This window comes from Nicotiana tomentosiformis, chromosome 1 (genome assembly GCF_000390325.3).
Source record: "Nicotiana tomentosiformis chromosome 1, ASM39032v3, whole genome shotgun sequence".
In the NCBI taxonomy this organism is placed as follows: Eukaryota; Viridiplantae; Streptophyta; class Magnoliopsida; order Solanales; family Solanaceae; genus Nicotiana; species Nicotiana tomentosiformis.
This window is the reverse complement of record NC_090812.1, coordinates 76,066,553-76,138,641: the sequence shown is the minus strand read 5'-3', so window position 1 is coordinate 76,138,641 and position 72,089 is coordinate 76,066,553. Positions and strand designations below refer to the sequence as shown.

Sequence of the window (72,089 nt, the reverse complement as noted above, 5' to 3'; positions counted from 1 at the left end):
TAGGATTTGGTTGGGATGTTGGTAGAGGTCCCGGGGACCTCGGGTGAGTTTCGGATGGTTAACGGTTCAAATTCGGACTTAGAAGATATCTGAAGTTTCTGCCTTGTGGTGCAATCACACCTGCGGAACTTGGCTCGCAGGTACAACCACGCAGAAGCGCAATGGACATCGTAGGTGTGCAAGGTCCGCAGAAGCGGAAGGGATTTCCGCAGGCGCGCACGCACATGTGCGGCCCTTTCATCGTAGGTGCAGAGGCATGAGGGCAAGTGATTGCGCAGAAGCGCTCATTTTGTTCGCACAAGCGTACGCGCAGGTGCGAGCCCAGGCTCCGCAGGTGCAGAAATGCCTAGACAATGTTCAAAACCGAAGGGCTTCGTGATTTTTATCATTTTGGACTTTGCAAACTCGATTTAGGGCAATTTTTGAGAGCATTTTCGAGGGATTTTCAGAGGAAGCTTTGGGGTAATGATTCCTAACTTATTTTTTGGTTGTATTCCATTAATCTATAGTTGTTTTCTCCATCTAATTTTGGATTTTTTGGGGTCGAAATTGGGAAAAAATGGAAGAACTTCTTCAATAAAGATTTCGAGTTTTGAAAGGGGATTTGTGGTCGGATTTGAGTAATTCTTATATGGTTGGACTCGTGAGTGAATGAGTGTTCGTATTTTGTAAATTTTACCCGATTCCGAGACGTGGGCTCGGGTCGACTTTTTAGGATGGATTTCGGAATTTTTACTAAAATCTTGATTTCATTAATTAGATTAGCCTATTATAGTTGTATTTATGATATGTAATTGTTTTGGCTAGATTTGGGCCATTCGGAGTCGGATATTCGTGGGAAAGGCATTGTGACCGATTGATTGAGCTTGGTTTGAGGTAAGTATCTTGTCTAACCTTGTGTGGGGGATTTTTCCATAGGATTTGAGTCTTCTATGTTGATTGTAGTCTATGTACGCGAGGTGACGAGTGCGTGCTCAGACTTATTTGTGGAATGTTGGCCTTTTAGGTTTCTTAGGTCCTTATATTCACTGAGTATGAAGTTGTTCTTGATATGATTAAGTTCTTATTTACTAGTTTCACTTCTACATGCTTTAATTAGAATTAATTGCTTCAGGATTCACTCTTATTTGACTTAACTGAAGATTTTATCTCTTCTATTGCCATGCTATCTTTTCATATCTGCTTATCTGTATTTGGAATCATTATTATCTCATCCTATAACTGTTCAGTCTTAATTGAGGTTATGATTATCTTTCTGCTGCTTATCCTTAATTGAATTATTGAATATCCTTCGAAATTCCTCAACCTTAAAAGAAGTTTTAGATATCCTACATCTTAGTCTACTTATTTTATTTGGAAATTATTTGACTCGTGTTAGATTCCCTATTATTGAAATGTATATTGTGGAATCGTTGCTACATATTAGTTTTTCTTTGTTGAGATGTTCTATTTACGCCTGACATCCTTTAATATGGTTATTCCTTGTAAATTGGTTCTACCGTTTATTTATGAATTAAAGTTCTTGAGTTAATTTACTTGTCGTACTTTGTATTATTGTCATTGTTGTTGTTGTACTTGTTGTGGTGATGCACGAGGTTTCTTCCATGCGGTTGTTATTATTGTGATGCACGAGGTTTCTGCCGTGCGGTTGTTATTATGGGGTTGCACAATGTTTCTGCCGTGCTATTGTTACTATTGATATTTGCACATGCGGCGTGACAAGGCGAGATATATATATATATATATATATATATGGGGGGCGCATGTGGCGAGACGAGGTGGGAATATTATTATGCACGTGTGGCGAGACAAGGCAGACATTTATGTTACTATTGCACACGTGGCGAGACAAGGTGGGCTGTGTCAGGGATTGAATTGTGATGATTTGTGGCCCGGGGGGCATTGGTGTTGTTGATATTTGTGTAGTTTTATACGTACCTGTGTAAACTTTATCTTGTGAAATATGTGAGAAAATATTCTACGTGTTGGCCGTTCTTTTTCCTTATGCTTATTTGCTGATATGGACTATGGTAGGACACTTGCACAAGCATACACGTAGTTAAGCACTCTTATCGGATAAGATGTGTTCTTGATATTGTTGAGCATAGATGCTCACCCTTGTTTACTTGCCTTCTATGTGAGAATGACTCTATTGGCACGTGAGTCGTCAGTGCGGTTATGAGGTATTATGAGGGCACAAGATGCCAAGTGTTAGGGTTCAGATATTGAGACCCGTGAGTTGTGAATTGTCCGAGGTTCGGTACCTCGTGGAGTTGTTGACTAAAACCTGATGTAAAAGCGGTTGTAGTTGCTGAGTTATTACTTGCTCTTGCTGTATTTGTGATTCCGGATTTAGGTTGTGTTCCATTCATTTTTCTGTGTCATTTTCATGATATTTCGCTGACACTTATTGTTTCCTTCCTTATTGCCATTACTGTACTGTGAGCCATATTGCATAGTCTTTATATAAACACCATACTTCTGCTGCTCATATACTTGTACCTGTTTAGTTTATTAGACCAGTGGGTGTATTGACTGTTTCTCGTCACTACTCCACTGAGGTTAGTCTTGATACTTATTGGGCGCCGTTGTGGTGTGCTCGTGCTACTCTTCTGCACATTTTTGTGCAGATCTAGGTATTTGTTCGTTAGCTAGCTGTGTGGGCTGTTGCTGTGGAGACTCAAGGTAAACCTGTCACTGCGTTCGCAGGCTTCGGAGTCACCTTCAAGTTTTCGTTGTGCACTATTTATTCCTATTTTCTGGACAGTTGTATTTAGAGGCTTTCTAGCAAAAAGTTCTGTAGAGCTTATGACTTGTACTACCGATTTTGAGAATTTGTAAGAGATTCTATTTAAATAATGTTGTTGTTTCAATTATTGTTAGGCTTACCTAGTCCCTATGACTGGGTGCCATTACGATACTTAAACGGAGGAAAAGTTAGGTCGTGATAATCAAATTGTCCTATGGACTTCCAAATCCAAATCCGGACACACGCCTAAGTCCGAAATCACCATACGAAACTATTGACATCATCAAAATTTCATTCCGGAGTCGTTTGATCAAAAGTCAAACTCTCGTCGACTCTTTTCATTTTAAGCTTCAAAATGAGAATTGGTCTTTTAATTAAATTCTGAATCTTCCGAAAACCAAACTCGACCACGCACGCGGGTCCTAATACATATTACCAAGCTGCTTGAGACCTTAAGTAGCTGAACGAGACGTTAATTCTTAAAACAACAAGTCGGGTCGTTACATTTCAACATAATTTAATAAATATAATTCAAAAGAAAAGGAAAATATAAATCTATAGCCTCATTCAATAATGATATTTTACTTTAATGACATCACTTATTAAATGCTAAGTTTATTAATGATTCATTAAATCTAATATTAGGAGAAGTAGTCTCAAGACCATAATAATAACACAATTTATGCTAAATGAAGGAAAAAAATATGAGCAACTACATGGAATCACAAAAAATAAAATGGAAAATGAGAATATTATTTAATATTAAAAAGTAATCAAAAATATTAACATAGTTAAGTTTGCATATAACCTCATCCAATATCAAAAGTTCAACTTTAATGACATTACTCGTTACAAGCCAATTTTGTGGATGACTTAGAGCCCGTTTGGACAGAAGAATTTTTTCACTTTTTTTTGAAAAAATTTCACCTTTTTCGAAATCAATGTTTGGCCATAAAATTTCCAATTTTCATTTGAAGATGAATTTTGGAATTTTTTAAAAATTTTAAAAACTCCAAAAAGTTGCTTTTCAAAATTTTCACTCAGATCACTCACAAAACTTCAAAAACAACCCAAAATTATATTCATGTCCAAACACAACTCTAATTTCAAATACTATTTTCACTTGATTTTTTTTTTTTTTACTCTTTTTTGAAATTTTATAATTCTTATGTCCAAACACCCGTTTATTCTTTTTAAGATTATGAAGTATAATGTTTTAGAAAAATTAGAATAATAACATAGCTAAGTGTAATAAAAAAATAAAGAAAAAATACTTAAGAAAGAAACAAAATATGAGACATTATGTAGAAACATGTGAAGTAAAGGTTGGGAAATGAGAAATAAGAAAATAAAAAATAATATTTGAAAAAAAAAAGGAATTAAACAGATTTTAAAAATTAAAAAGAAAAAAATAGAATTAAAAAGTAAATTAAAAGGAAAAGAAAAGAGATTCAAAAACATAAATTGAAAAAATCTTCTTATCTCTTTAGAGGTTTGGGAATGAAGAGGTCAGTCCTATGACTTATGCAAATAAATTGATAAATGGCAATATAAAGTATAAAAACAACTAATGTTAAGTTAAAATTTTATAAAAAAATTAATTAATAAAAACTCAATTAGAATACGTTTGTTTTCTACTTTTTTAATCCTTGTTTAGCGCTTTTACCAAATCTGGGTCTTAATACTGAAATTAATAGAATTAGATTTTTTTCTTCTAATATGGTATTTTAATTTAAATATTTATTCTTAATATTAAAGAAAATAATTTATTTTTTGTGATTCAAATTTTTAATATTTAAATGTAATAGTTATTTTATCTACTAAGAGTTCTCTTTTTAAAGGATTTGTGTTATAGATAGGACAAAAAACATATAAAATTTGATATTCTATTTTATATTTGTCATGACCCAAAATCCCACCACATGCATCGAGATGACACTTAGTCTTTAAGACTAAGTAAGCCGATTATAATTACAATTCAAGTCATTTTTTTTATTCAATACAAGTGTCAATACCAACAGCGAAAATAATTACAAACAACCTCCCAAAACTGGAAATACTGAGTCACGAACTCTAACTGAATACATGAAATGATCTCAAGGATCGAATACTCAATATTGTTTGAATAATGATTAACAGTACAATAAAATGAAAAGACTCTAAGGGACTGCGGCGACCAAGCAGCTCTACCTTGAATCATTGCGATTCCACTCTAACTTTGTCCGAGTCCGATATCTCTAATACCTGGCTCTGCACAAAAATATACAGAAGTATAGTATGAGTACACCACAGTCGGTACCCAATAAATATCAAGACTAACCTCGGTGGAGTAGTGACGAGGTACAGTCAAGACACTCACTAGTCTAATAACATGTGCAATATAGTATACAAAAATAATAGAAAACAAATAGCAGTGATAGCAACAATAATCAACTAGTGATGCAAACAGCAAGGCAGCAAGAACTCCATAAATATTGCTCAAACAGATAATGAACACAAGTACAACCAATAATCAAGTTCTTCAAATAAAATTCTTTCACCTATAAGTTTTTCAAATAAATATCTTTAGAATATAATCCTTTCAAATAAATATCTTTCAAATAAAAGTCACCATATGACACATCATTTTATAATCATAAAATACGGGTCTCATCCCACCTTCATATTTCCAAGGCACCCCGTGCCCATATTTCTATCACAACTGTACGGACAACTCACGTGCCAAAAATATCAATATATAAAAATCTACACGATCAATTTACTTTAGAAATAGTTTGAGTGAAGAAAATGACATTGCACTTAAATTAAAGCATCATATAATCTACTACTTTGGATGTAAAACTTATTAATTTAAAATATTATAGTAACTTCTTTTATTTAAAACAACTCAGCCATCGAAAATCAGTAAAAACCAGAAATATAAATTTTCAGAGTCTCGTACTAAAAAGCCAAATCCAACACAATACAACAAGGAGCACAAAACACATAATAATAAAGTCAACTAGTACATCACGGAAGAAGACAAGAATTTAAATATCACGAAAAAATAAAATAACCAAAGGCAAGTGCAACCATAGAAAAATATTAACAAAGGACACCCCCGAGATACCGTCTCGTAGTCTCAAAAGTAAATGCTTAACAGGGGATCTCCCGAGGTGCCGCCTCATAGTCCCAAAAGTAAATGCTCAACAGGGGATCTCCCGAGGTACTGCCTCATAGTCCCAAAAGTAAATGCTCAACAGGGGATCTCCCGAGGTACCGCCTCGTAGTCCCAAAAGTAAATATGCAAGACATGGGGATCTCCTGAGGTACCATCTCGTAGTCCCAAAGTAAATATGCATCGATAGGGGCACTACAAGTGCTCAAATATCATAACATTTCACAAGTTACACCTCAAGTGCTCAATTATCACATCATTCACAAATTGCACTACAAGTGCTCAAATATCACAACATATCACAATTTGCACCTCAAGTGCTAAAATATTATAACTTGCCACATAAATCAACAATAATATTATTTTTCACAATAAAGAGTCCACGGCTCGACCATAATGTGCACAACATATTAACAAAATATTCGGGAGTGAACAACTCAACCGAATAATACTTCACAATATGGCACTTTGCCTCAATATGATTCGCGGCCTTTATAATTCAATACCAAGTTTTCAACAACATGAACTGAAAGGTAATTCATCAAGGAACAACACCTTTTTATAAATCACAACTTCAGAAAATAAATAGATTTATTCATCTTATTAATTAAATTTTACATTTAAATTATCTGTAGATAAAATCAATAATGAAAGTATTTTCCATAAAAATTGTAACTCAAACAAACACAGAGTTTACATAAAAGTCAAGTGGCAATCACACTAAATTATCATATAAAAATAACCTCGACAAACAAGGAATGAGGCATGACAAATAAGGGATTTAATGAGTTCCAATAATTTTTCAATTTAATACATAAGGGTGTCTGCGAATTTTAATCGATATAATTTGCACATATAAACTAAGTATGTACTCGTCACCTTGCGTACATAGTTTTCAATTGCACAATTTCCACATAGGACTCGATGCCTAAGAGATAATTTCCCCACTCAAGGTTAGGCAAGATACTTACCTTTTTGAAGTTAGGCCGATATGCCAAAATCGCCTTCTTATTTGAATTGACCTCCGGACAACCCAAATCTAACAAAATTAATTGTATAACTTCATTAAAATTCATCAAAAATAATTGTGTATAATAAAATGTCAACTTAAAATTTTACACAAAAAAATTAAGCAAAAGTCAATGAGGGGATCGCATCTCGTAACCCAGCAGAATTTTTACGAAATCCGAATACCCATTCGGATACGAGTCAAACCATACCAATTTTATCAAATTCCGATAACGAATCGTCCTCCAAATCTATATTTTTTGTTTTTGAAAGGTTTTATAATTTTCGCCAATTTTTAACTCAATTCACTGATTAAATAATGAAGATAACAATGGATTTGTGTAATATAGCCAAAACAAAGTTAGAATCACTTAGCCCGAAAAATTCTTTGAAAATCCCCTGAAAAATCGCCACAAACTGAGCTCCCAAAGATCAAATGTAAAATAATACCCTAACACTCGTTTATATAATACACAATCTGACCTCTCATTGTGTTGACCCTACATTTTCTTGTGCGGTCGCACATCCGAGGTTCTGCGGCCGCGATCCAAATTGTGCGGCCGCACTTTAGCAGTGACTGCACTACTAGGCTTCGGTAAATTAGCCATAACTTTCTTTATAAATATCCAAATGATGATTAGTTTATCTTTATTGAAATTCAAAGGGTTACAACTTTTATTTTTTAATAATCTCCATATTTCTTGTAGGTTAAAAGATATAAGCCTCCGAAGTCAGACTAGCGAACCGGCGAAAATCACCTTTCTGCGACCGCGAGAAGAATTCTGCGGACCGCACAATTCCAAGTACGGCCCGCACATCTTCAAGTGCGGTCCGCACAATTCCTACTGCTACAGCACTTTAGGAGTTTGCGGCCGCACTTCTGCACTCTAAAATGTGCCATCCGCACTTCAACTATCACATAACATCATCAGAGTGCTGAAATGCCCCGGCTCGCTCAAAACTCACCCCATAACTCATTCGAGCCACTCGGGACCCCCGTCCGAATATACCAACAAGTTCTAAAACATGATACAAATTTAGTCGAGCCCCCAAATCATATCAAACAATATCAAAAACATAAATCGCACTCCAATTCAAGCCTAATGAAAAACTAACAATTTCCAACTTCTACCTTCAATGCTGAAACCTATCAAATCAAGTCTGATTGACCTCAAATTTTGCACACGAGTCATAAATGACATAATGGAGGTATTCTAATTTTTAGAATCGGATTCCAGCCCCGATATCAAAAAGTCAACTCCCCGGTCAAACTTCCAAACTTAAATTTCTATTTTAGCCATTTCAAGCCTAATTTAGCTACGGGCTTCCAAAAAAATAATTTTGGACATGCTCCTAAGTCCAAAATAATCATACGAAACTACTGAAATCATCAAAACTCTATTCCGGAGTCATTTGCTCAAAAGTCAACTCTCCGGTCAACTATTTCTTTTAAGCTTCTTACATAAGAATTGTTCTTCCAATTTGATCCTGAATCATTCGAAAATCAAACTCGACCACACACAAAAGTCATAATACACATGACAAAGCTGCTTGAGACCTTAAGTCGCTGAACGAGATGTTAATTCACAAAATGACAAGTCGGGTCGTTATAATATTTAGCTATGTTAAATAGTCAATATTTTGTTTTAATTTGATTCCTTTGGATTATGTTCATTATTCTTATTATTATGACAAAAATGAGTGTCTTTATTTTTGAACTCTTATCTTACATATATTGCAATAATTTTAATTTTTGCTTCCTTATTTAATCATATAAGTATTAAGTATCATTTATTGACTATTCCATTATTCAATTTGATTTATATATGTAAGGTAAGTTGCATTACGTTGGTGCTCCTTTTAATATATTTATTGTTTAAATTGAAGTGGTAAAAATTGAACCGATTTTAAAATTGTAAACATTATGACTTCGTACATAGTTTAAATAAAGAAAAATAAATAAAACTTAATTGATTCTAAAGTCCTAAAAATTTAAAAATAATAATTAAATGACTATTTATTTTAGTGTGAAATCTATTTTGAAAGGGCAAAAAAGGCAAATAATATTTCGCCAAGGATATTTATGTTTTATTACAGTATAAATATAGAGAAATAATAGGTTTACTTGGAAATTTATGTCGAATTATATATTATTATAGACATCTTATTGCCCTTCTCAGTTTTATTTAACAAATTGATGAACTATCTTAAATTTTAAATTTATGGGATTCAAGTTTAGAAGTAAAATATATCGATGCTACAATGGCCGGTTGCAACTAGAAAGAGATAAGGAATAAAAATTCTTTAGTTAGCACTGTAGAGAAACGTATAACAAAGCACCTCTAAAAATAGCATTTTCCCTAAATAATGTGGAGTTGTATATTAGTTACGGGTAATATGATAGATAAGAGGTATTATAGTTATGTTATACAACTTAAATAAAGGAAGAATTTATATAAAGCAAAAAATCTTCATTGATTTTAAAGTCCTAATACAAAAAGATTTAATAATAAGAATTTTAATTGATTTTGAAGTCTTAAATATTGGGTGATTAACTAAATGACCATTTTGTCTAATCTAAACTTTATTTCTAAAGGGTAAAAAGATGAACAACATTTTGCTAAGGGCATTCGTGCTTTTAATATAGTATACTAGGGTACGCGTTTTACGCGTGTACCTCATCTCGATGAGTAAATATATTTAAAAATATATAGATATTATATTAAAACTATGTTTGAGTAAAAAAAATAAAATTTTACATAATTCAAATAAGAAAAGAATTTGTACAATATATTTAATATTAAAATTTATATACATTTCAAATTTATATAAAATTTAAATAAGTAAGAATTTAGTGCACAATATTTAATTAATTAAAATCATTAAAATATTAGGAAAAACCTAAATGACGATTTTGGCCAAATGATGATAATGCGTATATAGTTACATTTATTGTTCTAATAAAGTTCAAAATAAATGGTGACAATTCTGGACTTTTATTTTTGGTGCCTCCGATTACGTTATTGAATTTATCCTATTCTTCTTTATTTTGGAATTAATTAATAGAATATACTTGATATATATAATATAAATGATAAGGATGTCATAATAATATTTTTGTCTCCTCTAGATTTAGATATATTATTTGAAGTTGATGTACAATTATTAAGTGTTCTATTATTAATTAAATATTCTAAAATTTGATATTGAATTAAAGAATATAATGATAGCGAGTAATGAAAAAATTTATTAGATTATGTATTTATGATTTTGTACATAAATGTTATGGAATGAGTGCTTGTTTTTAAGGTTAAAAGGTTATTCAATTTTACATAAGGGTTTTGGTTTATTGATTCACGTGAATTTTAAAAAATAACCTTTGAATATATCTTTTGAAAAATATTATTATTTGTATGGCCAAATATTAAATCCTAAAATTATGGATATTTGTTACTCCATATGCTTTTATCATAATTTCTCAAAGATTTATCAACTAATACAAATAACTTAACATATGAAAAACAACACTGAATTATTTGTTGGAATCAATGGAAAAAGGAAAAACTTCCTTTGGTTAATATGTACTTAGGTGAATAGCCACCATATTTGGTAGGATTTTTGGAAGCCATATTTGGCGCTCGTATGCTTTAAAAATAAATCATTCATATAGACTTTAACGTTTAACTTTCTTTGTTTGAGAATAGAAGTGATAAATTCATTAATAATTTGAAACTCCTAAATATTAGTAATTTATTTATAAAAGAAAATTTAGTGCATTTAATGTCATTATACAAAGATACATATTTCAAATAAAGAAGGATTTAGTCACCAAAATTTGGCTAATTTTAAAGTCCTAAAAATTAGAAAAATAATTAAATGACTATTTTATCTAGTGTGAACTCTATTTTTAAAGGGCAAAAAAGACGAACGACATTTCGCTAGGGGTTTTCGTGCTTTTAATATAGTATAGATAGATATAGATAAATAGATAGATATAGATAACTTGGTCAAACAAACATGACAAAATTGTGTAATTAAACTCAATTATACCCTAATCCAATTACACGGTGACTTTCCAAACATGCCCTAAGTTTACTTATTTTGTTAGTGTGATGACCCAAAATATTATCTTTAAATTTAATAATTAATTATGTGTTCTAAGATCACGAAAAGTACTATTTATCATTTCTCGACTTGCGTGCGTAAACAGTAAAATTTTTCGGAAAGTTTTTATGTGAAAAATGGATTAAAATGTGAATTAAAGCTTTAAAACTCAACTAAGTTGACTTTGGTCAACATTTTGAGCAAACGGACTCGGATCAGTATTTTGACAGTTCCGATAGGTCCGTATTGTGATTTGGGACTTGGGCGTATGCCCGGAATCAAATTCCGAGGTCCCTAGCCCGAGATATGGAATTTTGATGAAAAATTAAAAGTTTAAGTTCAAATAGTGTCCGGATGTCAAATTATGTGCAAACGACCCCAGAATAGAATTTTGATGATTTCAACAGCTCTGTATGGTGATTTTGGACTTAGGAGCATGATCGGAATTTTATTTGGAAGTCCGTTGTGAAATTAGACTTGAAATGGCTAAAACAAGAATTTAAGTTTGGAAGTTTGACCGGAGAGTTGACTTTTTGATACCGGAGTTGGAATAGAGTTCCAAAACTTTTTATAGCTCCGTTATATTATTTATGACTTGTGTGCAAAATTTGAGGTCAATCGGAGTTGATTTGATAGTTTTCGACATCGAATGTAGAAGTTGGAAATTCTAAGTTTCATTAAGCTTGAATTGGAACATAATTCATGGATTTAGCGTCGTTTTAGGTGATTTGAGGTTTCAAATAAGTTCGTATGATATTTTAGGACTTGTTGGTATATTTGGTTGAGTTCCCGAAGGCCTCGGGTGAGTTTCAGATGGTTAACGGATCAAAAGTTGGACTTAAAAAGTTGCTGCAATTTTTCCTTCTGCTGGATATTTTGGTCTGTGATCGAGCCCAGGGTCGATGGCCTGAGGCAAAGTCAGGGACGAGGCTCAGTATCGAAGCCACGATCAAAGGTCCAGCTCGATGGCCAGGATCAAGACCCAAGATCGAGGGTCACAATCGAAGGCTCAGACTCGATGCCATGATCGAGGCTATGATCGAAGAACCAGACTCGATGCCATAATCGAGGCCATGACCGAGGTCCAGGCTCGAGCCTGTGATCGAAGCCACGATCGAGGCCTAGGCTCGAGAGCCATGATCGAAACCACGAATTTCGGATTTTATTGAAAAATATAGTATTTTCTTATGGAATTGATTCCTATAATTGTTAGTGATTGTATTGAATTATTCTTGGCTAGATTCAAGCCAGACAGAGTTGGATAATCGTGGAAAATGCCTTCTATTGGATTAAATTGGAGCAAGACGAGGTAAGTCTCTTGTCTAATCTTGTGAGGGGGATATTCCCCATAGGTGATTAAAGTAATAATTGTTGCTAATTGTGGGGGCTACGTACGCACGAGGTGACGAGAGTCCGTGCGTAGCTACTATTAATGCTAAAGTCCGGGTAGTTTAGGACTCAAAGCATGAATTACTTGTGTAAATTGTATTCTTTGTTTAATTAATATTATTTGATATATATATATATATATATATATATAAGGAGGAAAACCTCATATGCTTGATTTTCTGTTTAAATTAATTAATTGTTAAGAGAAATTGTTCATCCTCTTGAATTGATCTTATAATAAATATACTCTCTTTCCGGAGGTACATAAGAAAATGTCCTCCTTTCTTATGTAGCGGGCCGAATGCCTCGGCAGGATAGATGCATCTATGGATCGTGCCACACATCCCTCGGCAGTGTACACGACACTCTGGATCGAGTCGAATGACCTCGACATAAATCGTGCTTAATAATAATAATTACACGATACTTTGATAGTTTATTGTAGCATGTGAAGCTAATTGATAAATTAAAAATCTTTGAAATTTAAAGAATTATTATTCCTGCTTGTTAAGGAATTATTGTTATTCCTGTAAATGTGACTAATTGATAAATTTGGAAATTTGTTGGAATTGAAGGAATTTAATTATTTCTGCTGGTTAAATAAATTATTGTTATATTCTGTGAATCATGCTGATTTAGATATTCTAGTTTTATTTCAATTATTATTATTGACCCATAGTGAGTGTCAAAGTCGGCAATCTCGTCTTTACCACTTCGAAATTAGGCTTGATACTTACTGGGTATACGTTGTTTACGTACTCATACTACACTTGCTGCACTTTTTGTGCAGGACCTGAGGCAAGTACTAGTGAGGGACTTATCGCCTTACACTCACGTTATCTAGAGGCATAATGGTGAGCTGCCTTTCTGAGTTGTTCTGCAGCTACCAGTATCCCTTCTTATATTTATATTCTATCTATTTTTATTTCAGACAGTATTTGAGATTTTGTATAATCTACTAGAATGCTCATACACTTGTGACACCAGGTCTTGGCACACACATTGGTTGAATTAAGAGTTGCTTATTTTCTTGGTTATTTTAAATTACTGGTTGGCTTGCCTAGCTGTAGTGTTGGGCTCCATCACGACCTATAGGTGAAATTGGATCGTGACAGCATGGTATCAGAGCACTAGGTTCACGTAGGTCTCACAAGTTATGAGCAGACCTAATAGAGTCTTGTAGATCGGTACGGAGACGTCTGTACTTATCTTCGAGAGGCTATAGGGTGTTAGGAAATTACCTTTCTTCATATTCCATCATGCAATTGATGTAGTACTAAATATCTTTCTCTTATTCTCTCATAGATAGTGAGAACACACTCTAATGAGGTTCCAGACCAGAGAAGAGCTACTCCCCCAGCTGCTAGAGATTGAGGCAGAGGCCGAGGGAGGGCTCCGGCCCATGGTAGAGGATGAGGACGTCCTAGGACTGTTCCAGTTATGCCGCCAGTGGGTCCAGCAGAGAATCCCATTGTTAAGGAATAGGGTGAGGTGCATGTGGTAGAGCCAGCTCCGGTGGATTTCATATCTGCACCGGGATTCTAGGATGTTATAGGTCGTATGCTGCGGTTCATGGACAATATGACTCAAGCCGGTTTATTTCCGGCAGACCCAGCCATATCTCAGGCAGGCGGGGAGCACAGACCCCTACCGCACAGGCTTATGGATAAGCAGCTGATGTATATCAGACCTAGGGTACACTATTCGTGGGTGGAGCCCAGTCAGTGGCAGCAGCTACACCTGAGCCCATGCCAGCTGCAACCGTTGATCCGCAGAAACTATTGGACAGATATACTAGACTACATCCTCCTGTCTTTTTGGGTGAGCGACATGAGGATCCCCAGGATTTCATTAATCGGTGCAAGGATAGACTGTACAACATGAGGATATTAGAGTCTCATGGGGTAGACTTTGCTACTTTTCAACTAGAGGGTAGAGCCCGTAGATGGTGGCAGTCTTATGTTCTTGGCAGACCAACATATTCTTCTCCCATGACTTGGACAGATTCACCCGTATTTTCCTGGACATGTATATTCCACCCTCTCAGAGGGAAAAGTTGAGGTTTCAGTTTGAGTAGCTCCAGCAGGGTCAGATATGAGTGACCGGTTATGAGGCGAGGTTTTCTGAGTTATCTCGCCATGCACTTATGATACTCCCTACTGAGGCGGAGAGAGTGTGGAGGTTTGTTGCGGGTTTATATACTGGCATTCAGGCCACTATGGCTTGAGAGGTTGAGATGGGCACTTCTTATGAGCCGGTCGTAGAGATAGCCCGCGGGATTGAGGGTGTACGTCAGCGAAGCCGAGAGCAGGTTACGAGAGATAAGCGGTTTAGGTATTCTGGAGAGTTCATAGGTGCTCCGTCTGGAGGCAGAGGTCAGTTCGTGAGAGGGCAGTCCAGCAGGCCCCCATATCCAGCACCACCGCCTCCTCGAGGTGCTCCAGTTCTACCCCATCTCAGTGCTATACCAGAGAGTTCTTATCGCCCACCAACTATTCAGGGTCCTCCCAGTGGGTATTCAGTTTCCCAGGGCCAGACTTTTAGTCAGCATCCCATCGCACCGAAGAGTTGTTACGAGTGTGGGGACCTTAGTCACATGCGGAGATTCTGCCCCAGGCTGCGGGGTAGACCAGTGTAGCAGGGTCAGCAACCTATGCTTACCGAACCAGTTGCTCCATCAGTAGTCCGACCACCAAGAGGTGGAGGACAGGTGGGTAGGGGTCGTCCTAGATATGGAGGTCAGCCAGGCGGAGGCCAGCCAGTTGGCGCTCCAGCTCGATTTTATGCTTTTCCGGCCAGACCAGATGCAGAGGCCTCGGATGCCGTGATTACAGGTATTATTTCTGTTTGCGGCAAAGATGCCTCAGTATTATTTGATCCAGGATCTACGTATTCATATGTGTCATCTCTATTTGCTCCATTCCTGGGTGTTTCTCGTGAGTCCTTGAGTACTCCTGTTTATGTATCCACTCATGTGGGCGATTCTGTTGTTGTGAACCGGATCTACCGGTCCTGTATTATTACATTATGTGGTTATAAAACTAGAGAAGATCTCATATTGCTTGAGATGACCGATTTTGAAATTATTCTGGACATGTACTGGTTATCTCCATATCATGCTATTCTAGATTGTCATGCCAAGACTGTTACCTTGGCTATTCCAGCATTGCCTAAGCTGGAGTGGAAGGGTTCGTCTGTTAGTTCATTTAATCGAGTTATTTCTTTTATAAAGGCTCAATACATGGTTAAGAAAGGTTGTTTGGCTTATCTAGCCTATGTTCGGGATACTACTGCAGAGACTCCGACTATTGATTCAGTGCATGTTGTTCGGGAGTTCTCTGATGTATTTCCTTCAGATCTTCCAGGTATGGCACCTGATCATGATATAGATTTCTGTATTGACTTGGCTCCAGATACCCAGCCTATATCTTTCCCACAGTATCGCATAGCTCCGAAAGAATTGAAAGAATAGCTTGAGGAGTTACTAGCCAAAGGGTTCGTCAGACCGAGTGTATCGCCTTGGGGTGTACCGGTATTATTTGTGAAGAAGAATGATGGAACAATGCGGATGTGTATTGATTATCTCCAATTGAACAAAGTCACTATTAAGAACAAGTACCTGTTGCCGCGTATTGATGATCTATTTGACCAGTTGCAGGGTGCTAGGGTGTTCTCTAAAATCGACTTGAGGTCGGGGTACCATCAGTTGAAGTTTCGGGATTCGGATGTTCCGAAGACTGCTTTTCGGACTAGATATGGTCATTATGAGTTTCTGGTGATGTCCTTCGGTTTAACTAACACCCCGTCAACGTTTATGGATTTGATGAACATGGTATTCATGCCATATATTGATTCGTTTGTCATTGTCTTCATTGATGACATCTTGATCTACTCGCGCAGTAAGGAGGAACATGAGCAACATATGAGAGTAGTGCTTCAGACACTGTGGGAACAAAAGTTACGTACTCGTCACCTCACCTACATGGCGCCCACACATCAATTAATATCAAACATCTTAAGGGAAAAGTTCCCAACGCAAGGTTAGGCAAGCCACTTACCTCGAACCAAGCTCAATCAATCGGTCACAATGCATTTCCCACGAATATCCGGCTCCGAATGGCCCAAATCTAGCCAAAAGCAATTACATATCATAAATACAACAATAATAGACTCATCTAATTAACGATATCAACATTTTAACGAAAAATCCGAAATTAACTCAAAAAATTGCCTATGGGACCCATGTCTCGGAATCGGGTAAAAGTCACAAAATACAAATACCCATTTGCTCACGAGTCTAACCATATAAAATTTGCTCAAATACGACCAAAAATACCCTTCAAAACTCGAAATCTTTGTTGAAGAAGTTCTTCTAAATGTTTTCCAATTTCAACCCCAAGAATCCGAAATTAAAGAGGAAATTAATGATAGATTAGTGGGATATAACCATAAAGGAGTTGAGAATCATTACTCAATCGATATCTCTGAAAATCCCTCAAAATCCCGTCCAAATCCGAGCTCCCTATCTCAAGTTTTTGGTAAAATGGCAAAACCCCCGTTTTTGGAAACTTTAACACTGCCTAGCGATTCCTTAATCGGGATTGCGGAAATAGCCTCATGATCGCGAAGAACAACTTTGCTACCCCAATAATTACTTTACGCGATCACGTAAAACACCACGCGAACGCAATGCTCTGGCTCCCCTACTCACGCGATCGCGAACATCCGCACGCGTTCGCGATGAGCAAAGCGCATGGTCCAGCTTTGGTATACTTAACCCTACGCGATCGTGACCTTGTCTCTGCGTTCGCGAAGCACCACCTCACATCACTATGCGTTCGCATGCCCATGTCCACGAACGCGAAGAACAATTCCATCCTCTGCCTAGCTAAGCCTACACGATCGCGGATCACCCCACGCGATCGCGTATAAGGAAACCAGAACTCAGACACTAGAAAACTTCAGCAACCTCCTAAGTCCAAAAATCGATCTGTTGGGCGTCCGAAACTCACCCGAGGCCCCCGGGACCTCGACCAAACATACCAACCAGTCCTAAAACACCATACAAACTTAGTCGAGCTCTCAAATTACATCCAACAACGCTAAAAACATGAATCACCCTCCAATTCAAACTTAAAGAACTTGAAACTTCAAAATTCTACAACTGATGCCGAAACCTATCAAATCACGTCTGATTGACCTCAAATTTTGCGCACAAGTCATAATCAATATTACGGACCTACTCTAACTTTCGGAATCGGAAAACGACCCTGATATCAAAAATTCCACTACCAGCCCAAAACTCCAAAAATTCGACTTTCGCCATTTCAAGCCTAAATGAGTTACGGACCTCCAAAACAATCCGGACACGCCCCTAAACCAAAATTAAACTAATGGAGCTAACGGAACCGACATAATTCCATTCCAGAGTTGTCTTCACATAATTCCGACTACGGTCTAAATCCTAAGGCTTAAGTTCTCATTTAGGGACTAAGTGTCCCAAAATACTCCGAAACTCAAAACCAATCATCCCGGTAAGTCACAATAGCAGAAATAAATATGGGGAAAATAGTTATTAGGGGATCAGGGCTCTAATTCTCAAAACGACCGATCGGGTCGTTACAACGGGCTTGGATGATGAACTCGAGGTGGCCAGATCTGAGGTCATCGAGGCCAATAAAAGAGCTGATGCTAAAGTGGCCCAGTTCAGGATCGATGTTGAGGTCAACCAAGCCAAAGCCTAGATCATGATCGAACACGCTAAATGGCAGGCTCGGAGAGAAGCTCTCGAGGAGGTCAGTGCTCAAGGCTTCGATGTTGGGGCCGAGATTGAAGTTGCTAGGGCGGAGTAAAACAAGGCTCGAAGACTGGCCTTCCCTAAGGAAGACCCCGATAGCTCGAGCGAATCTGAAGGTGAGGAAGATGTCGAGAACGCGGCCTCCGATGAAGATCAAGCTATTTAGGACCTTTGGTAGTTGTTGTTTTTTCTTTTGAGACTGCTTTCGATTTTTGTAAAGAACTTCCTTTGGGACGAGTTGCCTTTGTACAAGATTTGTATAAAAAATTTCTCCATTTGAAGCAAAATAGCCTTTTACGTTTGATATGTAGTCTCCAATTCGGGGCAATAGTTTAAATCTGAATTGCATAGCCTTCGATTTTTGTGGATAGTCCCCCCGTTTATTGAGCTCGGATTAAGGTAGCCTTCAAGCTTTAATGGTTAAATGTGTGTTTGTTCGAACTCGAATTAACGTAACCCTTAGGCTTAATAGTCGAGTGAGTGTTCGCCCGAACTCGAAGTAATGTAGCACTTAGGCTGAATGGTCGAGTGAGTGTTTACCCGAACTCGAAGTAATGTAGCCCTTGAGCTTAATGGTCGAGTGAGTGTTTGCTCGAACTTGAGGTAATGTGTAGCCCTTAGGCTCAATAGTTGAGTGAGTGTTGGCTCGAACTCGAAGTAATGAGTAGCCCTTGGGTTTAGTAGTCGAGTGAGTGTTTGTCCGAACTCGAAGTAATGTAGCCCTTGGGCTTCATAGTCGAGTGAGAATGATTTCTCGAACTCGAAATAAGAATAGCCCTTAGGCTTAGTGGTCGAGTGAGGACTTGCTCGAACTCGAAATAAGGTAGCCCTTGGGCTTCGTAGTCGAGTGAGAATGATTTCTCGAACTCGAAATAAGAATAGCCCTTAGGCTTAGTGGTCGAGCGAGTGTTTGCCCGAACTCGAAGTATGTAGCCCTTAGGCTTAATGGTCGAGTGAGTGTTTGGCGAAACTCGAAGTAATGAGTAGCCCTTAGTAGTCGAGTGAGAATGATTTCTCCAACTCGAAATAAGAATAGCCCTTAGGCTTAGTGGTCGAGTGAGGACTTGCTCGAACTAGAAATAAGGTAGCCCTTAGGATTTATGGTCGAGTGAGTGTTTGCCCGAACTCGAAGTAATGTAGCCCTTAGGCTTAATGGTCGAGTGAATATTTGCTCGAACTCGAAGTAATGAGTAGCCATTGGGCTTAGTAGTCGAGTGAGAATGATTTCTCGGACTCAAAATAATAATAGCCCTTAGGCTTAGTGGTCGAGTGAGGACTTGCTCGAACTCGAAATAAGGTAGCCCTTGGGCTTCGTAGTCGAGTGAGAATGATTTCTCGAACTCGAAATAAGAATAGCCCTTAGGCTTAGTGGTTGAGTGAGGACTTGCTCGAACTTGAAATAAGGTAGCCCTTGGGCTTTATGGTCAAGTGAGTGTTTTGCTCGAACTCGAATCAATGTAGCCCTTAGGCTTTATGGTCGAGTGAGTGTTTACTCGAGCTCGAAGTAATGTAGCCCTTGGGCTTCGTAGTCGAGTGAGAATGGTTTCTTGAACTCGAATTAATGGCAGCCCTTGGGCTCGATAGATAATCCTCGAGTGAGAATGATTGCTCGAGCTCGAGTTAGGGTATCCCTTAGGCTTTATAGTCGAGTGAGGATTTGCTCAAACTCGAAATAAGAACGAAATAGAGGAATTTTTCTGGGATATAAGATATCGGTAAAGAAGAATTTTTCCTTTATAAGTCATTATACATGTGTTCATGTTTTGTGTCAGGGCTCGGGCCAACTACATGGGCATGGCTCGTTTGACCATTTGGCCTTTGCAATTTTTCATGTCGAGACCCTGTTGCCATGAAGTAACGAAGTAACTTTCTTGCACCGAACTTGATAATCATCGTTGATATATTCGATGAAAATGCCCCCAGTATTCGAGGTTGATTGTAAGGAGGCCTCAGATACTGTTGAATTGTTCCAAGTTAGCACGATCAATGGTTGTCTCATTAAAAACCTTGCCGAAAAACTCATTTGGGACAAAAACCGGTCTAAGCGAAAAAGAGTGCAACACGTGCTTGCAGGCCTAAAGACTTCGAGTTGAATAATCCATCCTTGTTTTTGGTCGAACACCTGCAAGGGTTAGTTTCGAAATATAATTGAACATGGGAGGGTCGTACCTTAGCAGTAGTGTCGTTTTAGGTGTGACACGTTCCAATTGCTTGGTAGTTGATTGTCGTTTATCACATCGAACTTGTAGGATTTCCACTATACGACCGGTATCGGTCCCTGATTGGCTTTTGTTCTCGGTTGATGTCCCTTTTAATAACGGACCCAGAACCCAACTGGTCGTCTTCGACTCTAATCTTTGATTGATACCGATTATGAACATCGACCCGGGTAACAGTTAGGTACTCGATCAGGTTTTGCTTCAACCGTCGTGAAGCTATCGAGCTTCGTTCGTCCAGACCTTGAGTGAAAGCTTGAACAACCCAATCGTCTGTGACTGGTGGTAGGTCCATTCGCTCCATTTGGAAACGAGATACGAATTCTCTTAGCATCTCGTTATCTTTTTGTCTTACCTTGAAAATGTCCGACTTCTTGGTCTCGACCTTTATGGCTCCAGCATGTGCTTTTACGAAAGAATCTGCAAGCATAGCAAAAGAATCAATAGAGTTATACGGTAAATTATGATACCATATAATTGCTCATTTTGATAGGGTTTCACCGAATTTTTTCAATAATACAGATTCGATCTCGTTGTCTTCTAGATCGTTCCCTTTAATGGCATATGTGTAAGAGGTGACGTGTTCGTTGGGGTCGGTCGTTCCATTGTATTTAGGAATTTCGGGCATGCGAAACTTCTTGGGGATCGGTTTTGGAGCTACACTCGGGGGGAAGGGCTTTTGTACGCATTTTTTGGAATCCAAGCCTTTCAGTATCGGTGGAGCCCCCGGGATCTGATCAACCCTGGAGTTATACATTTTCACCCTTTTGTCATTTACTTCAATCCTCATTTCTCCTGACTCTATTCGTTTTGTCAGTTCCTCAAGCATCTTAACAATTTCGGGATTAGTCCCCGACTCTTGCTCATTTAATCTTACTACAACTGGCCGAATTTTGTGGGTGATTTCTTGGGGTGGATTGGGCTCCATCCTGGTCGGTGCTTGTGTTTGGCTCTGCAATTGGACTATTGCTACTTGTTGAGCTTGTAACATTTCTAAAATCATAAGTAAGTTGATTCCGTTTTCCTCAGCGTTTTGGGTACTTTGAGCTGCAGATCGAGTTCCACCATGAATGCTATTTCCAGAGCCGGAACGTTAGTTTGCCTCGATGGCCACATGTGAATTAACGTCTATTGGCTCTTCGATCCGAGCTCCAACGAGATCGACGAGTGGCCTTCCACCCCCGGGGGTTAAGTTGTTGTTCTCATCTTGAAGGCCAACTTCGTTGTCGATAGGTAGAACCATTAGTTGAGAATTCGTCGTTTTCAACCTGAAATCAAAGATACTTCCAAGAGCAAGTGTAAAATAGTGTGTTTCACAGAGATCCATACCAAATAACCACTATTATCCTTAGCCCCACGGTGGGTACCAAACTATTTACCCGAAAAACGGATAGAGTTTAATTTATACGTAGTTCTAAGGATACGTAGTATAGCTTGGCACAAATCGAAAAAATGAGTAGAAAAGTATCGAATATTGATTGTAAAAAAGAATGAACTACAAACCAAATTGAGTGGAGAATGATCTATAAACAAGCAAGAGGAATCAATGTACAAAGCCTACAAAATGATAATCTCTACTGTATTTCTCTGTGAATATCAATAATCTTTTCAATATGGGAGTATGTAAATGCCTCCATGTTCCCCCTTTACAAAAATGATAGCCACTCCTCTTATAGTGGGGGAATCCTACTTTGGATATAATTAAAAATATATAGTGAATATCATATGATAGATTAATTAATTGACTTTTTCTTAATTCCCGCAGAGATTCTCTCCCTTAGTGCAGCTATAACGGCTCTTGTCTCTTAGCTCGATCTTGCCCGGACTTGGTAGTGGTCGATCTCCATGTTTCGAGCTCGATATTGACTCGGGCTCAGAATTGACTCGGGCCCCGACTCTTGAGCTCGATCATCTGGCTTCGGATCTCATCTCAATATTATGAAGACGACCTTCGGTCCATTATGTTCCAATCTTGACTAATTATACGAAGGTCGAAACCGGTTTTGAACGTATAAATACTTATCATTTTCTGATGTCGATTACTTTGATAGTTGAAATTTTGGAAATACAGTAATTCTTATTACTCTAAAAGAGAATTTTTTTTACTTCCTTCATTAGTAAACATAACTAATTTTTCTTTACAAATATTACAACTTTTACTTCATATTACTTGTTTTAAGCAACGTGTTAACATTAATTTCACTCTTTTTACTACTAAATTATATTCTACCCTTTGTATAGTTAATATCTTCTTTATACCTAATATCAACTTAAATTATTTTTTATGAGAGTGTTTTTCACTCAAACTGTAAACCTACACACCGTTGCCCCATATAATCGGTAAAGCTAAAGCGTCTGTATCAAAGGGTCTGTATCTTTTGCTCCAAAAATGGCGGCGCACCTTGTCTCTCAAATCTCTCCATCACTTCCCAAATCTCTCAAATACCCTTCAAACCCAAAGCTCTCATTTTTCAATCCCCTTTTACCACTGAAACCCATCTCAAGATATTTAAGCAGAGCTGCTGTATCAGCTTCCGAACCCCAAACTCAGAAATTTCAGCACTGTTTCAAGAAATCTGGAGATGGGTTTTTGTATTGTGAGGGTGTTAAGGTTGAAGATGTTATGGAAACTGTGGAAAGAAGGCCTTTTTATTTGTATAGTAAGCCCCAAATTACTAGGAACGTTGAGGCTTATAAGGCTGCTTTAGAGGGATTGAATTCGATTATTGGTTATGCTATTAAGGCCAATAATAATCTCAAGATTTTGGAACATTTGAGAGGGCTTGGTTGTGGGGCTGTTTTGGTTAGTGGGAATGAGCTCAAGTTGGCTCTTCTTGCTGGATTTGATCCTACCAAGTAATATTCCTATAGTTCAGAATCTTTGTTTCTTGATAATCCTGTTAATTTGTGCTATATCCTAATACAATATACCAGCATTCATTAATTTGTAGCATATTTGCAAAACCTTCAAATTTGCTTCATTGAATGAAGTTTGGTTGTTCGTCAAAGTTACCCGGTTCATGTTCTGGCTGGAATAGTTTAGGCGTGCGCAAGCTATCCCGGACAGCCATCATTTTAAAAAAAGGATAGGTTCGAGTTCCAACTAGACACGCAGGTGAGTGTAAATGGAGTAACATGGTCAATGAGGATTCATATAGCTGACCCCAATTTGTTTGGGACTGAGGCGTAGTAGTAGTTGTTTGAATAAACTATGGTGTAAGATAGGCTCGAGTTGCAACTACACACTCGGTTGGGAGGTTCACCCAACACCTGTGCTACACGGTCATCAGGAAATATGAAAAAGAAAAAGAGAACCTTGGTATAAGATTGGAGAATGGGATGTTATTCCAGTAGTTAATTCTTACTCATTTGCTTGGTGATAGCGGGTATTTTCTAGTTTTCTGGTGCTGAATCAGTACTAGGTTATTCAGTACTAGGTGTATACATGTTATGCCCATAATAGACAAATCTGTCCTGTGCGTTGGCCTAATGCCCACAATATTGTTGGAAATCAAAAAGAATTTCTTGTGGTTACATTAGTGTGTATTGTACCGAGAAGAAATTGTTACTGAAAGAACCCTGATTTATCGTACAAACCTGTTACCATTTCAAAACAATATACCCATACAAACGTTCCTAGCTTACCCAGCTACAAATATGATGCCTTTATCATGAACTCTGTTGCTCTCCTTTACGCGTTAGATCAGACCTAAAAATTCAAACTCTTCCTAGACTAACTACAATAAAGGTTATTCCTTACAAAGTTAGTTGGTGAGTATACTTTCTTCTTTTATTTATCTTGGACGCTGTGATGTATTTATAAACTTTAGAAGTATTTGCAGAGGAGCAAAAACTGAAAAGTGAAATCTATCCTCTTTGTTTTATATAGACTTGTTTTTTCCTCCTATACTTTTTAGCTTAAGGGGATTTCTGCTCATTTGGCCACTCACCGTTACATTGTATTAAGCTGATTCAACAACTTTTCTAGCATAGGTGTATTTTTAATGGAAATGGGAAGCTGTTGGAGGACCTAGTGCTAGCTGCCCAAGAAGGTGTATTTGTAAACATCGACAGTGAATTTGACTTGGATAACATTGTAGCAGCTGCAAGGATTTCTGGGAAGAAGGTTAACGTGCTACTCAGGATTAATCCAGATGTGGATCCTCAGGTATTCACACTCCAGCATATGAAACCTTGAGTTATTGTAATGCTTAGATGTCTGCTTATAACCTTGAGTTATTGTAATGCTTAGATGTCTGCTTATTCCACTACAATATCTGCGTGCCTCAGCATAGGAAGATGTGGAGGTCGAGTATTAGGGTTGTAGGTTAGGAGGTAGTTGAGTCGTGCCTTACTTCGTACCATTGTGGGACTAGCCATGTAGGGTTTTTGTCTAAGATAGCTATTGGCAATGTTGTGGCTTACTATTTCGCTTTTCAGTGCATGTCCTATTTACTAGCTATCGCTTTTGCTTTGCATCTTTCTTCTAGATTTCATGGTGTTCCTATTTTTCTTATGATTGTTGTGGTGATACTAATATTTACTAATATTGTCTCCGTTTGCTTTGCATCTTTCTTCTGGATTTCATGGTGTTCCTATTTATCCTATGATTGTTGTTGTGATACTAATATTGTTTCCTTTTTGTCATTTTGTCATTTTGTCTTTTTATTTTTTTGAGCCGAGGGTCTTTCGGAAACAGCCTCTCTACTCCTTCGGGGTAGGGGTAAGGTCTGCGTACACACTACCCTCCCCAGACCCCATTAGTGGGATTTTACTGGGTTGTTGTTGTTGTTGTTGTATTACTAACATGTCAACATGATCAGGCTAGTGCTTTAGATAATTTGACTTTCACGTCTAGAGAAAGAAAATAACAATTACATTAATCAAAAACCTCGAATGGTCTGCTCTTTGTTCATTGATCTTCAGCTTATTTGACAGCCGGATGTCCCTAAAAAATCAAGTTCATTCTTTTGTTGCATAATGTTACAGTGAAGTTAAACATATGATATTTCAGTTCAGCATGCCGTCATTGATCCTGCTCTTAGTTTTTTTTTCCTTCTTTTTTTTCGATTGGCATTCTGCTGTCATCTAATAAAATCATAAATATACCTGTTAGAGAGTTATTTTTATAAACCTATTCGTTTGAACTTTTCAAACAATCAATCACGTACTCTTTCCACGAGTACATGATGCTTGGTTCAAGTTCAATTTAGATTACAGCTCTTTTTGGATCGAAGTTGATCCAGAAAAGGAGGATTTCAAGTTTTGCCAACTAATAATACAACATCAATAAAAATTTGATTCCACTAAATTTGGATTTTGAAGTTGCCAAACATCTAGTAATATTTCATACTGGCTGATGAATCACGATGCTAGTAATCAATTTTGAACTGACTTCTTGATTGGGCTAGGTTCATCCTTATGTTGCCACTGGAAATAAGAGCTCCAAATTTGGCATCAGAAATGAAAAGCTTCAATGGTTTCTAGATGCTGTCAAGGCACATCCGCAGGAATTGAAACTTGTTGGAGCTCATTGTCATCTTGGGTCAACTATCACCAAGGTAATATTATGATTGTTTGCATTTAGTTTCTATAACATAAATTGGTCTACTCTGTTGAACTTCTCTGCGCTTCTGTATTTGGATGTTGACTTGGCTGTTTAGTATCTATAGTTGGATGTAGTACCAATGGAAATGTGACTCATAACATCCTCTAATGCTTTATTGGGTGTCATATATTTGGTGGCTGACATTTCCTTGTTGCCATTTATAGCCTGTTTGGCCAAGCTGAAAAAATCAGCTTATTTTGAGAAGTGCTTTTTTCAAAAGTGCTTCTGAAAAAGGTACTTTTGGAGAGAAGCAGATTGTGTTTGGTTAATCACTCTGAAAAGCACTTTTGAGCAATAATTTGTGTTTGGCCAAGCTTTTCAAAAAGTGCTTTTAAGTATCAAATTACGAATAAGGATATGAATAAATTTACTTAATAATTAATATTATAAGTAAATAAATAATCTCAAAAATTTGTTATTACAACAATAATTAAATCCTTTTATTTTATTTAAGTAAAATATGGAAATAAAATTAAAAAGTACTTTAATTCTTTTAATATTATTCAAATATATTAAAAATCATTCAACAAATATAAAAGCATTCACCCCTAAAGTCACTATATATTAGAAAACTATCCTAAAAATAAGAAGAAATACTTATACATTAATATCCTAAGTATTAGATTTAACGGTTATTTTGGTATATACTATATTTTGTTAAGGGTATTTATTGTAAGAAGAAAAGTCAAAACTGCTTCTACTTCTTCTTTTGGGAAAAAACTACTTTTTTCTGCTTCTAGAAACTAATTCTGCTTCTTCCAAACGCATTTTTCCCCCCATAAAAGCTTGGCCAAACACCTTAAGTTAAGAAAAAAAGTGCTTTTGAAAAAAAAACCCTTTTGGCCTTTGGAGATGCTTGGCCAAACAGGCTATTAGTCAGCGCTAAATGATATGTTTCAAATTTTAGTTCATTACAACTTGTTCATTAATACTCCCCTGCTCCATTTGTTGGTGGAGCCATATGCTATGTTTCTATCTAGGCGTCTTGGACATTGGATACCATATGTAGCTGATCCTTTAGGGGTTGTTTGGTTGGGAAAGTTTCCCATGATTAATTATCCCGGGATTGTTATCCCACTCTCCCATTGGGATAAAAATAATACTATAATTCCTGGATTAGTTATACTGCGATTTTATCCCAACCAAACGTGAGATAAACTCATCTCAAACCGGATTAATTATCCTTTATCCCTTGTACCAAACGAGCCCTTACGGTGTTGTCAAAGGCTCATTTGAGGCGCGCTTAAGCTCTGGAGCTCAGAGAAGCTTAGGGTAGGCGCTTCGCCTCACTTAGGTTGCACTTCAGGCCAAGCCATTAAGGTGTATGGCTCATTGCCCATAAGTTCTATCTTGAACAGTGTGGTACTAAACAATAAATATGATTGGCAAAAAAGATATATTAATTGTTATGGAAATCACTATGAATGAAGTTGTTACTTTTTTCTTGCATTACATATATATTTTTATTCTTTTCTTCCTCGCGCCTTTATTAATAAGACCACGCTTTAATTGCACATTGCGCTTAAAGCTGCGATAGACTTGGAGTGCTTTTTGCCTTTTGACAACTTTGATCCTTTAATGGTTTTGTACTTCCTTTCTCTTTAAAAATATGTTGTTATATGTAATATATGTTTTGGAAAATAATATTCTTTATATAGAAAATGTAATATCTCAATGGTGGATGACATTCCTCCCTATGGTTTGCTGACCTAAAACTTTGTCTTTTCCAGGTAGACATTTTTCGAGATGCAGCTGTCTTGATGGTGAACTACATTGATGAAATTCGATCCCAAGGATTTGAAATCAATTACCTGAACATTGGAGGTGGCTTAGGAATTGATTACTATCATTCTGGAGCTGTCCTTCCGTCACCTAGAGATCTTATTGATACGGTAAAGTTTCCACCTCCTATAAGATATATGACATCTGCCGGGTGTTTTTAGTAGAGTGATTTGCCTTAAGATCGGTTCTTAGTAGTAATGACCAATGTTTTAAAAGGCGTGGGCGTAAGGCGAGGCGTTTTACATATGCCTCAGCGAGGCGTACGGCCCGTAGGTATTTAATTTTTAATATTTTATAAAATAATATAATTACAGTAAATGATAAATTACATAAAAACTGAAGAAAACTATAAATATGTGAATATATATATATATATATATATATATATATCAGTGCTCCATCCCCACAAAAATCTAGTCAAAACAATCTATTATACGTTACTTAGAAGCACAAGTAACTTGAGTCGAAAAGAATAAAGTTTTCTACATGGAGTAACAAAAAGGATGACTAACCTGTAATTTGAACTTTGAACTTGCTGCGATGAAGTAGAATAGAGTTCTCTTTGTATTGGTAAATTTTTTTTGAATATTCGTTGCTTTTGGGAGATAGCCGACTAGCGGACAAGATAAAGAATTGGGAAAGACCATGAATTAGGGCTTTAAATTTAATACTTTTTAGTTCCTTTTTAAAACTTTTGAGTAATTACCAAGCTGAATTTTGAGAATTTGGGTATTATACGAAGGACTTATTCAACAAATTTTGTTTTAATTTGAAAAACTCTCTGGGGCTTACGCCTCACTAAAAAACGCGCCTTAAACTCCCAGGCGTACGCCCAAAAGTGTTGGGCGTACGCCTCTTGAGACTTTCGCCCCACACCATCGCCTCAAGGCGTTTTTGGTGCACCTCCCCCAGGGCTCGCCCCGAAAACTCTTTTAAAACACGGGTAATGACAGTTAAAGCTAGTGCTCAAACTGTGGGCGTCACCTGTGATTGCGTTGACACTTGCCGCTTTCATGGTACTGCAGGTCCGAGAATTAGTCCTCTCACGGAAGCTCAATCTCATTATTGAACCCGGAAGATCACTAATTGCAAACACATGCTGTTTGGTTAACAGAGTTACTGGAGTTAAAACCAATGGGACCAAAAACTTTATTGTGATTGATGGTAGCATGGCAGAGCTTATACGTCCAAGTCTTTATGATGCTTATCAGGTGAGGTTGCCAAATACTTTCTTTGCAGCTATCAGAGTATTAACTATATATAATAACTTTTGTCTCAGTAAGCTATTTAGCTGGGTACTGTTCTTCTGTTAGCATATTCAGACAATTCCCCTTTCCCTTTATCTTTATTCATGATCCTCCCCCCAAAACCCCACCAAACTCCCCCACCCAAATAAAATAAAAAGATCCCCCGGCCCCTTCTCCTTTCTCTTATGTTCTCCTATTCTTTGGTGGTGGATTTAGCTATGAATTTGCTTCCCAAGGTGTTTACTTAAAATGTTTGCACTGAAGAAATTGTATGATGTGCTTACCTATGTTACCCGGACTCGCCGAAAATGTAGGCGGGTGCGTGTCAGATCCTTCAAAAGTAGGACATTTTTGAAGGATCCGACACGGGCGCGGCAGCATTTTGGAGAGTCCATGCAACATAGGTGCTTACTCCAAAAATAAACGGTTGGTTCTTGTTTTTGTTGCCACCTGTTCGTAGTTATACTCATTGTATGAGCATACAATTTGGACCTACTCATTATTCGAACTATGCATACATGATTTGCTCTTGGTATGGATTTTATTATCTTCGCAACCCTCTTGCTCAGTAAATGATTTTTCGATTGCAGCACATAGAGCTTGTTTCCCCTCCACCTCCAGAAGCTGCGATTTCTAGGTTTGATGTTGTTGGTCCTGTATGTGAATCTGCAGATTTCCTGGGAAAGGACCGGGAACTTCCCGCCCCTACTAGGGTAATTTGTTTTGACCTTTCATAGTCTATTAGAAAAGGACAAAGTTTAGCCTCTCATTTGAGGATTTTTAGTATACTTTATAGTCATACTAACTGTGACATTTGAATTCAGGGCACTGGTCTGGTAGTTCATGATGCAGGAGCTTACTGCATGAGTATGGCATCAACTTACAATCTCAAGATGCGACCACCTGAGTACTGGGTATATTGTCTTAACGTGTTATTAAATTGATGTTCTGCTCCTAATATTTCTTTATGGTGTTACTTTACATTCCTTAATCTATGTTCAAGCCTAGTCATGATGGAAAAAAACTTGGTATTTCTGTCAACGTCGTACCCAAAGTAAAGAGTACATGGTTACACAACAATTAACTTAGTCCTAGATCTTAAGTTAGTATATTTCATTGTCAAGAATTGAGAGTTAAGGTTGCTATATGACTAGTATTTCTGGAGTAGGAATAACCTTGTGGTTACTGGCTAAGCAATCTAATGACAAGATCTATAACTTACACGGCCCTTTGCTTTCCTAAAGACTGCGAAAAATGTCCCTTAAATGCTAGTGGTTTGGTTTTAATAAATGTTGCTCGGAAAGAAGCAGTGCAACTTTCTTTTCGTGTAAGGGGGAATCTGCTCTTTTCTAATGTCCAACACTAACTTGGTGCTCGGCTGGACTTTGTTAATGATATACACAAGATAAGAAGGTCGAGTGCAACTTTTCTACATGTAAGACTGTATTCACTTTCTACGAAGTTATGAGGGTGCTTGAAAACTCTTGTGATTCATTTGTCACTTTGAGTGATTGCTTCAACTTAAATCATTCTGAAAATCTTTTCATTGCAAGCACTATGCCATGATTTATCGGGTTGCTGTATGAAGTTATCGAATTAGCAGCATCGTTTCCCTTGACGTTCACATCCATGGCATTCATCGATCATCTTCAATGTGATTCTATTGGTACAAACTTTTTGAAAACTTAATTCGGATTGCATACTGCTGTTTGTAGGTGGAAGAAGATGGATCAATATCCAAAATCCGGCATGGGGAGACATTTGAAGACCATTTGAGATTCTTTGAGGGTTTGTAAAATCTCTGGTCATTTTAAGCACTTAAAGCATCAGCAAGATGTGAAACTTGGGAATTCCCCTAGTAGTTTTCATCCTGTCATTCTGTACTTTGGATTATTTCAAAATTGGATTTTTGTTACAATTTATGTGTGATGTGATGTGGGATAATGCAAATCCCTCTGGTCTCTTCGCTTATATCTTTCACCCATTATGGACGTTAAATTTTTTTTTAAAACAAAAACTAGCCTAGTTTGGTGTGATTAACACATTTCTTTCTTGTAATTGGTTCTTCATTGGCCTTTCCTAACTAAAATGTATTGCTAAATGTGACCTTAATTTATAATTTTTTTTTATATAAAAAAGGTGACCTTAAAACTAGTTAGTAAACTAAGTTAATTTTACAAGAAATAAAACATTGCGTGTGAAAGTGACGAGCATTAAGACTTTTTAATTAATTTGGAGCAAATATTTGAACAAATTTTAAAGAAAAAGTGTTCATTTTGATCTTTGACAAATTAGTCTTACTAATAATAATAATAATAATAATAATAATTAGTTTCTCATGTTTATGAATATTAATAAATGATAAGTGTGATTGCGATTACTTCTTAAATAAATATAATTTGCATAATATGTAGGATTACTTTCAATAAGTTACGCTTCATTTCAAACTAATAGTCAACTATACAAATCATTTGTATTCATACTGATCTATTGTATTTCAATTTATCATAACTACGAATATAATTTTATATTTGATTGTCAAATTGCCATAACACTTCTTTTTAATTCTAATACTATATTGGTTATACTTATATTTTGATAAACTTTTATAAGCAGAGGTAATGCACGAGATTACTAATTTATCATTTTTATTGTATTTGGAAAAGAAAAAAAGACAAAATTAATAATTTTTAAATGATCTTTTCTTTTACATAATCAATAAAAGAGAAACCTAACTACAAAAAAGTGAAGATTATGCACTACAAACTCAAATTTGTTAGTTGTGAGTTGTGAGTTGTGACTTGTGAGCATGGAGCTTATAGCATTACCCATTTATTTATTTACTTTAAAATACTATAAAAATATAAAGGAAAAATGAAATACTGGACTTGGCGCTGCTCCGCGTCAACCGTACCTTTTGGATTTTCGTGTAGTTTTCGCTCCATAGTCCACACCTCCACCCTTCTTTCTCTCTCTCTCTCTCTCACACACACACACACAGTCTGTCTCTCTCTAATCTCTATCTATATACAGTATATTATAGATTCACTCTTCAGCGCAGAGAGATTTTGGAAACCGCCTTTTATGCGCTACTAGTTTTTTCTTCCTTCTTCTTCTCCAGTCACACCATTTGCACAAATGCTTAACGCACACACTTGAATCGGAGCCCTAGTCTGTTCGTTTATTCTCCGCAATTCTCTACGGTTTTTGGTCAAACTATTCAAAATTGCCTTCATCTCTCGCTTTGCCTCCCGATCGGTAATCTTTTACTGCATTTACTGTTTTCGTTTTTCGTACTTTTGTTATGTCGTTAAATTGATGATTGATTATTCGATGCATTTTAGTTTGTGTTTAATTTCATCTATAAAATGACGAGTTTTGGTGATTCCTAGTTTCTTACTGCATTTCCTTTACACGCTTTGCGTGATGTGTTCTTCGCTTATTTGCTCTAACTAATTGTATCATTGAATTTGTCTAGCTTAACGGAGCTATTAAAATCAGGTGCATTTAAGTACAGTTAGAAATTAGTAAATGAATATCTTTCAGATTTAATGCTTCGGCAATCGGTAACAAGCTTTCTTAATAGTTGATTATTTTCAGTTTGTATTTGTTTCATCTATAAAAATTGTTCGTATCGTGTGAGCTTTTGCTAGTCAATGAAGTGGATTAAGATCCGTAAGATCTCAGGTTCAAATTCTAGTGGAGCCAAAGAAATTAAGTGATTTCGTGCCATTTGTCTAAGCTGAGTTACCTAGTACCTGTTACTGGGGGAAGTAGCAAGTACTCCGTAAAATTAGTCCAGGTGCGCATAAGTTGGCCTTGGCACCACCGTTATCAAAATAAAAGAAATAGTGTGAGCTTTTGCTGCGTTTCCAGTACACTCTTCTTGTGATGTTGTCTTCGCTAATTTGCTTGAGTTGTATGGTTAAATTTTCTCTAGCTTAACTGAGCTATTAAGGTTAAGTACGAGTTAAAAATAGGTATATGACTATCTCTGTCGTGTAGTGCTTCAGTAACTGTTAACAAGCTTTGCTAATTTTCACCATTTTATATTTATTATTTTTTGGTATTCTTCCTCATCGTACCAGTTCAGTTCCCTAATTTCTTTGCTGGAATAATGGCAATTATTTGATCGTTATTCTGCATTAAGCAGTGTTGTCAAAAGCGAAAAGCTCTAAAAAGCGCTCCAGGTCTATTGGGGCTTTAAGCGCAATTAAAATGTGGGTTTTAGTAAAAAACGGCGCAATGATGGAAAAAATAAATATATATGTAATTCAAGAAGAAAGAGTAACAAATTCACTCATAATGTTTGACTTAACAACTGAAACACTTATTTTTCAATTATTGTTGTTTAGTATTGCTCTATTCAAGATAGAACTTAGGGGCAATAAGGCACACGCCTTAATGCTTTGCTTACACTGAAGTGCAGCTTAATCGAGGCGAAGCGTGCTCCTTGAGCTTTTCTGAGCTTCAGGGCTTAAAAGCGCCTTAAATTAGCCTTTGACAACACTGGCATTAAGAATAAATTTTATATAGTTCGCTCAGTTAAGTTTTCAGTTGTAATTCGTGACGATTAAGTGAAATAATTGCTATGATTTTAGCATGAATCCTGATACGTTATCTGAAACTATCACATATTCTTGGTTGCCGGATTAGCCCGGCTAGTTGCTGGAGCCGTTTATTTCCTGCTTGGAGTGAGTGGCGACTAGATAGTAGTACCTGAACTCTTGCATTATAAATTTCTTATCGATTCCTATGTTTATTGGTAGTATCACATAATTATATATGCACTTACTATATATTGTTAAATAGGTCGCAAGTGATTATATCCCTTGTTCCAAATTATTTTTCTCCTATACAGCTGTAGTAAACTTGAAATTTGTCTGTCTAAACTTTTGAACTCATTGACCGAGCGATGTTTGCATCTCCTTGTAGACTATTTCCGTAGTCTTTCAGAACACATCATTGATAAATTTGGCTCCTTGTGTATATTTCAGGTTTTATTGCATTTTCGCAGAAACCAGTCGGTCGATCTTCGGTGCAGATCATTATCATTCAGTTCATTCCAGGTCTCTTACTCAGTTATGGCCAGTGAAACAATTACAGGCCTTTCCAATGGTAGCATCAATGCTCATTCTACTCCACAAAGGACTTACCAGGTTGTAGTTGCTGCAACTCGAAATATGGGTATTGGTAAGGAGGGGAAGTTGCCTTGGAGATTGCCTTCAGATCTCAAGTTCTTCAAGGGTATCACTGGGACTACGTCAGATCCTTCAAGAAAGAATGCTGTTATTATGGGTAGAAAGACTTGGGAAAGTATTCCTCTTGAATATCGCCCTCTTCCTGGCCGCCTCAATGTTGTTCTCACACGTTCAGGGAGTTTTGACATTGCTACAGCAGAAAATGTTGTCATATGCGGAAGTTTAGGTTCTGCTCTTCAACTATTGGCAGCCTCACCTTATGGTCTCTCAATAGAGAACGTGTTTGTTATAGGAGGTGGCGAGATTTTCAGGTCAACTTTCTTGCTGCTCCTTTTTTATAGCTAGCCTTTAATGCTAGTTTATAACATTAATCTTTTTGATGCAGAGATTCCCTAAATGCTCATGGGTGTGATGCAATCCATATCACTGAAATTGAGACTGATATTGAATGTGATACTTTTATTCCTGCTATTGAAACCTCGGTATTTCAACCCTGGTACTCATCATTTCCGGTGGTTGAAAATAAGATTCGCTATTCTTTTACCACCTATGTCCGTGTGAAGAATTCTGAAGTAGAAACTGTTAATCAGGCAAATAACGAGACTCCTGAGATTGGTTCAGATTCTTTTAATGTTGAGGTTAAAGCATTCTCCTTCTTGCCTAAAATGATATTTGAGAAACATGAAGAATACATGTACCTGAGACTGATTGAAGAGATCATCTCGAATGGCATGCCAAAGGATGACAGGACTGGCACTGGTACTTTGTCAAAATTTGGTTGCCAGGTAATGAGAAGTATAATAAAGTTCAGTTTTGTTTTTGTCAGAAAAGATAATGTTCGTTTTATATGCCTTTTCTCTCTTTTCCCTTTTTTTTGGTTGTGTTTGAAGAACTGATTACGTCAAGTATGCTTAGTTGGGAGAAGAGAGTCTGGAAGTAAAATAGTTTGAAGAAGGGTTCATTTGATCACAACGTAAATAATAAAGAGGGGAAGGAAAGGTGAAGCTTTGCATGTAATCTTACTATCGGAAGAATATCAAACAAACTCCTCTCTAATTGATTTCCCTGTTCATATGTACTGGTAACTTAATGCCTGTTTGGTGTATCTGCCATAATGCTCTGATGTTTTACTATTGCTGCAGATGAGGTTCAATTTGCGTAAATCATTTCCCCTTCTTACAACAAAGGTATTGTATCTTATTCTGGTTTGTAGTTTAATGTGCTTTTGATTACCCACGTCCAATTTTTCCTACTACTGCAACGTGAAGGGCGAGCATAGATCATTTGACTTATTTTGTTTGTTATTTTGGGTTTTAGAAAGTTTTTTGGAGAGGCGTCCTTGAAGAACTCTTGTGGTTCATCAGTGGATCAACAAGTGCTAAGGTATCTTTCTATTCCTCACTGATTGCATAATTTGGGTTCTGTTTTTTGTCACTAATGCTTGGTGTAATTGTTATGGCATCTTGGAGATTGTTACGGTTTTTTAGTGATTTCTGGCCCATTTAGCCTGCATAACTAAGATATTTAGTTTAGGTCCTACAAGAGAAGGGCATTCATATTTGGGATGGCAATGCATCCAGAGAGTATCTTGATAGGTAAATTTTGCTCTCTCGATCTTGCTATCATACCTATTAGAAATGTTGGACTGTCTTAAGTTTGGCGTCCCATTTCAGTATTGGCTTGAAGGACAGGGAAGAGGGTGATTTGGGACCAGTATATGGGTTTCAGTGGAGGCATTTTGGTGCCAGGTCAGTGTTCGAACTTATTCGTCTGACATACAGTTGGTCGAAACTCTTTCAGTTTTGTGGTAACTTGATCTATTGGACCTGCTATGTACAGGTACATTGACATGCATACTGACTACAGTGGCCAAGGGTTTGACCAATTGGCTGATGTTATCAACAAAGTTAAAAACAATCCAGATGACAGACGTATTATTCTTTCAGCTTGGAATCCGTCTGATCTTAAACTGATGGCGCTCCCACCTTGTCACATGTTTGCTCAGGTTAGTATAGTCATGGTTTTGTTTAGGGTTCACTTATTGTTTATCTAGTAAACTTCTCTTTCATCTTGTGGTTGCAGTTCTATGTAGCCAACGGGGAGTTATCCTGTCAGATGTATCAGCGATCTGCTGATATGGGTCTGGGAGTGCCATTTAACATTGCATCTTATGCGTTGCTGACATGCATGATAGCTCATGTTTCTGGTATGCTGTCCGGGTGCCTCTAGCAAATTGTGTAATAACTACTAGCAATTTCCTACCTACTTAGAGAGAGGAATGTAGTCTAATTAAGCGAAAAAGATACTGCAAAAACTCATACTAGGTGAGGAATTTGGAGATGGAAATTATGCCTTCTAGCGAGACTCAATCTTTGTCCCTTATTAGAAAATCTTATGCCTTATTATTTTAGTTAAGGTTCAAAGCAATACTGTTGATGGTAATGATTCTTGTTATGTGTAAAACAGGTCTAATTACAAAAAGGATTTGGCACTTTAGAACTTCTGATTTGTAGATGTTGATGTATATTAGTATTAAAGACATACCTTTTGATGGTCATTCGTTGCTCATTCTACGTTCACCCCACGTCAGTCCCCTTTGTTTTATGATGCACCTCATGATTTTTGCTTTTCCTTTATTTTACAGACCTAGTTCCTGGTGATTTCGTCCATGTCATTGGAGATGCTCATGTTTACCGCACTCATGTCAGACCTCTGCAAGACCAGCTTCAGAAGTTACCGAGACCTTTCCCAGTAAGTAATGGAATGTTCGTTTGTTTGCTATTTAATCTCTCTCTCTTCCCCTCTCTAACTTTGGTTGGTCCTGAATGGGTGTAGGTGCTGAAGATCAATTCACAGAAAAAGGATATAGATTCCTTTGTTGCTGCAGACTTTAAACTTGTTGGTTATGATCCTCACCAGAAAATAGAAATGAAAATGGCGATATGAAGTTCCATAGATTTAATCCTGGAATTCTGCGGCTCTTAAGATATGTTGCTCATATTTTGAGGCAAGTAATGGAATTATCCATTTCCTCTTTTCTGCTCTCCCCCAAGTACATTATGTGACCTAATTTTCATTGTTCAGAGTCTAGGATGAGAGAATCTGATTTCAACATTTAGGTTTTGAATGTGAGAAAGATTTTATGCAGGCTTTGTCTCAGACCCTATATGGTTTTTTTTAAAAAAGAAAAAAATTGAAGTGCTTGATGTGTACTGCTTTCCGTGCTTAGTGGAGAACTCATGTTGAGGTTGCTTTTATAATTTTGCAGGTAGAGTAACTGGGGATGTTTGAGGAGCTATGCTATAATTTGAATCTTCATTAGTATACTTGAGAGAAACTGAACTTGTAGGATTTGTGAATCCTTTAGCACCACATGATGGTTCGTGGTTGCTAAGGTGATTTAGAATACAAATGACATTCCTTTTGTCTCGAGACTTACCTTTTGGACTATGCCCATACTTTATGCAGCTGAACTAAGCATTAGTTCCTTTCAATTGATGTATTGCTTATGTATTCGCTCATTTATTTGTGCATCCTTTCATGGATTTGGTTGCAGCTTTTTTGGTTCAGCTTCATTTGTGTGCGCGCGAGCCGATACCGAAAGAGGGTGGGAGATTGCATATTGCTACTAAGATAAGTTTATTCTGGGTCTCATCGCATAGATGGGGCGGAGGTTGCTAGATGAACAATGATGGATCATGGAATGCAAGTGCGCAAAGGTCTTTAGAATTTGTGTAGTTTCTAATAATATAAAAGAAAGAATTAACCCAAATAGCCGCCCACCTTACAACTTGAACTAAAAATAGTCAGCCAATATATATTATATGCATAATTTATGTATTAAAAGTATAATCAATGTATATGGATAGAAAAAATAAATAATTAATATGACTGGCTATTTGTCTAAAAATCCCATGATAAAAGGTGGCAAATGGACTAGTTGATCAAACTTGATCGGGTCAAAACATGTAAATTAATTAATGGGTTATGATTTAACTCTAATTTGTCCTAACTCAACCACCCATCTAACGACCAAATTTCTCCTTTTTATTTAAAGAAAATTATAGAAGTTAATGTATTTTTCTTAAATTATTAGTTTAAGTGTTGGTCAAAAAAGCTTTGACAAGGTTAATTTTGTAAAATCAAATATGAAAAATGAAAATCAGACATTAGAAAAAGGCGGAAACTATCATAAATAGAAGGGGGGAAATGGAACCTAAAACTGAAATGAAATTTCCAATTCCTTTTGGGAATTAAAACCCATTCCCTTTAGGATTATGGTTGGGAGTTGGGATTCAAAACTGAATTGAGCCAAAAGCTGAATTTCCAATTCGTTTGGGGAATTAAAACCCATTCCCTATAGAATTATGGTTGGGATTCAAAACCCAATTCCTATAGGATTACCGCTCCCAGTGAATTTATAAAAGCAATTGCTCCCTATAATTTCACATCCGCACTACCTATTCCTGCTCTTTTAGCAAATACAATGCCGAAACTACGAAGTCTAGTAAGAAAGCGTGCTGCGCCTAGAACATTTACATTAGTACCAAGTTGCTTGTTCAAAGAAGGTACCGATGTATGTGTGACATGTTCACAATCAAACGGTGGTGCTATGCTTTTAAGAGAAAATTTGTGTAAATTCGATAACAATCAAACCGTACACAGCGCAATTGGTTTTCCACTTAAGGTTTCTGTTGTTGTAATGCGTTGTTCATCAGCCTTGTCTTCTTCGTACTACATCTCAGATCATATAACCGAACAAACTTTTCAGATCATGATGCTTAGAACATTATATCAAAAATAATATGTTTGATGAATGTTCCTTTCTCTTTAGATCACAAGCTAAAGTGGAGAAGTATAGGATATAAAGATTTTAATATTAGCAATACCACATTGGCAAACAAAGACACGTTGATATTCAAGACAATGAAGTTTGCTCAGAGTATGAAGGACTGCTCATCTAAAGAAGACTGCTGGTTCATGAATTTGGAGATTTCAAAGATTACTTATTTACCCCACAGGAAATTTATGGAGATGTATAACAACATGGGACAAGACTATAATTTGAAGACATAGCTAAGTACTCAAGGAGAGTTGAATACACGAATTGCAGAAAAAAGTTGGGATCAAGAAGATGAGATTTGAAGCTAGTGAAATTAAGGACACGTGTTCGATTTGTTGGGAAGAATTTTTAGAAGGTTCTATTGTTTCTTGTATTAATCAATGTTCCCATGTCTACCATGAAGTTTGCATTTTAGAATGGCTTTTAAGGAGGAATTGGTCTTGTCCCTATTGCCGATCCAAGTTGGTATAGAAAGTCTAGTCTAAGGTTACAATTTAGTGATGCAAATTTTTGTATGTCATTACACATTTGTCCTATTGTATGAATTATAGAATGCTGATTGAATACTATCTTGTCAAAACTTACAAACAAATTCTAATTTATCTTTGTGATTTTTTTTTCTCCTTTTTTTTTAATGTGAATTTTTATGTCCTCTTTGTCTCTTTTCATTTTTTTGTCTCTTTTCTTGAGCCGATGATCTATTAAAAACAGTCTCTCTACTTCATCGGGGTAGGAGTAAGGTCTGTGTACACACTACCCTCCCCAGACCCTTCACGTGTGAAATTTTAATGGGTTGTTATAATTTTTATGTCCTCTCATTTCCGTGCAACACAACCCATCTATGAAATTCAGCAATTCTGATAACGTAACCGAAAACAAATTTATTGTATTTCTGCTATCGTATGAATTATATTAATAACACGTTTACATCCAAAGTGCCGGTCTTATTCAATATACTTTCATCTCCTACTTTCATTAGTCTCAACAAAGAAATAAAATTTTCAATGATTGTTTAACTTTTTTCCAGAAAGTAATGGCTGAAATAGCAAGTGTAACTTTAACTTTTTTTTCCCTAGAATTTTATGGCTATTATAAAGTGTTCTTTCATGTCTTATATTTGGAGGAGGATTCACAATTTAGAGTTAATAATGCATTTTGAGTCCTAAGGCAGTGAATTTTACCGAATCACATGAGTCATTTTTATCAAATGTCGAAGTTAACGCCAGTATCTTTTGAGGTATATAGATGGTTCAGGCTATTTACAATAATGCTTTTATATTAGTATATATATTTATTTCAAAAATACGTGGCCATCAATGAAGAAGTGAAGTGATTTTCACACAGACTTTGATTCTAATTAACATAAAAGTGATATAATCAAACAAAGATTAAATAAATTGAAAAGTATTAACCAAACAAACCATAATATTTTATAATCTCCATATAGAGAGGACGTGACTCTTAGTTCAACTGCAACATGTTTTTCACATCCTTCCTAGGAGACACAAAAAATCAAAGAGAGAAACAATGGATTGGTGAAAAGAAAGAAAAAAAAATAGACTAAGGATTTGTGGAGTTCATTTAACAATTCAAAAGTTGCAAGATTTTTAGGTCGAACACCACCAGAGATAGTGGAATTCTTTTAAAAGGTTATGCAAATTAATTTTAATCGCAGAAAAGATTGAGAGAGATAGAACAACAGACAGGTGCAATTTTGAAAGCTAATATATTGCTTTTTTAAATATATTCTTTACAAGAAAACTAAGTAAAGAAAAGAAATACAATGATTTTAGTTAGGTGCAAAAATCAGAAAATACCTTTTTCCTGAACTACTATTGTGTCCTTGGATACCTGCTACCTCTCACCAACACAAATACCATATAACTCTACATACTAAAATTTAGATAAATGAGAAGAAATTATCGTTTTTTTTGTCTTTTTGATTTCTTATGATTTATATTCACTTCATTGATCGATAAACCACGTTCGGCACAGTAAATACAGTATTGTTTTGCGAAAAAATAAAAGTTAAAAGAAAAAGGAGAGACATGAAGAGATTGAAGTACTTCTCTGAAGAGATCAGTTCCATACAAGTGTGGTCTCACCAATTCAATTTCTAGATCTGCTTTTCCTTCTCTCTTTATGCTTTTTTTCATATGTCTAAAATTCCATTACTCAAATCACTACTCACAGTAGCTCAAAAGCATCAGATTTTTAGAACCAGAATTTAGAATACATTCCACAAAATATTCTTTTTTGGTAATTTTATCCAAAAAATAATAGAGTATCGGTGATGGGTAATGGTATTATGCTGTTTTTCTTAGTTCAAATAGTCCATATATATATGTGAATGCATGAAAATGACTGGACATACTCCCTTTGCGCATATTTCCACATGTTATATGTCTAATCTTTTTCAAATATTTTCTTGAATTAATTTATTAACTCACTTTATCGGATTCTCTTTAAAAAGAATATCTTTTATTTGAGTAATTTTCTTTTGGATTATTACTTATTAGGTGTAGAAATCTTATATCCAAGACCAACTACACGGGGTTCACATTCGATTTAACAAGATTTTGGGATATAATCAACTTTAAGGGCATCATTAGGTGACCGGGATTATGAAAATAATTATGATATCAAATTCAATACTATATTTTAATGCTTCGTTTTGTCACATTTCTATTTTTGTTATAAGTAATATTTTTCCATGTAGTATAAATTTTATACCACATCTAATGTGAGATAACAATCCAGAATTAGCTATATCTAGATCAAACAAGATAAATGACAAAATTATCCTTCTCCAAAGCCTTTTTCACAATAATTAAGAAGATTAAGGTTGAAATTGAACACGAAAGTTCATCCAAATTTATCCAATTTAAAATTGAACACATGTTTCAGATCATATAATGTACAATATATCCCAAAAATAGTGCAGTAAATCAAACAAATCAGAAGTACTAACTAATCTAGGGATATAATTTCTATATTATAATCCCAACATAATTTTATCCGCGAACTAAACGATTTGGTTTGAAGACAAGTTATGTTGGGATTAGTTATCCTGAGATTAGTTATCCTGGTATTATTTCTTACATTGTTTGGTATGTTATATTAATCCTTGGATTGTCAATTTTAATGCTTTATTTTGAGATAGCTTATTATAGGATTACTATTTCATCCTCTGACACGTATAAGTTATCCCGATACTATTTTTAATCGCGGGTTAACTTATCTCAAAATTAATAACCAAACAAGGAATAATGCGATACTAAATTTTTGATTCAGAATTATTTTTATTTATCCATCCTACCAAACGGCTGCTAATAATAGAGTCAAACTAAGCCTTTTAGTTGTAAGATTGGTGAGAAAGGAATAACAGAAGGAAAAATGGCAATATATGCAGCAAAAAGTAAGTTTATGAGACAAAATAACAAAGATCTTAGGCAAAGTAACATTTGCAAAAACCTCCCATGGCTTTAATCATTATATATTACTGTACAGATCTATTGTAGCAAGCCAGCAATATGGAGGAGGGCCTAATACCTAGGAGTACTATGTATATGCTTTTCTTAAAAACATAACAAGGGATAAAAAAAGAGTTTACAAAGGGAGAGAGCAAAAACTAGTACATGAAACTTGAACATGAACTAATTAATAGGCTATGATTCATAAGAATCAACAGCTGAAAACTCTTCTTCCCTCAACAATCTCTGTTGTCTTGCAATAAAATTCTCAACAGTTTTCCTGAATTCGTCACCGCTCATCTCGTCCTCTGGATATGAGGTAGTTGTTATCGTCATAGTTGGTTTTACACTGTCAGTGTTTATAACTTTCCGACATCCTACTGTAGCCGACCGGATCAATTCTCTTCTAGGTTTTTTCTCATCTTGGGACAAACTTATAGAGTTCTCCGAATGGCTACGACGAATTTTCTTTACTACTTGTCTTTCCACCAAAATGCTCTGTTTCTTGCTCTGTTCACAACAAGTATCTTGTACCAAAATGCTCTGTTTTTTGCTCTGTTCACAACAAGCCTCTTTTACCAAAATACTCTGTTTTTTGCTCTGTTCACAGTAAGTATCTTGTACCAAAATGCTCTGTTTCTTGCTCTGTTCAAAATGAGTCTCTTTGTTCATTGAACATTTTTGCTTGTACTCATCGTACAAATCGATTTTAACGTTGTTTGTCGAACCATCTTTAGCAGATGACTGTCCTGATTTCAAGAAGAGGATGATAACAATCGCGTTTCCAAGAACGAAGACGAATCGAGGACTAATAAGGGTGACACCAAGTCCCTTGAAATACTCTGTGGAGAGCTTGAAAGTGAGTGGCAATTGTGTGGAAAATCTTGAGATTATGACCAAAAATATGCTGAATTCGATGAATCGAAACAAAGTTGTCATTCTTTGACGCTTTTTGTATCTCAGTATAGCGTTTGCTTTCTCCATTTTGATATTGTGGAAATTTAAGGATTCCATATTTTTATTTTTCACTTTCCTAATAAAAATTGGTTTCAAGTGAAAGATAAGAGGTGTTTGGTGGATTTTTGGGCTTTCTCCACTCGAATCACAAGTTATTTTTGTTTGTAAAAATGTTGTAGTCGAAGAGAAAAGTGTGGAAAGAAGTTGAAGAGAGCAGAGCAAGTTATAGGTGGGTGAGGGAGTGATTCCTCCTCCTTTGGTCTTATTTTTTATGTTTGCTTTGAAATTGTGGGGATTTTAGAGGCAACCTTGGAGTATATATAGGCTATAGAAATATATATTCTTTATATACTACTTTCTTTCTTTTCTTCTTCTTTTTCTTGGTTGCTTTTAGCATATTATAAAGTATAAACTTGCTGGCTTAACTAATTTGGCTCCGACCCGATAGCTCACTAAGAATGTACAAATGCTTATTACCAAGAGTTTTGTAATTTTAGGATTCGAAAATTTTGAAATCTGTAATTAAAGTTGAAGTAACCGCTACAATTAGAGTCATGATATATGTGGTTATAAAAGTGTTTCATTAAAGGTAAAGTGGGTAAAATAAAATTTTTAAAGTTAATTTCTTTCTAAATATAAAAATGTATCATTCTTTTTTTGAACTAATAAAGAAAGTGTTTCACTTAAATTGAAACGGGGGGAGTATTTGTACTTAGACTCGAATAAATTCGAATTCATGTCAGAAAAATCTTACATTAAAGGTACTTAAAAGACTTATTCGGTTATGTCTAAAATAATGATAGTGCTTTTGGTATGTAAGAGTATCTTATTCCAGTGCCTCTGTTGTAGTTGGGCACAGCAACTCAATACCAAACTGCAACTTTGAAGAACTCATACTGTTTGGTACAAGTGGATAATTATTTCGAATATGGTATAGCATTTCCAACTCCATTATTTGGATAAGGAATGATTCTTGGTTCTAAATTCTAATAATCAGACACATAAGTGATGGACCCTAATGTTTGTTTTCATTTAATATAAATTAAGAAACACAGAATTAAAAAGGTGAGAAACTCTTATCCTATATGGATTATCCTACAATAATAATGTTTTGTACTAAATGACCACTTGATGCATAGGCTATGTTAGGGGTGTACAAAGAAAGCGAGATTGAAAAATCCGACTTTGTTGGTTTGGTTTGGTTTATAAATTTAAAAACCTGACAATATTGATTTGATTTGATAATTGAAAAATTCGAATCAACCCGACCTATGTACACCTATAGGCTATGCCCTCGAATCTTGCCAGCATTGCACATGTGGACATGGATACACAAAGAATAATCCCTTTATCTAAAAAATTTAAAACAGAAGAAACTGTGACTGGTACAGATAATCTTGGATGTGACTTTTACCAATGCAATGTAAAATATATGGGTATCGAATGTTCAAGACTTTAACCACCTAATAAGTCTCGTTAAAATTTGAAATAATGGTGATGTTCTGTCTTTTTTCTCTATTGTTACTCTTACTCTAATAATCCACATTTCCCGCGTAGAATAACTCACATATTTTCACCTAACTTGTATGGCCAACCAACATTATATTGAGTAACTTAGCTTATATGAAATTTTATATTGTAATTATTTTTTTAGTATGGTAAATTAAATCAAATGACTCCTTAGTGCTTTTTTGTTTGTTTTTATTGGAATTTGTTCTTTGTTCTTGTATAGGTCAAAATATATCTTTAGAATATATAGCATAATATGGCATTAAAGAAAGTTATCGGTCGAGCTTGCCCAAGACGCAACGGGGTCAATGGCCAAGGTGGCGACATGAGTCGTGGTCGAGATGTCGGCAAATCGCAATCAAGATGCCAGCGAGGGTCGAGGTCGAGATTGACTATTGATAATAAGACTTGTAATGGCTAATTTGTCAGGATAGGGTACTAAAAGGGAATATTCTAGTGGATATTCCCTATATTTGTACTATTAGGATTTCCTAGGAAAAAGGCCCCAGATATATAGAACAAAGAGGCAATGATAGGGCAGGTAATATTGATTTTGATAAGAAGACTTTTGAGAAGAGGATTCTTTCTCTGCAAAAACACAAAGATTACCTTTTTACAAATATTCTTGTTCATATATTATTCCCCACTTTTCTATCAGATCCGAGGATCGTTCAATGTGAATCTTGGATCAATCTGTCATTAAGGGTGTTCATGGTTCGGATTAGATTGGTTTTTCCCTAAAAATAAAGCAAACCAAGTAAGTCGGTTCTTAAAATGTTGGAACCAAACCAAACTAATTAAGTCAGCTTTTTAGCGATTCGGTTTTTGTCGGTTTTTATCGGTTTTTCGGTTATTTATCGGGCATACACTACCAAACACATATTCCGGCGATTACATTTTCAATGTGACACTATCAAACCAATTGCTCTTTGAGAAATCTATTATTTACCATGATATATTGATGATAATTGAATCAAATAGTGATGCATAATTTAAGTACTCAATTAAAAATCGATTATTTTTAACATGAAATAATTCTTGTACTTAGCAAAAGCAAACTATCAATCAAACTAGAATGTAAAGGCAAAGAATTAGATTATTATAATAGCAAAGAACTAAACTTAAAATATAATCGACTAATATGTACCATAATATTTTAGAAACTTTATATAAAAATAAAAAATAAAAAAAATAAAAATATATATATATAGGTGTAATAATAAATTTAAATAGCTACTTCTATAATCGGCTTGATTCGGTTTTTTCGGTTATTTTTTTATTAAAACCAAAACCAAACCAAATTTGATTAGTTTTTAAAATTCAAAACCAAAACCAAACCAAACCTAAGAAGTATCGGTTTTTTTGGTCGGTTTGGTTCGATTTTGGGTTTGGTTCAGTTTTTTAAGTTTTTATGAACACCCCTATATGTCATTCATCATTGTCAGACAAAATACTCATCCCACCTATCTATTATCGGATCTACTACCGACACTGGTTGCTGACGTAAAAAACGAAAAGAAGAACCTTTTTTCTCTCTGCATGCACAGATCTAACATGGCAGGTAACAGAGAAGAAAGAACGAGAATAATGAGTGACCTCCCAACCAACCTCATGGACATCATCCACGAGAGCTCTGAAGCAGTGGACAAGGACACAACGCCCAATGCCTCCCCTAGGCGAGGTGGATCGCCCCTCCCCACTGCAGCATCACAAAATTTCTTGGCAAGATAGCCTCCACATCCGTGGGGGAGGAGACACCGCCAGCAATAAAGAAACTCCTCGAGGCCTAGCTGATTGATACACTGACCAACATCCTTCATAAACCCGTTCAGGACGCGGCCGCAGCAAATGCGAGAACCTGTGCTGCACCACCAATGAACGAGCTACATGATCAACCTCCTCCCCACCCGCGACGACAAGTATCACTCATAATATTATTAATAGTGCATGCGATGACACTCGCACAACCATTCTGAAAAGGATGGAGGAAATGGAAAATAAGAACATGGCACTTCGGGATCAAATGAAAGAGCACCAAGAAAGGGTCGATAAAATATCGGGCGCTCCTAAATTATTGTCGAATAGAGATGCTGGTCGGTTCGTCAAGCAGACGTACAGTGATAGTGCTGCCCCATATGCTACACCAAAGACTTTCAAAATGCTGCCTTACCTGAAAATATATGATGGCACGACCGACCCCTAGGATCATGTGACCCACTACGTCACCGTTATGAAAGGCAATGACCTCGCCAAAGAACAAGTATCATCCATCCTACTGAAGAAATTTGGCGAAACCCTCATAGGAGAGGCATTAACCTGGTACTCGCAAATGCCAGCTCGTTCTATCGAAACCTTCGAAGAAATGGCCAACAAGTTCGTGACGGCCCATGCCGGGGCCAAGAAGACCGAGGCAAGAGTTAATGATATATTTGCTATCAAACAGTCCCGAGGAGAAGGACTGAGGGACTTCATTGCCCGTTTTAATCGAGTGAGAATGACATTGCCCAATGTATCAGAAGGAATGGCAGTAGCCGCTTTTCAAAACGGATTGAACAGAAATGGATCAAGAGAAACAAGAAAATTATTAAGTCGGCTTATGAAATACCCCCCAACAACTTGGGACGAAATACATAATGCATACTGTGCCGAAGTTTGAGCAGATGAAGATGACCTCAATGGGCCGACTCATTGACTGACCTCAGTACAAGCAGAATCCAGGAAAGATCGGAGAAGTGATATCAGAAGAGATCCAGCGGCCTCATGCCCAAACCGGGAATGACATTTGCATATGTCAGAACTAACGTTGTATCCTCACCTCGCCATGAAGAAGGCCCACCCCGATCAAGAATAGGTACTCACCAGAATGAAAGAGGTATGCCCCCTTTACTATCCGCTCATAATATTTGTGTGTCAACTACAGAGATCGTCTACGCCTTAGAGAAGCTCGGACTAAAGGTTAAGTGGACACAAAAGATGAGGTCGAACCCGAATACCAAAAAATCAGACACCCTCTACGAGTTCCATCAAGAGCGAGGACACAAAATAGAAGATTACATCGCCCTAAGACAGGAGGTCGTACACATATTGTGACAGAGACACCTCAGAGAATTGTTGAGCGATCGGGGAAGGACCAACTTTGCGAGGGGACGCGAACAACATCAAGGGCCGCTGAAGCCTGCACCATCCACATGATCATCGACGGTGGAGATGACGCTTCCATCAACAACGTGAAGTTCACCACGACTAGAAGCTCAAACGGTCGATCACCCACAAACGTGTCACGATCCAAAATCTCACCCGTCGTGATGACACCTATCTCGATACTAGGCAAGCCGACAACATTAATAACTCATAATTTCTTTTAAATACTGAAAACATAATAATTAAGTTTAAGAGTAAATCCCACAAACATTAGAAATAAATACACTCCCAAAATTCGGTGTCACTGAGTACATGAGCATCTATACATTACAAGTCTGGGAAACCCGGTCTATAATAATCCGATACCAAATATAATAAACAAAAGGATAGAGAAGGAGAGACAATGTCTGCGAAACATAACAGCTGCCTCTGAATCTCCGGAAAGTCAATTGTGTGAAAGAATCAACACCCGGGGTGTCCAGGATCAACTGGATCTGCGCACACGAAGTGCAGGGTGTAGTATGAGTACAACCAACTCAGTAAGTAACAATAATAAATAAAGAACTGAAAGTAGTGACGAGTTTCTCAGCTAAGTCCAAATACACTACTTTCCAAAATATGAACGTCCATCTAACCACGAGTCAAACCATACAAATTTCACCAAATTCCGACATCAACTCGACCCTCAAATGTTTAATTAAAGTCTTTGAAGATTTCTACCATTTTCAACCCAATCTTTACTCATTTGAACTCAATAATCTTTCCATAAACCTTATTATTACGTATAAATAATACTCTTACACCCAAGAATCATACTCTTAATTACTCATCTTTACCCAAACTCGAAATTGAAGACTAAGGGTTAGAACCTTACCTCTTGGGTGAAGATCTTGTGATATTTCCTTGTTGGATTTCAAAGCTTGAACAAGATCTTGATGAACAAAACACTTGAGCTTCTTCCTCTCTCTAGAACACTCTCCCTTCTCTCTAAAAATATCAGATTTTTTCTCCAACATGAGCTTCAAGGGCTATAAATCAAAGTTGGGTCGGGTCAAAAATTAGAAAGAATTGAAGCCCCGACGCAGATTTTCAATCGCATATGCGATCGTATAACACGTATGCGGTCCATAAACTGACCGCATAATTGAAGCTCCAAAACGAGGGGTCGCCTACATGGGTCTGCGGTGGTTATGCGGCCCGCAGACTCATTATGCGATTGCATAATGCACCACAGACTTGTTCTGCGATCGCATACTGCACCGCATAACTTCCCTCCGAAAATCCCAAGTTGATTCTGTGATAGGTTTTGCGGTCCGCGAAACGATTATGCGGTCGCATAATTGACCGCACAATGGTCCTCAAACTTGGCTCATTTCGTCTTCACTCTGCGGCTATTATGCGGTCCGCAGAGTGATTATGCGGCCGCATAATGGGCTGCAAAAAGGTATTTTCGTGCTCGAAATTTTCTTTTACTTGCCAACGCATTATTCAATCCAAAAAGTCTGAACCGTGGCTCGCAAGCTCTCCGCGAAAAATTTATATAACCTTTGTACTAATTGATCTACCTCGGCACCACAAAACTTTATTTCCTTAGCAAAATTCTCCGGGGTCATTACACATAAGTCAGCATCCGGTCAACCTTTTCAACTTAAATTCTAAACCTTGGAACTAGGTGTTCCAAATCATTCCAAAACCTCGGCAAGTCACAAAAAAAATATAAGGCAAGGGAGAGATGTACCCTCATCGGCCCCCGATGACGGCAGAATCATGGGCGGTAACTCGGCGTCATCTCCAAGATCTATCGTCGCTGTTTTTTGGATGACGAATCCTCCATCACTGAGCTCCCCGCATGAACAACTTTTTCTCCGACATCTACAGATCACTTCTTACGGGGAAGCAAATTATCATCGTTCGGCGACGATTCCTCTTTGTCGTCCTTGTCTATTAGATGATGTAGAGGAGAAGTTGAGAGTCTCGCGGCAGGAATAGTCGATGACCAAGCAGACCTCACGGCGGCAGAAGGAACATAAGCTACCTTCCTTTTGCGGAACGCTGGAGCAGGAGCCTTCAGCCTTTTCGAAGATCCTCGGGCTGCAAAAGAAAAGTTAAAAGACTGTTACCTCCTGCACAAAATCATAACGAGCAGGCGACCATGAGGTCGAAACGGGCATAATTCTAAGCCTGAAGGCGAACTCACCGGTATAGGTAAACACAGATAGACGAACTCACCGGTCACTAAAGGCGTGGGCCCAAATTTCTTATTGAAAGCCGGTCATTCACGAATCCCCGATATGAGAGGCAAGACCTGGCTGACCCAGTCATGATTTTCCGCAACCAAAGGAGGGGGCGAAGTCTCGGTTGCATGAGGGAAAGACAAAATGTTAGACTACGACTAAAAATGGGCAAAACAAACGCTTGGCAAAGAGATACTTACGAGCATAATTCCAAGCCTCAGAAAATCTGCTCGCGTTGGCTACCACGTCCTCAGTATTGACGAAGAAGTAGTTGAGCCAGAACTAACGATTTGCTTTGACGTCCGTCTTCACTACCAAACTTTTACTTCCTCGATAACGAACATGCAACATCATCCCCTATAGAAACTAGGGGCGAAGAGGTGCATCAGGTGGCGAAGAGAGACCCCACGGCCAACCAACTCCGCATATTTCGTCAACATGCGGATAAACTTGTAAATGTAAGGGGAGAGTTGGGCCTAGCAGACGCCGTAGTAGCGGCAAAATTCTTCCGCCAATGGGAGAAGAGGAAAGGAATAGCCTATATAAAACGGATACATGTAGAACGCGTAATATCCTAGGCAGTGTATTTGTACCAAGTTGCGTCCCGACGAAACCAAATCGATGTGAGTCAAAATTCTGAATTTTGCCCTAAATTCAGCGGGATCAACCTCGTTCATCACCGATTCTGAGACCTCAAGATCATCTTCAGGTAACTTTGAAAAGTCAGATCTAGTCTTTTCACTACGAGGAATTATTTCCTCCACCGTAGAAAATCTATCATCCTCAGGGGCAACAGAAACATCGTCGCTATGAAGAGGCATACGTACCGCCAAGGGGGTAGGGTTAACCGCTATTCTGGAGCCAGAGGGTGCGTTAACCATATTCTTCAAGGAGGATTTTTTAAGCACATGAGTTGGAAGCAACAAAGATCGCTGGGATCAGGAGAGTGGACACGCAACGATGAAGCAAAAAGGAGACTGGGGTTCAGTATAGAGAATGAAGGAAAGAAAAACAGGGGATTCGATATTAGGAGAATGAAAAACAAACACAAATAGCCTCAGATCCCTATTTTTAGGAGTTCAATGGACGAGGTGCCGACATGAGTCGTGGTCGAGATATCGACAGATCGCAGTCAAGATGTCACCGAGGGTCGAGGTCGAGATTGACTATTGATAATAAGACTTGTAACGGCTAATTTGTCAGGATAGGGTACTAAAAGAAAATATTTTAATGGATATTTCCTACATTTGTACTATTAGGGTTTCCTAGGAAAAAGCCCCAGAGATATAGAAAGAAGAGGCAATGATAAGGGTAGGTAATATTGATTCTGATAAGAATACTTTTGAGAAGAGGATTCTCTCTCTCGCAAAAATACAAAGATTACCTTTTACAAATATTCTTGTTCATATATTATTCCCCACTTTTTCATCAGATCCGAGGATCGTTCATACGAATCTTGGATCTATCTGTCATTCATCATTGTCAGACAAAATACTCGTCCCACTCATCTATTATCGGGTGAATCATTCTCTCTATTTACTTAAATGCCATTTATTGACATTTATTGTTAGTTATATCACCCTTAATGTGCTTACTTTATTTTACATTTATTTTAACCAACCATATGCGGAATCTGTCCAATCTACTATACGTTTTTGTGCTTAATATCTAGAATTATTATCCTTAGTTAGATTTAACCCCATACTATGTAAACTTAATAGTTTAACCGGAGATTATATTTTTTGGTCAAACAGTTCTCTTATTATTTTTATCTTGTTTTTTACACTGTTATTTGATATAATGACGAGATAAACAAGGATATTCTATGGGATGGAATATTCCATAGAAATGCCATGGATTACCTATCTACCTTCTATATAGAATAGTTAATTTTACTATTTTAAGATAAAACTTATTTCGAGATTAGCTAATATTTATAATCAAATATGAAATAAATACAATTCAAAATTTTATTTAGAGATTATTTTCCTTTTAACTCTAGTACCAAACGACATGTAAGGCCTAATTGACATCCCGTTATATTGATATACTGCTTACTTAGTACTAGATTTTCGTTCCATTATTTGGCTACTTTGCTAGAGTATCTTTTTTCCAATGAGCTGACTTGACACTTTAATTTGGATACTTTCAATAATATATGGGCTATAGTTAATGTATTGCCAAGTGGCATACTTATATCCAAGTGTACATATTTTAGTGGAAGTCACTTCCCCTTACTTACAAACTAAGAAATCGTCTTTTGTCACAACGGTTTTCCTACCTTTTTTCTCTTATAAACTCTCACACGAATAATATTTTATCTTTTGATTATGGTGGGCTCATACTTGTCGGATTGATTTTACCTGACAATTCAACTAGGGGCATTACCATTTTTAGTTCGGGGCAAAAACTAATTATATTTGATAATCGAAAAAGTATATATAAAATTTGTATAATATTTGTATATATATATATTAAATATATATATATATATATATATATATATATATATATATATATATATATATATATATATATATATATATATATATATATATAGTATATAATAAATATATATTCTTCGGCTATTTTTTTTAGAAGGGTTTTAGAGTGTCATTTCCCCCTTTTAATACAGTATAAAAGATTGTTTTGTTCTTTGGTTTAGAAAAGACCCTCCATGAAAGTTGGTTATTCCTAAATTATCATGATTGTCTTGAAATAACTTTTGTGATGGAAAATATTTACACTCGGTGTTAACATTAAGTCAAATAATTCCTTACATTTCACAAACTAAAATGAAATTCATATTATTTATCACGACTAAGTAATGAAAGTGTATATATTGTATACGGTCAAAACCGAGTTTGCCCTTCGTATAATTAGTCAAGATTGAAACATAATGGACCGAAGGTCGTCATTATAATATCGAGATATAATGTGAAGCCGGGTTATTGAGCTCGAGATCCAGACTGATCAATACCGAGCTCGAGGCAATATCGAGCTCAAGTCAATATCGAGCTATGATATGAAGTGGTGTTATCGAGCTCAAGAGCCAGAGACTGATCAATACCAAGCTCAAGTCAATATCGAGCTCGATATCCAGAGATCGACCAATACCAAAACCGACCAAGATCGAGATAAGAGACAAAGAGCCGTTGTAGCCGCACTAGGGGAGAGAGTCTCTGCGGGAATTAAGGAAAAACTAATTAACTAATCTATCATGGGATCCCCACTATGTATTTTTAGTTATATCCAAAGTAGAATTCCTCCACTATATGAAGAGTGACTATCATTTCTGTAAGGGACATTGAATTTTCAACATTCAGACCTCAAGAGACTCTCACATTTCAAAGATTATTGAGATTTACACACATATAGTAAAGATTATCCTTTTTTGGGCTTTGGGCATTGATTCATCTTGCTCGTTTATAAATCATTCTCTACTCAATTTGAATTTGTATTCCGTTCCTTTTTTACAATCAATATTCGATATATTTCTACTTATTTTTTCAATTTGTACCAAGTTATACCACGTATCTTTAGAACTACGTATAAATTAAACTCTATCCATTTTTCGGGTAAACAGTTTGGCGCCCACCGTGGGGCTAAGGATAACAATGGTTATTTGGTACGTATCTCTGCAAAACACACCACTTTACACTTGCTCTTGGAAGTGTCTTTGATTTCAGGTTAAAATGACGAACTCTCAATTAATAACCCTACCTATTGACAATGAAGTTGGCCTTTAAGATGAGAACAACAACCTGACGACCGGAGATGAAAGGCCACCCGTCGATCCCGTTGGAACTCGGGATGCATATCCAATCGACGTTAATTCACATGTGTCCATCGAGGCGAACCAACGTTCTGACCCCGAAAATAATATTCATGGTGGAACTCGACCTGCATTTCGAAATACCCAAAATGTTAGAGAAGACGAAATCAGCGTGCATATGATTTTCAAAATGTTGCAAGCTCAACAAGTAGCAATAGCTCAGTTGCAGAGCCAAACCCAGGCACCGAGTAGGGTCGAGCCCGGTCCACCCCGAGAAGTCACCCACGAAATGGGGCCAGCTGTAGTAAGATCAAATGAACATAAATTAAGGACTAATCTCGAAATTATTAAGATATTAGAGGAACTGACAAAACGAATTGAGTCCGGAGAAAAGAGGATTGAAGCAAACGAAAAAAAAATAGAAACTTATAACTCCAGGGTCGATCATATCCCGGGGGCACCACCGGTATTGAAGGGCTTGGATTCCAAAAAATTCATACAAAAACCTTTCCCCCCGAGCGTGGCTCCTAAACCGATCCCCAAGATGTTTTGCATGCCCAAAATTTCTAAATATAATAGAACGACCGACCCCAACGAACATGTCATCTCTTACACATGTGCCATTAAAGGGAATGATCTAGAAGACGACGATATCGAATCCGTACTATTGAAGAAGTCCGAGGAAACCCTGTCAAAGGGGGTAATGATATGGTATCATAATTTACCGCCTAACTCTATCGATTCTTTTGCTATGCTTGCAGATTCTTTCGTAAAAGCACACGTCGGAGCCATAAAGTTCGAGACCAAGAAGTCAGACCTTTTCAAGGTGAAGCAAAAAAAAAAAACGAGATGCTAAGAGAGTTCATATCTCATTTCCAAACGGAACGAATGGATCTACCACCAGTCATGGACGATTGGGATGTACAAGCTTTCACTCAAGGACTGAACGAATGAAGCTCGATGGCATCACGATAGTTGAAGCAGAATTTGGTCGAGTACCCGGCTGTTAGCTGGGCCGATTTGTACAATCGATATCAATCAAAGATCAGAGTTGAAGATGACCAGTTGGATTCTGGGTCCGTTATTAAAAGGGACATCGACCGAGAACCAAGGTCGAACAAGGACCAATATCAGTCGTATAACGGAGATTATATGGGTAGCGAACCTACACGTAACTCTGTACGAGGCAAAAAGATAAGTGATCAGGGCTGATGAACAAGAATGGGTTTGACAGGCATATCGGACCGAAGGAAGCACTACGATTATCACAATATAACTTCAACATCGATGCATCCGCCATCGTGTCGGCTATCAGACACATCAAAGATACTAAGTGGCCTCGACCTTTATAGTCCGATCCAGCCCACAGAAATCCCAATCAAATGTGCAAATATCATGGCACCCATGGCCATAGAACCGAAGACTGCAGGCAGTTGAGAGAGGAGGTAGCCCGTTTATTCAATGAAGGGCACCTTCGAGAATTTTAAGTGACCGGGCTAAAAACCATTTCAAAAATAGAGATGTCAATAGACAAAACGAACAAGAAGAGCCACAACACATCATCCACATGATCATTGGAGGGATCGATGTCCCCCAGAGATCGGTGCTTAAACGCACTAAGATGTCTATTGTAAGAGAGAAGTGATCTCGGACTCAGGATTACACACCTAAAGGAACCTTGTCCTTTAGTGATGAAGACGCGGAAGGAATCATGCAACCCCATAACGATGCACTGGTAATATATGTACTTATGAATTAATCTAAGTAGTTCGGCCAACATCATTTGATCAAGGGTCATAGAGCAAATTGGTCTACAGGACCAGGTCATACCCGCTACCCTGATAATGAACGGATTTAATATGGTATGTGAAACTACTAAGGGCGAGATCATCTTGCCAATAAATATGGCCAGGATCATCCAAGAAATGAAGTTCCACATAATCGAGGGCGATATGAGATATAACACCCTGTTCGGGAGGCCATGGATCCACAACATGAGAGCAATGCCCTCGACCCTTCACCAGGTTCTGAAATTTCCAACATCGGAGGGAATTAAAATGGTCTATGGGGAGCAACCAGTCGCAAAAGAAATGTTTGCCGTCGATGAAGTGATTCTGATATCCTCACTATCATCGACAAATGGATCAGATTCAAAGGAGGAACATGACACCAAATAGCAATCACAAACGTCAGCCTCGACCCAACTAGAGAATCATAAGACTGACGAAGAAGATGACTATGGGGTCCCTCGATCCTTTGTGGTCCCCGATGATTCCGACGCTACCCAATCAACGGTCAAAAAACTGGAGCAAATCACGCTAATCGAACATCTGCCCGAGCAAAAGGTATACCTTGGCACGAGGTTAGATCCCGAGCTTAGGAAAAAGCTTATTCAATTTCTTATAGCTAACATGAACTGTTTCGCTTGGTCCCATGTTGACATAACAAGGATCCCACTGGAAATAATCACTCATAGACTGAGCTTGGATCCAAAATTCCATCCGGTAAAGCAAAGAAGAAGACCCCAGTCCGAGGTCAAACATGCCTTCATCAAGGACTAAGTAAACGAACTTCTTAAAATAGGATCCATTCGAGAAGTAAAATACCCCGAATGGCTAGCAAATATGGTGGTTGTCCCTAAGAAAGGAAACAAACTTAGAATGTGTATAGATTATAAAGACTTGAACAAAGCATGCCTTAAGGATTCCTTTCCTTTGCCTAGATGTCATGGCCACGAGACTCACAGTTTTCTCGATGCCTACTCTGGGTACAACCAGATACAGATGAACCCGTAGGATCAGGAAAAGACCTCGTTTATCACTAAGTATAGTACCTACTGTTATAATGCAATGCCATTCGGTCTAAAAAGTGCGGGTGCAACTTATCAGAGCCTAGTAAATCGAATGTTTGAAAAACAAATAGGAAAATCAATGGAAGTTTATATTGATGACATATTAGTTAAGTCCATGTGAGCAGATGACCATTTAAAGCATTTGCAGGAAACTTTCAACGTACTAAATAAGTACAATATGAAGCTCAACCCCAAAAAATGTGCATTCAGGGTTGGCTCGAGAAAGTTTCTTGGTTTCATGGTGTCCAACCGAGGAATCGAGATCAACCCCAATAAAATCAAAGCTATCGAGGACATCACGGTAGTAGATAATATAAAGGTCGTGCAAAGGTTAACAAGGAGGATAGCCGCCCTGGGATGATTCATTTCGAGATCCTCAGATAGGAGCCACCGATTTTTCTCACTGCTTAAAAAGAAAAGCAACTTTGCATGGAATCCGGAATGCTAGCGGGCTTTGGAAGAACTAAAGTGGTATTTATCGAGCCCGCCTCTACTTCATACCTCGAAAGTGGACGAACAACTTTACTTGTACTTAGCTGTCTCAGAGATATCGGTAAGTGGAGTCCTGGTTCGAGAAGAACGAGGTATGTAATTCCCTATTTATTATGTCAGTCGGACCTTAGGCGAGGCCAAAACTAGATATTCACTCTTAGAAAAATTAGCGCTTGCTTTAATAAGTGCCTCTAGAAAATTAAAATCATATTTCCAATCTCATCTGATACATGTTGTAACAACTTATCCTTTTTGAAACATTTTGTACAAACCCGAGCTTTCGGATCGATTGGCCAAATGGGCCATAGAAATCGGTGGGTACGATATCAAGTATCGACCCCGAATCGCTATCAAATCTCAACTCTTGGCAGACTTCGTGGCTGACGTTTCGCCGTCCCTCGTACCCGAGATTGAAAAAGAGCTGCTGATAAAATCTGGTACCTCTTCGAGAGTCTGGACCTTTTTCACCGACGGTGCCTCGAACGCGAAGGGGTCCGGATTAGACATTGTACTAAAATAACCCACAGGTAATGTAGTTAGACAGTCTATCAGAACTACAAAATTGACTAACAATGAGGCCGAGTATGAGGCCATGATTGTAGGTCTTGAACTAGCTAGAAGCTTGGGAGCGGAGGTCGTAGAGGCTAAGTGTGATTCCTTCCTCGTGGTAAACCAAGTTAACGGGACATTTGAAGTTTGAGAAAATCGAATGTAGAGGTACTTGGATAAATTACAGGTGACTCTACGTTAATTTAAAGAATGGAATTTGCAATATGTACCTTGAGAACAGAACAGCGAGGCTGACGCTCTTACAAACTTAGGTTCATCGGTGGAAGATGACGAACTCAACTCGAGGACTGTCGTACAACTCATAAGATCGGTGATCGAAGAAGGTCACGCCGAGATAAACTCTACAAGTCTAACCTGGGATTGGAGAAACTAATATATAAAGTACTTCAAGAACGGGAAGCTTCCTTCAGATCCAAAGGAATCGAGAGCTTTGCGCATAAAGGCAGCACGGTTCACCCTGTCCGAAGACGGAACACTATTTAGAAGGACGTTCGGTGGACCATTGGCAATATGTTTGGGACCTGGAGATACTGATTACATCCTACGGGAAATTCATGAGGGCACTTGTGGATTCGCTGGTCCATAAAACAATCAGAACATGGTATTATTGGACCGATATGGGCAAAGATACTAGGGAGTTCGTTCGAAAATGCGACAAATGCCAAAGACATGCGCCCATGATCCATAAACCCGGGGAGCTACTCCACTCGGTCTTATCTCCATGGCCTTTCATGAAATGGGGAATGGATATCATCGACCCCCTCCCAACGGCCCCAGGTAAAGCTCAGTTTATTTTGTTTATGACTGATTATTTCTCTAAATGGATTGAAGCACATGCTTTCGAGAAAGTCTGAGAAAAAGAAACGATAGACTTCATTTGGGACCACATCATATGTCGATTCGGGATGCCATCCGAGATTGTATGTGGTAATGGAAAACAATTCATCGGTAGCAAAGTAACTACATTTCTCGAGGATCACAAGATCAAAAGGATCCTATCAACACCGCACCATCCCAGCGGAAATGAACAAGTCGAATCGACCAACAAAACCATCATCAAAAATCTTAAGAAGAGATTGACCGACGCCAAAGGAAAATGGAGAGAAATACTACCCGAGGTCATATGGGCATATCGCACAACATAGAAATCCAGTACCAGAGCAACGCCATTCTCATTAGTCTATGGCACCGAAACTCTAATCGTGGTTGAGGTCAGAGTTTCGATATGAAACAAAGAATTCGAATAACGAGACCATGAACACGAGCCTAGAATTATTGGACGAAAGACGAGAGGCCGCTCTCGTTCGATTGGCTACCCAAAAACAGCGGATCGAAAGATACTTCAATCGAAGAACCAATCTTCGACATTTTAAAATCGGGGACTTGGTACTAAGGAAAGTCACCCTCAACACCCAAAAATTGAATGAAGGGAAACTGGGTCCGAACTGGGAAGGACCAAATCAGGTTTTCGAAATCATCAAAAAAGGATCCTAAAAACTTGGCGTGATAAACGACAAATAACTACCGAGCAATTAGAACGTGTCCCACCTAAAACGATACTACTGCTAAGGTACAACCCTCCCATGTTCATTTGTATTTATAAATTAACCCTTGCAGGTGTTTGACCAGAAACATAGATGAATTATTCAACGCGAAGCCTTTAGATCTGAAAGCACGCATTGCAATCTTTTTCCCTTAGACCGGTTTTGTCCCAAATGGGTTTTTCGGCAAGGTTTTTAATGAGGCAACCATTGATCGTGCCAACTTAGAACAATTCAACAGTATCCGAGGCCTCTTTACAATCAACCTCGAATACTAGGGGCATTTCCTTTTGAATATATCAAGTTCGATGCAAGAACATTACTTCATGGCAACGGGTTCTCGATAGGAAAAATTTGTAAGGGCCAAATGGTCAAACGAACCATGCCCGCGTAGTTTGCTCGAGCCCTGGAACAAAATATGAACACATGTATAATTAATTATAAAGAGAAATTTCTTCTTTACCGATATCTCATATCTCAGAAAGATTCTTCTACTTCATGTTCCCTATCTATTATGTAAACAGGCTTAAGGGCCGACCATGATCGAAGTTTGAATAATTACCCCGTAAATCGGGGAGTGCCAACCGAAAAATCAACGAGAACGAGCTCCATAAAGCCTAAGGGCTACACTAGTTCGAGTTCGAGCAAGCACTCACTCGACCATTAAGCCTAAGGGCTACATTAACTCGAGTTCGAGCAAACAATCACTCGACCATAAAGCCTAAGGGCTACATTAACTCGAGTTCGAACAAACCCTCACTCGACCATTAAGCCTAAGGGTTACTCTTTCTTCGAGTTCGAGCAAACATTCACTCGACCATTAAGCCTAAGGGCTACTCTTAATTCGACTTTGAGCAAACACTCACTCGATCGTTAAGCCTAAGGGCTACCCTTTCTTCGAGTTCAAGAAAACACTCACTCGATCATTAAGACTAAGGGATACTCTCAATTCAAGTTCGAGCAAACACTCACTCGACCATTAAGCCTAAGGGAAACTCTTAATTCGAGTTCGAGCAAACAATCACTCGACCATTAAGCCTAAGGGCTACCCTTTCTTCGAGCTCGAGCAAACACTCACTTGATCATTAAGCCTAAGGGCTACTCTCATTTCGAGTTTGAGCAAACACTCACTCGACCATATGTCATCTGCCCATAGAGAAAACAATGCAAGCCTAAGGGCTACTCTTTCTTCGAGTTCGAGCAAACACTCAATCGACCATTAAGCCTTAGGACTACTTTTTTTTCGAGTTCGAGCAAACACTCGCTCGATCATTAAGCCTAAGGGCTACTCTCATTCCGAGTTCGAGCAAACACTCACTCGACCATTAAGCCTAAGGGCTATTCTTAATTTGAGTTCGAGCAAACCCTCACTCGACCATTAAGCCTAAGGGCTACTCTTTCTTCTAGGGGTAGTCAAAATCGAACCAAAACCGAAGCTTAATGGCTTATTGGTATCGGGTTAACGGTTTAACGGACGGGGAATGGATTAAATTTTTTTATTAACGGCTTATCGGTTTGGGGGCGGATTATTTAATTTTTTTAACGGATAATCCGTTTTATATATATATATATATATATATATATATATATATATATATATATATATATATAAAATTTATTTTTATCCATATAACTGCTCTGGATAATTGTACGAAGTGCAAAGTGAATTGTACTGATTTATTTTTATCCATAAATATGAATTGATATTCTTGGATATTGTTTCTTCTAAGTAGTGGGTTAATTAGTTATCCGGGCAGAGGTGTTATTCAAACAGGTTTTTAATTATTACTCCCAACTTGTATACATGGCACTTTTAACTTTGACCCAACAAGCTTGTTCACTGGATGACTGGAATGAGCTTCATAAATTGAATAAAGGTCTCAAATGTGTTGGCAGTGTTGCTGCCGCTGGAACTCGTGCAGATATAAAATGTTATCTTTTCGTGTCTTATATTTTTACTTTGGTTTATTACACGATTTACTAATTAAAAAAGTATAATCTAAACCGATAACCGCCTGATAACCGCCCGATAATAGCTAAATCGATACCAATCTGCCCCATATCTTATCGGGTGGCTAGCAGATTGATTAATTTAAAAGCCGATAACCAATAAGCTAAACCGTTAAGAGTAAATAACCGCCTGATCTGCCCGATCCGCCCGATAAGCAGCCCTATTTTCTTCGATTTCGAGCAAACACTCACTCGACCATTAAGCCTAAGGGCTACTCTTTCTTCGAGTTCGAGAAAACATTAAGCCTAAGGGCTACTCTTTCTTCGCGTTCGAGCAAACACTCACTCGACCATTAAGTCTAAGGGCTACCCTTTATTCAAGTTCGAGCAAACACTCACTCGATCATTAAGCCTAAGGGCTACTCTCATTTCGAGTTCGAGAAAACACTCACTCGACCAATAAGCCTAAAGGCTACTCTTACTTCGAGCTCTAGAAATCATTCTCACTCACCCACAAAGCCCAAGGGCTGCATTGATTCAAGTTCGAACTATTACCCCAAACCAGGGACTATGTGTCAAGCTTAAAAAGGCTACTCTACTTCAAGTTTGAGCAAATCATTTCATTTGACATCTATCTATCAAGCCTAAGGGTCACCTCAGTTCGAGTTTGAACATTCACTCGAGGACTACCTATAAGAAACGGTCGAGTGCAATACTCACTATCGGTCCTTACTATCTCAATCTTGGACCTCCGAATAAATTATTCAATGCTAAGGCACTTTTGACCTTTGTACAAGTTAACAAAAGGCGAAAGATTCAGAAGATATGAAAGGAAGAAAGTTTTTATATTCATGTCAAAATCATTTACAGGGGCGAGACGACCCGATCAAATTTCTTTACAAATGACCAAAACGGTCTTATAAGAAGCACAAAAAATATTAGAAGAATCTTAGTCCTCTCCAGGAGCAGCATCTTTGCCCTTGAGGCCCCTTCACTTTCAGATCCGCTCGTGTTCCCGGTATCATCATCATAGGGAAAGGCCAACACCCTAGCTTAGGCTTCAAGCTCCTTAGCGTTTTCGATCTCGACTGTTAGATCGAAGCCACAAGCATGAATCTCTTCGAGAGTCTCCCTTCGAGACTGGCATTTAGCATGCTCAGCAACCTAGTTTGCCCGAGCCTGAGTAGCCTCAGTAACCTCCTTTGCTCGAAGTTGAGTAGCTTCGGCATCAGATCGATAAACGACCACCATTGCATTAGCATTGGCCATCATTTTCTCAACCTCTATTTTGGCCGCTGCAAGTTCTATGTCCAATCTCTCTCGATCAGAATTTGCTGAGCTCAACTGAGACTGGAACTCCTCGATTTTCTTGGCTTGCACCAAGGCTATCTCTTTTAAGCTTCGAAGTTGGGCCTCAGTCGAAGTCAGTTGAGTTCGGGCAGTATCCTTTTCTGAGGCGAGGCGGTCGATATTCTTTTTCCACTCCTCGGCCTCCAATTTCACTACGTCCACTTCAGCACGAAGCTACCAAATCGCATCGAACTTTTGCTCAACCCGCGGGACCAAATTATTAGCCATCAATCCCGAGTCAATATCATTAAATTCAAAGATTCTTTGTACCTGCTCGTCCAGCTTAGTTTGTTCTTTCCGAGATGCTTCCAGCTCGGCCCGAAGTCCTTTTATTTATCCTTCTCTCTGCTCACTGAGAAGCTTTAAAGCATCTCTCTCCTCAGTAAGCTTTTGAACTTCGGCCTCGTACTGGCTCAGCTCCCCTCGGGATTGGAAAAATGCCTCGTGATGAAGCACGGAAGCCTAAAAAAATAAGAAGGGATTATACAAGGAAAGGAAAACACAAGTATAAAAATTGGTAAAGAAAGTACGAACTTACCCGATTCAGGTAATGTTGGGCTTCGTTAAATAGGCAAGGTGCTCCCACCTCGCTCGAGCTCTTCTTCGGAGCCTCCAAGTCACTCGGGCCGGTGACATCTTCTACCCCGATAAAATAACCACAAAAAGGATCATCCCCTCCATGGGCCCCTTCCCTGTGACAAATCTCCATAGCTTGAGCATCACGTATCATCGATTGGGAAAAAGAAGGGAAAGAGGGGGAATCCCCGATCTCTATCAAACCGAGTAGGTCTTTTGGGGCACCGCCTCCGTCTTCGGGAGACCCAAGCTCGGTTTGTGCACCGGCATTCACCGTCTCTTCGACGGTCCCTTTACCCCGAGATAAAACATCCTCGGTCTCCCTCGGCTCAGGAACTTGGGTTGAAGTCCCCTCCTTGACCTCATCAAGCCTGGTCAGAGCAGTATCAACTCCCACCGATACCGAAGTATTTTGAGTATCGGTACTATCCCGGGCACGGACCAACAGCTCGGAATCATTTTCTTCTTCTTCTCCATCCCTTAGACTCGGGACTGACTCTATGATCAAAGGGATTACGTTTACCTTGGATTTACGAGCCACTCTCTTTTTGGGTTTTTGGCCCTCGGAGTCCGAGGCCATTTTTCTCTTAATAGCCTTCTCCGATTTTGAGGAAGGCGATAAAACTTCTTCATTACCTGGTTGGGGTCTCATAACCGCATCTTTTTCGAGACCTACGAAGAAAGAAAAGTAAGTAAAACTTATTCCTGAAAAAATACTTGAACAATAAGCAAATCGGTGAGTCAAGAAGAAGGTTTACCATGAGTACGACCTTCCCACCAGCCCTTTGACAAATCGCGCCATGCATGCTCGGCATATGTCGACGTCGAAACCAGGATCCTGACCTAGTTCTCGAGATGGGGAACCGCTCCCTGCATCCAAGCAATGGCTGTGTAAAGAAAAGCACTGATAAGTAAAGATGAAGAAGTAAAAACAACAAAAGCTAAAACGGAATCACACTTACGGTTCATATTCCATTTCTCGGGAAATGGCATACTCTCAGCCGGGATTAAGTCCGAGTTCTTCACTCGAACAAACTGGCTCATCCAACCCCAATCTTTGTCTTCATCTATACTCGAGGTGAATGCCTTGGTGGCCCGACGTAGAAGCTTTATCAACCCACTTCGGTAAAGACGAGGGCTATATAATCTTATGAGGTGGTCGAGGGTGAAGGGAAGCCCGTCGATTTTGCTCACAAAGAAACGGAACCGTATTATAATCCTCCAAAAAGAAGGATGTATTTGGCCGAGGGTTACTTGGTACTTTTTGCAGAAGTCGATGATGATCTGATCGAGGGGACCCAGCGTGAAAGGATAAGTGTAAACACTCAAGTACCCTTCCACGTGGGCAGTGATCGCTTCCTCCGGTGCCGGTATCACAACCTCTTTGTTCTCCCAACCACAATCTTTCTTCACCAAATCAATAAGGCTTTGAGGTATCTAGCATATATATCTCGATACCGGTTCAGATCGACCAGCAACCAACGAAGGTTTCTCGACCTTAAAGTCAGAATCGATAACGCATCCCCCGGGAACAAGTTCTTCGAGGCATGGCTCCACCACCAGTTTCTCACCGGCCGACCGAGATGAGGAAGCATCCTCTTTCTGAGGAACAGTTTTAGATATCTTGGCCATCTAAACGTTCAAGAACAAAAAAAAATAGGAAATTGAAATATTTTGGTGTTTGACGAAGAACAAGCAAAGAAATTCTTAAAGCTGGAAATAGAGAACTTTGGAGAAGGCGAAGAACTGCGAAGGTTGGAATGAGAAGAGTTGAAGGTAAAGGTTTAAAATAATGAAGAAGGGGGGCTATTTATAGATCTGGCAATGACGGTTCAAAATCAGCAGTGACCAACCATCATCTGACGCACATTTAATGCCTTGGTAACTGACGTTTCAGCAATGACGGTTCATAATTTGGTTCGACGCAGACGTCAGTGTGTATCTAGTCAGAGGTTGAAAAATCATATCGTTTCTCGCCACATTCTTTCCGAGAAACGAGGGTACTATCTGTATACGGTAAAAACAGAGTTTGCCCTTCGTATAATTAGTCAAGATTGGAACATAATGGACCGAGGGTAGTCATTATAATATCGAGATATAATATGAAGTCGAGTTATCGAGCTCGAGATCCAGACCGATCAATACCGAGCTCGAGGCAATATCGAGCTCAAGTCAATATCGAGCTATGATGTGAAGTGGTGTTAGCGAGCTCAAGAGCCACAGACCGATCAATACCAAACTCGAGTCAATATCGAGGTCGAGTCAATATCGAGCTCGAGATCCAGAGATCGACCAATACCAAGACCGACCAAGATCGAGCTAAGAGACAAAGAGCCGGTGTAGCCGCACTAGGGGAGAGAATCTCTGTAGGAATTAAGGAAAAACTAATTAACTAATCTATAATGGGATCCCCACTATGTATTTTTAATTATATCCAAAGTAGGATTCCTCCACTATATGAAGAGTGACTATCATTTCTGTAAGGGACATTGAATTTTCAACATTCAGACCTCAAGACACTCTCACATTTCAAAGATTATTGAGATTTATACATATATAGTAAAGATTATCCTTTTTTGGGCTTTGGGCTTTGTGTATTGATTTATCTTGTTTGTTTATAAATCATTCTCTACTCAATTTGGGTTTGTATTCCATTTCTTTTTTACAATCAGTATTCAATATAATTCTACTTATTTTTTCAATTTGTACCAAGTTATACCACGTATCCTTAAAATTACGTATAAATTCAACTCTATTCGTTTTTCGGGTAAACATATATAAAATACGTATCTCACAAATATAGATAGATGTAATGTAAATAAATAGTGTTGATAAACGTTTTTCGTAATATTATTTGAGAGGGTGATGGAGACATCAGATGGTTCCAACTTTTGGTATATAAAGCAAAAAAGAAGTAAAAGACCCCACTTCTTTATTTTTCATTTTTGGTAAAAGAAACCCTCACATAATTCCTACTTTACATGGTCCAAATCATTGCGCTTAGACCCAATGTTTTCACCTTTTGATTTGCTTATAGCCTGTTTGACAATTGCGTTCGAGAATCACTTTTTTTTTTTATTTTTTATTTAAAGTATTTGGCCAAACTTTTGGAAGTAAAAAAAAAAAAAGTATTTTTGAGGAGAAACATAATTATTTTTAGAGAAACAGAAAAAAATAGCATCTCTTCGAAAGCACTTTTTTTAAAAGTAATTTTGAGAAAAATATACTTTGAAGCAGTTTTTAAAAGCTTGGTCAAACACTAATTTCTGTTCATAAGTATTTTTCAAATTAATTAGCCAAATACAAACTAATTCTCACCAAAAGTACTTTTAAAAAAATATTTTTGAGAAAAAACACTTTTCAAAATAAATTATTTTTTGCTGCTTGCGAAACAGGGTATTAAGTCACTTGGTTTGCTTCAGTAATTTTCATCTCAATAGAATAACACTCGGGGAAATTATATACACTATAAATTTAATTTTGGCACTCCCCTAACTATATTAATCGAAGTAGCAAGCTAAACAGTGTCATGTACTAATAAAATTGCCAGCCATGAAATAGATTTGTATACATACTTTTTAGTTGCATTTTATTATGAAGAAAAAAAACAGAAATACTGGTGATTGAGATTAATTAATAATCTAGTCTTTAGTAATAACTTAAACTGGGACCTTACAAAGTTTTGTTTGTAAAAGTCCTTTAAAAGAAAACTATAGGCTATATCCATTTATAAGTAGCTTATTACAAAAATTAGTGAATTCATAAAAAAATATTACTAATATTAGTCAAATATTAATATATTAGTCAATTATCTATTTGTAGCCAAAAAAGAGTCAATTTTTTGTTTTCTTTTGAGTTGGTGTTATTAGAATCAATTGGGTACATCTTAAGGAGCTTGAATCTCAGTTTTGGGATGATTTGGTGGAGTTTTGAGGTGGTTTGAATTGAAAAGTCGAAGTATAAGATGAACATGAAAAAAATAATATGTGTATCACACTATGTATCATTTGCGTATCACATATGTATCATATTTATTTCAAATGTATATCACATGTATATTTGTGTGTGAGATACATGCGTGATACATGTTTGATACATGTGTAGCAGAAGAATTTTTTGAACTCGATTTTAACTACGAATTTTGATACCAAATCAGTCCAAGTCACCTTCAATCTTTCTCAAATTTTGTATATCGACTCATCTATATGTTTTCAATGAATTTCAACCATACCCATTGAAAAATATCATTTTTGTATATATATATATATATATATATATATATATATATATATATATATATATATATATATTTCATCAACTTATTTGCTAACTCATCCATAAAATTTTCTTTCCGTCTTGCATCTAATGTTGCTAATCACGCTTAAAAATATGGAAGGAGATCTTTGAGTTTTTAATTTTTATATGTGATTGGCTAGCTTTATTAAGTTTATGACTAATAGTTAGTGGTTGATAAGTTTGGAAATTATTTAGGATATTTATGTAAGATTCTCGAGAAAAAATAGTAAAAATAATCTATTTTCGTTTTAAGTAGGCTGGGCCGTGGGTCAATTCAGTGAATGATTGGGCTTGAGGGCGGCTTAGGAGCCAGGATGTCTGGGCTCCATCTGCTCTCTTTTTTTTATTGGCAAAAAGTTATTTATTTATTTATTCAAAAAAGGACTCCATTTACCTAATAATTTACATTATCAAACTTTTTGATAGATTAGTGGGAAACATCCTCCCTATTGAGCCGCATCAATAAATTCTAGATTTACACTTTGCACCCTGACGAATCATAATGTAACAATTTTGACTGATGTTATTTTTTAGTGCTATGATAAAGCACGAAAAGATCTTCCCCAAACGCTAATACAATAAATGATCTTTAATTTTTTTTTTATCGACTACAATTTACTTTTATATTTTAATGATATTTATTCAAAAATTATAAATTCCATTTTGATAAATTAAGTCAATCGATATTAAATTCTTAGGGGAAAAAAGATTCTACTCTCATGCTACTAATTTCACTCTTTGGGATTTGGGACATAGTACAATAAATAGGTGCAAAGCATAAACAAAATCCATATAATGAATAGTTTAGATGAATCAATAAAATACAACAGAAAAGACAAGATTATTCTCTTATTTGGTCCTAATATAATAGTATTAAAGTGTTTAACTATCATTCTGTCTACATCCAAGTGCAAACTTTAAGTTTCTAAGAGACCTTTTCACGAAGAGATAAGGATAATCAACTAACTAAGACTTCGTTTATTAAATCCACATCGTAGACTTTTAAATTTTTTTATAGTACTAATTAATTTTCCAACCCATATGCGTTTGCTACTTTTCTTCTAGCTTTTGGGCACCATAGGTCATTTGTTGATACGTGGGTGCAGATTCTTTGTGTTTCTAGAATAATAAGACAATCTGGTATACTAAGCTCTCGCTATGTACGGAATCTAGGGAAGGATCGGACCGTAAGGATCTATTGTACGCAGTCTTACCCTGCATTTTTGCAAGAGGCTATTTCTACATCTTGAACCCGTGACTTCCTAGTCACACGGCAACAACTTTACTCGTTATTCCAAGACTCCCTTTAGAATAATGCTGATTAATTAAAAAAATTATAAGTGTAGCATAACTGATTAAAGTGACATATATAAGTGATATTCTATTGATTCTATGGCTAGTGGATAATGTGCACACGGTATATCACACGGTGTTATCAGAGTATTTTGAGTCGGATGCCACTTTCCTTTTCATATATTCTCTGTATTGCTTTTTCAAGTATATTATAACTAGAAGACACCTTAATTTCTTATATGATTTTCGGTAATTCGTACATCATGAGCTAATTTTTGAATTACATAAATTTAAATTTTAAAATTGACCCAACCTAGCACCTAGGCATAAGGTTTATTCAATAGCTAAGAGACTCGGGTTATTAATTCTTTCTATTCATTGCATGTTTGTTTCCGGCCGGCCAAGATTTAAAGTTTATAGGTTCGAATTCTAGTCATTTTTAAGTTATTGAGTTCTAAATTAATAATTTGTACATATCCAATGAAGTTTTCAAGAAAAAGACATACTTACGACCAGGGGTGCCAAAATGGTTAAAAGAAATCAGTTAACCACTCATATTATTCATTGAAAAACGGGTTGGATAATGAAGTTTTTAAAAATATGTCAAATATGGATAAGAACCATATTATCTATTTCGAAAATGGATAACTAATGTATTTAACTATTACATTTATAAAGCCTTAAATTTGGGGTTCATCAAGTTTGAGAGAATAAAAATTCTTCCAAAAGTGATCATATTCAAGAAGTCATGGAATAACCATAACCCGTTTTTATTTGTATTAAATATGGGTCGGGGCGGATAATTTATCCATTTTTCCATTACCCATTTTCGACTTGTATCATATCCAACTCGGTCAGCCCGCTTGCCACCCTGCTTAGGACCAAAGTTACGGGTTCGACTGAATCCGTAACTTCAAAGGCTAGCTATGCTCCTGGCTTCAGCTAATGCCATAGTTGCTAGTAGGGTTGTGGACTTAGGTATGGTGGTATATTGAGATATGGACTATTGTTATGAATATTTGTTGATCTTTGTGTACAAACGCCAAGATTTGAGAGACGGCGTGCACATCACAAAAATGCAGTTGCAAGCCAAGCATACTAGGGGGGGGAGTAGAACTGCGACCGCTGTTGTAAGATATTTATCTTTACAGCTCAAGAACTTACATTTGTTTCCTCAATTTTTCTTTTTTTGGATGATCAAGTGTTGCTAGCTAAAAACTCGTATGTCTGAGTTTATATTGAAACTATAGCTGAAAACTCTTCATCCCTCGAAAATAACTGTTGTCTTGCAATGAAAGCCTCAACAGTTTTCTTGAATTCTTCACTACTCATCTCATCCTCCCCATATGAGACTGACTTTATACTGTCAGGGTATATAAAGTCCTATTGTAGCTGACCGGATCAATTCTTTCCTAGGGTTTATATCACCATGGGAGAAAGTAGTGAAATTCTCCGAATGGCTACGATGAATATTCTTTTCTACTTGTGTCTATACCAAAATGCTCTGTTTCCTCTATTTCTTGCTCTGTTCACAATAAGTCTCTTGTACTAAAATAAAATGCTTTGTTTTGTTCACAATAAGAATCTCTGTTTATAAAACATTTTTGCTTGTACTCCTCGTACAAATCGATTGTATACGGTCAAAATAGATTTTGGCCTTCGTATGATTGATCGAGGTCGAAACATAATGGATCGAAGAAAGACTTCGTAATATCGAGATGGGTTCCGAAGATGGTATGAACGAGCTTTAGATTTCAGGTATGGGTCAAACATCGAGTTCGAAGTCATTATCGAGCTCGGGTCCGAATCGAACCGAGCCCGAATCATCACCTGATTCCGATTCCACATCGAGCTTTAGAAGCAATACCGACCAGCACTGAGGCCGATCGAGCTCAAGCTCACAGACAAGAGCCGTTGTAAACACACTAAGGGAGAAAATCTCGGCGGAAATTAAGGAAAAACTGATTTATCATGGGTTCTCCATTATGTATTTTTAATTATATCTAAAGTAGGATCCTCCACTATAAAGAGGATGGCTACATTTATGTAGAGGGCAATTCTTTGGCTTACATTGTAATTCAAGCACCATATTCTCCTATATTCAAGAGTTACTCTTTTAAGCTTCATAAATTGATTCATCTTGCTTAGTCCTAAAAATCATCTTCTTCACAACTTTGTTTATTTTACATTCTTTGCAATCCATATTTGATATTTCTATTTATCCTTACGATTTGTATTAAGCTATATCACATATCCTTAGAACTACGTACAAATTTAACTCTATCCGTTTTTCGGGTAAACAGTTTGGTGCCCACCGTGGGGCTAAGGATAACCGTGATTATTTGATACGAATCTGCAAAAATACACCATTTTGCGCTTGTTTCCGAAAGTATCTTGGATTTCGGATTAGCAATAACTAACCACCAATCAAATGGCCTTACCTATCAACAACGAAGCTGGTCTTCAAGATGATAACAACAACTTGACACCCAGTACCGAAAGACCACTTGTCAATGCCGTTGGAGCTCGAATCGAAGTGCCGATAGATATCAATTCGCATGTGGCCATTGAGGCGAACCTACATTCTGAACCTGAAAACGACGTCAGCTTGCGTATGATTTTCGAAAAGTTGCAAGCTCAACAGGCAGCAATCGCTAAGTTGCAGAGCCAAACCCAGCTACCGACCAGGCCGGAGCCCAGTACACCTCGAGAAATTGCCCACAGAACAGAGCCAGCCATAGTGAAGTCAAATGAGCAAGAACGTCAAATGAGCAAGAATCGGGAACTACTCCCGAAATTGCTAAAATACTCGAGGAGCTCACAAAGCGAGTCGAAGCCAACGATAAAAAAGTAGAGACATACCACTCCAGGGTTGATCAGATCCCGGGAGCACCCCCAATATTGAAGGGCTTAGATTCCAAAAAATTCCTACAAAAGCCTTTCCCCCCAAGCGCGGCTCCTAAACTGATCCCAAAGAAGT

The 72,089-nt window shown here is 37.4% G+C and overlaps 3 protein-coding genes across 4 annotated transcripts; 2 read left to right on the top strand and 1 right to left on the bottom strand.

The window, feature by feature from the left end:
• The first annotated feature begins 22,753 nt into the window (after positions 1–22,753).
• On the top strand, positions 22,754–31,028 carry LOC104105537 (diaminopimelate decarboxylase 1, chloroplastic-like). Its single transcript, XM_009613879.3, has 8 exons — positions 22,754–23,276; positions 24,414–24,588; positions 25,832–25,981; positions 27,759–27,920; positions 28,836–29,021; positions 29,648–29,770; positions 29,882–29,971; positions 30,773–31,028. The coding sequence occupies exons 1-8, from the start codon at positions 22,810–22,812 to the stop codon at positions 30,851–30,853; spliced, it is 1,434 nt and encodes a 477-aa protein (XP_009612174.1). The 5' UTR covers positions 22,754–22,809; the 3' UTR covers positions 30,854–31,028.
• Positions 31,029–31,954: 926 nt separating this feature from the next.
• On the top strand, positions 31,955–37,779 carry LOC104105538 (bifunctional dihydrofolate reductase-thymidylate synthase-like). Of its 2 annotated transcripts, none has more exons than XM_070185694.1 (12): positions 31,955–32,315; positions 34,055–34,569; positions 34,644–35,043; positions 35,401–35,445; positions 35,576–35,641; positions 35,792–35,853; positions 35,932–36,006; positions 36,098–36,263; positions 36,341–36,464; positions 36,903–37,009; positions 37,094–37,269; positions 37,531–37,779. In XM_070185694.1, exons 2-11 carry the CDS (start codon positions 34,142–34,144, stop codon positions 37,202–37,204), a joined length of 1,584 nt encoding a protein of 527 aa, XP_070041795.1. In that variant the 5' UTR covers positions 31,955–32,315; positions 34,055–34,141; the 3' UTR covers positions 37,205–37,269; positions 37,531–37,779. The 2 variants fall into 2 exon arrangements, with proteins under 2 accessions (XP_070041795.1, XP_009612175.1); XM_009613880.4 differs by having other exon boundaries at positions 31,956–32,315; positions 37,094–37,265; positions 37,527–37,779.
• Positions 37,780–42,769: 4,990 nt separating this feature from the next.
• On the bottom strand, positions 42,770–43,558 carry LOC104105539 (uncharacterized). Its single transcript, XM_018773929.3, has one exon. It carries the CDS (start codon positions 43,556–43,558, stop codon positions 42,770–42,772), a length of 789 nt encoding a protein of 262 aa, XP_018629445.2.
• Between the last annotated feature and the right edge of the window lie 28,531 nt (positions 43,559–72,089).

Coding starts and splice junctions, on each gene's coding strand:
- LOC104105537 (XM_009613879.3), top strand. CDS start 22,810: ATGGCGGCGCACCTTGTCTCTCAAATCTCTCCATCACTTCCCAAATCT. Junction 24,589..25,831: donor ATCCAGATGTGGATCCTCAG/GTATTCACACTC, acceptor TGATTGGGCTAG/GTTCATCCTTATGTTGCCAC. Junction 29,771..29,881: donor AACTTCCCGCCCCTACTAGG/GTAATTTGTTTT, acceptor ATTTGAATTCAG/GGCACTGGTCTGGTAGTTCA.
- LOC104105538 (XM_070185694.1), top strand. CDS start 34,142: ATGGCCAGTGAAACAATTACAGGCCTTTCCAATGGTAGCATCAATGCT. Junction 35,044..35,400: donor TGTCAAAATTTGGTTGCCAG/GTAATGAGAAGT, acceptor CTATTGCTGCAG/ATGAGGTTCAATTTGCGTAA. Junction 36,007..36,097: donor TGGAGGCATTTTGGTGCCAG/GTCAGTGTTCGA, acceptor TGCTATGTACAG/GTACATTGACATGCATACTG.
- LOC104105539 (XM_018773929.3), bottom strand. CDS start 43,558: ATGGAGAAAGCAAACGCTATACTGAGATACAAAAAGCGTCAAAGAATG.